Source organism: Saccopteryx leptura, chromosome 2 (genome assembly GCF_036850995.1).
Source record: "Saccopteryx leptura isolate mSacLep1 chromosome 2, mSacLep1_pri_phased_curated, whole genome shotgun sequence".
NCBI lineage: Eukaryota > Metazoa > Chordata > Mammalia > Chiroptera > Emballonuridae > Saccopteryx > Saccopteryx leptura.
Genome location: NC_089504.1, coordinates 385,898,132 through 385,966,609, shown reverse-complemented (window position 1 = coordinate 385,966,609; position 68,478 = coordinate 385,898,132). Strand labels below are relative to the sequence as shown.

At 43.4% G+C, this 68,478-nt stretch overlaps 3 gene segments (V, D, J or C); all 3 read right to left on the bottom strand.

Annotated features, from left to right (window-relative positions):
• Positions 1-5,585: 5,585 nt before the first annotated feature.
• On the bottom strand, positions 5,586-11,143 carry LOC136392477 (immunoglobulin lambda variable 1-40-like). The segment is given in 2 exon segments: positions 5,586-5,920; positions 11,059-11,143. Coding segments are annotated over 2 exon segments (420 nt in total).
• Positions 11,144-28,570: 17,427 nt separating this feature from the next.
• On the bottom strand, positions 28,571-29,175 carry LOC136392476 (immunoglobulin lambda variable 1-40-like). The segment is given in 2 exon segments: positions 28,571-28,989; positions 29,094-29,175. Coding segments are annotated over 2 exon segments (477 nt in total).
• A 21,330-nt stretch (positions 29,176-50,505) lies between these two features.
• On the bottom strand, positions 50,506-52,775 carry LOC136392475 (immunoglobulin lambda variable 5-37-like). The segment is given in 2 exon segments: positions 50,506-50,855; positions 52,721-52,775. Coding segments are annotated over 2 exon segments (405 nt in total).
• Positions 52,776-68,478: the final 15,703 nt, after the last annotated feature.

Sequence of the window (68,478 nt, the reverse complement as noted above, 5' to 3'; positions counted from 1 at the left end):
TAGTAGCTATTTCTGTTGATTTAATGAGTAATTGATTAATTTTATTATTTGTAGTAGACATAGGTCCTGGTAAAGCTGTATGAAAACAAATGTGAGTTATACAGACAGGCGAATTTTGTTCCTAAAATAAAAGTTGTAACTCTTGAAACAATTTGTGCAATCTAGAATTATTATTTAAAATATAAACAGTTTCTATGAGTTTAAGTGTATGATCTACATATTGTGAATCAGTAACAATGTTAATAGGACAGGAAGTTTGAATTTTGTCTTCAACTACAATCAAACTGCACTGATTTAAGGTTTCAGAAGCATTTTTAAGGATGACTGAAAGTTCAGAATTATTTTTACAAGCTATTAATATGTCATTTATATAATGGATAATTAAAGATTGAGGATATTTCTAACGCATTTTTTCTAAAGGTAGATTGACATAATGTTGATACAGTGTCGGGCTATTCAACATTGCTTATTTGAGTAATATAAACTTAGTAAGAATAGTTAGTTATGCTTATTGTTATAGACACAACAGCTAGCATTGCTAGACACAGAGTCAAAGATGTTTTTGAAGTCTTAATTAAACATTTTTTGCCTCCTCGGTAAATTTATTTAATTGTCAAATTTCCCTTTCTTCTAGTTCCGAATAATGCCGAGCCTTCAATCTTCTGGAAGGTGTTTACTGGTCTCCCGTATCTGTGGAGATAAGAGCAAATCCTCACCCTTACATTTTGCCTACATTGCTGTTGTAAATTAGCAAACTGTCCATTTAAAAAGTTCACCTTCTGTAATATTAATAAGAGGGTTAGCATTAGCATTTTGATTAACTTGAATACAAGCTTGATTTTCCTACTAAGTCATAAATTGTAACTGTTTTGCTTTTGAAAGAACAGTCCGAGCTAACATTTCTAAATTTTTTGAAATAAAACATTCAGAGTCCATGAAGGAGGATAGCAGTTCTTGCATATAAAGATAGTTAGTTTTATACTGGGAGCAAGCTGTTTTTAACTCTTTAAGAGCTTTGACAGAAATTTGGTCATAGTGAGTATAAAAAACTCCTTGTCAGAAAGTTTAGACTGTAATTTAAAAAGTTGCTCTTTTAATTATTTATAAGGTAAATGTTTTTCTTTATCAGAGGCCAAATGACCCTTGTTATTTTCCTATTGTAAAAAAAAAAATTTAGAGCTTTGTTAGGGGCTTTTCCTAAGCCATGCAGCTTAGTGACTACTGCCTAAGAGGGCTAAAAAGAAAACTAATGCTGCTTAGTAATAAGAGATGCATCAGCTTCTATATCTAAAAGTCTTTTGTATTGTTAAGTCTATTATAGGGCAGCAGAGAAACTAAATTCCCGCTTTCCTCAGTGCCTCCTTTTTCAGGATGTTGCCTTATAAGCAGCCAACTGTCTGAAGTAGCTTGAGATAAATTCTTAAAATGACTTAATTTTACTTAATTCTTTAGTTTTACAAATTTGAGCATATTTTACACATAAGACAATTTTCAACACAGAAACACAAGTATAACATATAACTTTAATTAATCCTAATATTTGAATTTTTATTTTATTTCAAACTTTGAATATACCTTACAATGTATTAACCAAATTAGCAAGTCTTAAGGATCCATATTCTATTCAATTTAAATTTAAATGAGTGCTCCTTATAATTTCTAATTTTAGAGCAAAAAAATATATATGGTTGAAACTATTTTTTCAATACAAAAACCAGCATTTTTAATCTTTGTATGTAAACACTTAATTCAGGCATTAAAAATCACATTTTAGACAACATCAAACAAAAACTAAACAGAAATTAAAATCAGACAACCCAGACCAGACAAACCAAAGAGAAACCCGGGATTTCAGAGCACATTCAGACTAGAAAGATACCTGCCTGATTTTAATCAGGGCATTTTCTGACAGAGGGACTGATGATGGATGAGACTAAACAAGATTTCCCCAAGAAAATTCTCTTGGCAGCTGCTGGGATATTTTCTATAGTCAGACCCAACACATGTCCCCTGCCTCAGTTTTCAGGCAAAGAATAAGAAAGAAACAAAATGATAGCTCAGAGGATTGTAGCTAAAACACCAAAGAAAATTAGCATTCATTTATTTTATTATTACAAAGACTAGAGAATTCTAAGGACTTCATGATTCTTCTATATGTCCTAATTCTAATTGAATTTGTACCAACTGATGTAAAGCTTTAAGCTTTTCTTCCTTGTCTCCATCTGATTGCAAAGGGCTAAGGGCTGTAGCAATAACATTATAAGCAGCCCACATTTCAGCATCAAGCTGATCTTCGTGCTGATGAGCATGGCGTAAAGATTTTCCTACTTGTTGCCAGACATTCAAATTCAATTGATTATAATGTTCAGGAGTATACCAATAACAGTGTTTCTGAATAGCATTTAAAAGATGAAACAAAACCTTGTCTTTTATTTGAATCCCAAACCCTTTTAAAAGGGATTTTAAAACTTGTACATAATTGTCCAATAATGAATGGGAATTTCCCATGACTTTGCTAGTTTTCCTGAAAGTTTCACGTACACAGCGCATCCAACTTACCTTTTCGGGGTTCTGCCTGTTTCTAATCTCTTCTTAAGGCCCCACTTTGGGTGTCAAATATTGTTGTGAGTCAGGGGAGCAGAGAGAGAGATCAGCAGACGAAATCATCATGGACTAGCAAAGGACCACTGCTCGTTCAGGCAAATGGCCCCAAGTTTGCACTGTGTCCTATTTTTATTCACAAGACTTCAAAAAGCTTGTTTACTGAGAAATTGGCATAACATCAAACATAACTTTTACTTAAAGATACATGGAGTACACTTGCATGATAGCTTAATAACAATATAATATCAAAAGGCATTAATTGCTATTGCTTCTATGGTTCCCACAACATTCCTCTCTTTATCTCAAGGGATAACCTTGAAAGGAACAGAAATCTTATGAGAATGTTTTACTGAGAAAAAAGCCCAACAACTGCCTTCAGTCACATAGACCTGTTTCAGTGACCCACCTTCAAGTCACAAAACAATTCTCTTGGCAAAACATTCTTTTCTTGTTGGCTGTGTTCCCATCCAAGGCCATGCAATGGGTTATTCCACTACATCTATCACAAAAAAAATGGGTAAAGAATCATACTTTAAGATAAAATAAGAATATTATTACAGAACTATTTACCAAACGAATAAGATCCAGCTAGCTTCACAGGAAACACTAAGAAAATTTCACAGGTCAGATAGATCCATTTGTTTGATTCATACACATTTTTTTCTTTCAAAATATTAAAAATATAAAAAATTTTCCAATTCTTAGAAAGGAGGTGCGATAGAAATATATCCACTTGAAAATTAAACTAAAGGGGTCCTCAGATAACCACATAGTTCTGTTCCTGCAGCAGTGACGTAACCCAAATTTTGGTGTAAGTTGAAACACACCCTAGCCTAAGTCACTTACCTATCCTAACACAGTTGTACAATCATAATCTAGAAATAAAAGCACAACTAATTCACAAAAGAAGAAAAAAGACATATATATACTGTACAGTGCACTGTACTGTAGTAACAGAAAACATGACGTGTAGTTCATAAGTATGACGTTAACAGCATAAGCTGAAACATTACAGTCTCAATTTTTTTAAGTTTTTACAGGAGTGAACGTAAACTCAAAACATTTTATGTTGACCCCAGTACCCTCCTGCAAAGAAAAATAAAAATTATAGACCATTAACATGAACTATTGATGCTAAAGTTCTAAAAAATATAAACAGAGATCCTAATCTGAGATTAATAAATTGATACACCAGTACCCTAAGTTATTTATCACAGTCTATCAATCTGGGCTTCATACTGATCACCCTTTAATATTATAGATTATATTAATGGATCACCAGATAAACTGAAATTATCTTGGTGGATTCTGAAAAGATTTTGATCAAATGGTAAAAGATCTTTCTAATAAAAAACACATACAGATAGAAACAGACAGATGCGTTTTTAATATGGTAATTTACACTCTGTCCACACACACGGGACTTAATATACTACAGCCAGTGTCTTAGCTAACGGGCTGGGGAGAGAACATTCCCACAGAGCTCAGGAGCAGACCTGACCAGGTGGTGGCGCAGTGGATAGAACTGGATTGGGATGTGGAGAACCCAGGTTCAAATCCCCGAGGACATCAGCTTAAGTGCGGGTTCATTTGGTTTGAGCAAGTCTCACCAGCTTGAGGCCAAGGTTGCTGGCTTGAGCAAGGGGTCACTCGGTCGCCTGTAGTCCCCCGGTCAAGGCAGATATGAGAAAACAATCAATGAACAACTAAAGTGTCACAATGAAAAATTGATCCTTCTCATCTCTCTCCCTTCCAGTCTATCTGTCCCTGTCTGTCCCTCTATCTGTTTCTGTTTCTATCACACACACACACACAAAAGAAAGATCAGGAGCAAGCCAGTGTGACTTTAACTTCATTATTATTCAACACAATTCTTCAAGTTTAGATAATGCAATTAAAAAAGGAGAAATTCATGGTTAGTCCTTAGCACTGAATGGAATGGACAGGGAGTCATTCCAAGCCCCACATGCCCGAGGTGCCTGGTGCCCCCACAGCAGTGACAGCAGAAACCTCCTGTGAGCCAGAAGGACAGGCCTTCATGGTGAAGACTAATGAGAGGATGACAGAGCTCTGGAACATCTGGAACTAGGTCAATGGACAATGATGGGGACGCCGGATTCCTCATCATAGTCCAGGTCAAGATGACCACAGCCGGAACCTCTCTCAGGCCCTGAGCTTTAATGCATATTTTCTGTGTCCACAGGTGACAGGGAGATGGGACTTCTGTTTCCTTTGAGTACTATTGTCTAGGAATGGGCTGTGGGGAGTGATCTGAGGACAGAGGGAGATGAGGAGCCTTCACTCCCAGGTGCTGCCCCTGGATGGAGCTGGCCCACGGTGACAGCAACAGAGGCAACAAAGGTCACCAGCTGAGCCTGAGCCAGAGGTTGCTGGGTTGTTCCTCCTCCCAGTAGGTGATCAAGGGTCACTGGTGGCAGTTGCCACAGGCCAGCAGCCTTGTGGACACACTGAGGTCACCTGCTGTCAGACAGACACATTGAGAACCAGTCTCATACTTAGGTCACCCCAGCGATGGACAAGGACTCCCACTTGCCAGATTTGAGCCAGAGAATCAATAGAGACCCTGCGGGTCTAGTCTATATAATAGCTGAGGGATTTGGGGTTCGTCCTGGGAACTGTGGTACCAGGACACATACTGGACTCTATTGATGCTATTAATGTGTCCTGACTCAGACACAGCTGGACTCCATGTCCCTGGTTCTGCCCTGACCCATTATGGACTCTGTCCTCAGAGCACCTTGCCCCATCATCCAGGAATTTCTGCTCGGTTTGAGAAAATTACACAGTGGGTTGCTTCCAAGGACAGAATTTAAAGGACATGGACAGACTGCATAGATGAGCTGAATGAAGTAGCTCTGAGGCCTTAGTACTTGGCCACACAAACCCAGGAAGCAGCTGCTGTTAGAAGAGGAGGGTCTGCTCAGGAAAACCCATTTCAAGAGAGACAGCTGGTTTTTATTTCAGTTCCCCACAATGTGCAGAACTGTGCGACCACTGAGACTACTGTAGTAGTCCCAGCAATAATAATCGGCCTCGTCTTCAGCCTGGAGACCAGCGATGGTCAGCGTGGCTGAGCTGCCAGACTCAGAGCCAGAGAATCTATCGGGGACCCCCGGGTCACGACTGCTATTACCCAATATGAGGCATTTGGGGGCTGTTCCTGGGAGCTGTTGGAACCATTGCACAGTATAATTCCTGATGTTGGAGCTGCCTCCAGTGCAGGAGATGGTGACCCTCTGTCCCACGACCCCAGACACTGAGGGCAGCTGAGTCAGCAGAGCCTGGGCCCAGGATCCTGGAAGAGAGAGAGACACAGAGATGGTAATTCTGGGTCAGGAGGCAAGAGGACAAAGCAGACCCCATGTGTCTTCCCAAGATCCCTTTCCTTGTCCCCTTATCCAGTCACTTGAGCAGAGCAATGAGGGTGAGGAGGAGAGGGGACCAGACCATGGTGGGGCTCATCCCTGAGTCCTGTCTCTGTGTCCCCACAGCTGAAGCAGAGCTTCCCCCACATCTCTCCCTGCCCCTCTTCATACTCTGCAAGGGGGAGGGGCCACTCATGCAAATGAGACTCCTCAGTTTTCTGATTCTCACTGGTCTCTGGGTCATGTCCCTCTGTCTGAGATTGTCATGGGTTCGGGACAAGGTGAGGGTCGCCAGGGGTCAAAGGATGAGGAGATCACAGCTGTGAGTCCTGACAGTGGGCACAGGCAGTGCCAGGTGGCTGGTCCCAGCTCTCATTACCCACAGACATTTCAGGAACAGACCCTGTGTGCCCCCTGGTGTTCAGGCATAGACATAGCATTGTGTGACATGGTGACCAGAGCCAGCAGAGATAGCTCCTGCCTCCCCACTGCTCTGCCCCCACCCTGCTCCCCTGCCTTAGAGCCAGGCTGGCGCCCTCAGTTAGCTCTCTCTTCGCTTCAGGGAAGACTTTGTGATTTACACAGACACTTCATGGGGTCTGTCCAGTTGTCCTTGGCTGCTCAGTGGACAGGAAAGTAGCAGTGTGTCTCATACATACTCTTAAATCAGGATCAAGTTCGGAGCAGTGACCTCCCCCATAAGGACAGGTCCCCTTCTGTGCAACACGGATTCTCTGCTCTGCATCATTTCTCCCTGTGGTCAGGCTCTGATCCCTGCGGATCCCACAGCCGTGAGGAGGTGGGGCTCTTCTCTCTGAGGATTGAGAGGGGGGTAAAAGGAGGCCCCTGAGAGAATTCCCAGTGCGTAGTGTTGTATAAATAGTTTGCTGTCACTCTTTCCACGTGAAACACATTTGCTAGCGGGACCAATGAGGAGTTACTTCTCAGATCATAGTCATCAGACACAGGAGCCTCTCTCAGTGACCTTGTTTATTGCTTTTCCATAAGGTCAAAGAAGGCAAAAAGCCAGTTACTTATAGAATACAATGAGGTAAACATCCTGATTAAAGAGTTTATATGTTTTCATCACTTTCCCATCTGTGCACTTAAATGAGATGCATGCTATGTTGTATAAAAGGCACTTTCCTAAGATTGATTTTAAAACAATGATGGTGAATATTAATATAAATTCTGTTTCAAAACAAAAGGGAAAAAATGGAAATATAATACCCTCTATTCTTGGCTTAACAGGGGCATATTATTTTATTTCCTGAAATAATTTCATTTATTTTTTATTTGTCTATTTATTTACTATTTTATGTATTTATTATGAGATTTGCATTGTGGAATGAGTCTGAAGGTAGGAAAGCAGACCGGGTGCTCAGAGAACCCCCAGAGTGTCTTGTCCTATGAACCTCAGACCATCTCGGTGATGGCTGCACCACACGGAGTCAGAGCTCCCAGGACAGAGAGTCGTGGGGTCAGGGGTGGGTGCCCCCACAGCTCTGCCCCTTGTGTCCAGCATTTCAGGACAGAGAACTTGTTCATTCAAACACACAGTAAGTAGAGGAATCTATTTCAATTATGAACGGCCAATTAGACCCAACATATTTTGTCAAAGAATCCACTTGTCACAAGGAGGAGACAGGGGCAGACTATGTGCCTGAGGTAAGAAGCCTGTGGCCCAGGTTGGGACAGAGGAGATTTTAGCTGAGCTGCCGACAAGGCCTGGAGACTCACTCTTGGACCTGAGTGTCACACCTATCCCGGTAGAGCAGGTGCTCAGGGCATTTCTTGGGGGTTCTTATAACCGGACCCCAGCTACACTCCTGTCTCCGGGGTTCCTTCTGAGGGACAGTCTGCCTCCTGACAATTCTAACCCTGAGGATGCTGGGTTAGCACAGAGTGATTCCTGAGTTCTGGGGGGACAGGAGCCTGAGAACTGCAGAGCCCAAGGGGGTGTGCACTCAGAGAGAGGAGGGTGTGTGTGTGTGTGTGTGTGTGTGTGTGTGTGTGTGTGTGTGTGTGTGTGACAGAGCACTGGATCTGTGGATCTGACACTTTTCAGGAAAATAGAGCTGAATTGTTTCCCATTGTGTGAGAGAGAGAGATAGGAGTGTATCTCCAATGATCCTCATGTGTCGGGAGCCGACCCACAACTGCTGGCTGACAAGGTCACAGCAGGAGAAGATCAAAAACTGCTGGTTGACAGAGTCACCGCAGTGAAGACCAATGGCTGCAGGTTGACAAAGTCACCCCAAGGAGAGACACAACGATACTTCCCCCTTTGACTTTTTGAATTAATCTGGCCTTATATCCCCCCTTTTCTGAGTGTGTGCTATTATTTATAGCACAGGGATAATAGTACCGTGCTTTCCCTGTAGATTCATAGTAATTTCTTGGAAATGAGACAGAGGGTGTGAGTTCCACAGAAAAGCCTGTGAGCCCCTTGAACTGGGCTCATAAACATAAGAGGCTGGCTATGATATCCCTCGTAAAGGGTCAAGTTTGTAGGAGAGTTTCTTCTTATTAGTCATAGAATAGATTGTGACTTGTGAATGGGTAGGAGGCAGTGGCTGTGCACAGAGCACCTTTCGGCCTTCACTTAATTCAACATTTTTCCTCCCTAGCCTTTTCATGTGATAGAGTAGAAAAGCATTCCTTTCTTCTTGCTTATTTGATCTGCAGAGAGTGGTACACTCTGAGAAGAATAGAGTTAGAATTTAACTAGTGTATAAATATAGTAAATAGATAATATTTGACTAGACAATAGAATCTTAGGTAAGGTGTAGTAGAATGGCCCATTGTGTGGCCTAGGATGAGAGCGCAGTCATCAAGAAAAGAATGTTTTGCTAAGAGAATTGTTTTTTGACTGAAGGCAGTTGCTGGGCTTTCTCAGTGAGATGTTCTCATGAGATTTATGTACTTTCCAAGATTTTTTTGATATGAGAGGAATGTGGGGCAATCCATAGAAGTAATAACAGTAAATGTCTTCTGAAATTATGTTGCTACTAGGCTATCTTGCAAGTGCACTCTGTATATCTTTGGGTGAAAGCTATTCTTAATGTTATGTCAATTTCTTTACGGGAAAGCCTTTTAGAATCTTGTGAGAAAAAGTAGGACACTGCATAAACTCAAGGCCATTTACCTGAGCAAGCGGTGGTCCTCTGTTAGTCCTTAATGATTTTGTCTGCTAATCTCTCTCTGCCCCTTGACTCACAACAGCAGTAAAGTTGAGTTAATTATTAGTACTAATACTTTTAAAAGCTTTTACTGATGTTGTTATCGCTATTCAAGTTATTTTGTAGTTGTACTTTAATGATTTGCTACCTGGTTTGTAATTTATAGATATAAATTAACTGTTATCTGGAAGTGCGTAACCATAGTAAAACAAAAGCAATGATTAACACCATGTAATTGTAACTCAGTGTGTGTGCATAAAAAGGAAGCTATACTAGCATTTGGCAGAGATGCCTGGCAGTAAATGCTAACTAGAGAATAAAGAGAAAGAAAAGAATTCTGCTCTCTCACTCCATTCACGCCGACGCCGTCTCTTCCTGTGAGACCCCTGGATTCCCCCCGGGGCTGGACCCCGGCACTCATGGAGCCATTTTCTCAGAGATCAAGCATGAGGACAAGTGGACACCTGTCTCTCATTGTCTTTCAGTCCCCTGGGGGCGGTCCTTCATGCACACCCATCCCTGGGCCTGGTTCTCTGTAAGACCTCCCAGGTCCCGAAGGCTGCAGTTAAGAAGGCCAGTGTGTTAGAAGCCACTTCGTTGGACCTGGATGAAATTTAGGCGAGGAGGAGGAATTTGGTGCAGCTTAATTCTGACAAAATTCCCACTTAATCAGCAGTCCAGGTCCTGCAGAGTCCGGGAAATCTGTCCATGTTCCTCCTGCAGGCTCAGGACCCTCAGTTGTGGGGTGTCAGGTTCTTAAGTCTCAGGAAGCACAGGGCGGGGTAAGCACACAGCACCCTTTTTCTGCATGCACAACACGGCCATCCTCACAATGCAGCGTGGTCTCCACTGCCTACCTGGGTTTGATAAGAAGAAAGCATTTATTATTATACTGGAAAAGGCTAATACATGAGAGTTCATCAATATGAGATAAATGTGTGTGTAATTAAGTGAATCTCGATGTTCTTAACATACAAATACTCTTGGGAACAAGAGAACAGCTGGCACGTACTGAAATATGATATCCAGTCCCTCCTTTGTCTGTGATGTCAGACTGACCTTATGCAAAGTGTCAGTAATGCTGAGAGAGGTCTGTGCTCAGGACCTTCCCAGACCTCCACCCCGATGTGTCATCATCTGCGTGTCTGCCTGTGTCCTTTACCACGTCCTCTAATAACACAGATATGTAAGCACGTCTTTCCCTGGGTTCCATGTGATGCTCTAGTGCTGTCATCAAGCCCAAAGACAGGAATGTGGGGACCTGCAGATACAGAAAATTCAAACAGAGATTGTGGGCAGTAGGAGACCTCCTATTCCTGGTTGGCACCTGAAGTGGGGACAGTCTTGTGGGACAGAGCCCTAATCCTGTGGATGTGACCCTGTCTCCGTGCAGATAGTGTGAGAATGGAGGGAACTCGTAGGACATACAATGGGTGCATCACAGAAATTCTTGTTGTGGAGAACACTTCCTGCACATTGGGGACCAGAGTGTCAAAACTAAAAGTCTTAAATTAGTATTAAAGAAGATATAACAGGAGGAGAAAACCAAGTATTTTGTTCTTTTTCATTACACAGTATTTTTTCTTGTTCATTTACTCCAGACCTGTGGACATGGAACTTGGGATCTATTATCTCGTATGTGTTGTGCGTGTGTGTTTCTGTGTGTGTGTGTGTGTGTGTGTGATCCTGGGATGCCCTGTTTTCGCTCAGGAGACAGACATAAATTTCATGTTATTTTTTCTTCCTGAAAAACGTGTTACCAATAAGAAGCCTCCCCTACAGATGTCATTACAAGATTTTCTTAAAACAAATTCATAGCCAAGACTTTGGGCCCAGGGGTTTTTGTCTCACTTCCTTATCATCTGAGACACTATGAGTAACGGAACCTGCTCCCACTGCCATGAGCTGTAGCACAGTAATAGTCCACCTGGTCTTCAAGGAGGAGCCCAGAGATGAGCAGGAGCCCCGCATTGGCCGAGGTGTCTTCGGATCCAGAAAAGCAGCTGGGGACCCCGGAGCCCTGGTGCTTATCTGAGTCTGACTTGAACCACAGGAGATACTGAGGAGTGCTCCCTGGCTTCTACTGGAACCAGCTTATCCAGTATCCATCAACTGCTCAGGGTGCAGGTGAGTCTGGCTGATGCTCCAGGAGATGCAGAGAGGGAGGGCGGCTGAGTCAGCACAGGCTGGGACAGGGAACCTGCAAACACAGACACTTATGGGTGGGGAGGCAGGAACCCTAGTAAACTTTTGCAGGTTCTGGAGCAAGACAGGAGGGATATCTGATGTTCTACTGTGTCCTATAGTCTTTTCCTTACCTGTGCAGTGAGAGAGGAGCACGAGGAGGAGAGGGGTCCAGGCCATGGTGCTCACAGCCCTGAGCCCACAGTGGGGCTGGGCTGCCCCAGGCCTCCTTTTCTTCTCCCCCCTCTGCCAGAGGAGGGGCTGTCCATGCAAATATGTGTCCCTCAGTAACTGCCCAGCTCCTCCCTGAACCCTGGTGCTGAGCTGAGCTCACACTATAGACTGAGGAGGATACCCACTGACTTCACCCCTCAGGAGAGCCCTGGAGGAAGCACCTGCTGAGACCCCACAAAAGTTGTTCTCAGGGGATTCTCCCAGGGCAGATATCACCCAGCTACTGTGTCCCTTCAGGGAGCACAGGAAGCATCCCACAGACCCATTGCCTGTGAACAAATTGTTATCACTGAACCATTGGTGGCAATCTCAGTGCAGTCTCACAGCGCCCCCTGTGGGTGGCAGGTCACACAGCTTTCATGGCCCAAAGCCCTGAGAGCCCAGCTGGTTTCTGTATGGAGCTCACCAGGTCCTGTGTCTACTCACACACTCAGGGGCTCTTTCCCAGTTACTGATACAAAGTAGTGATTACTGTAGAATTTGTCTCTTGAGGTTCTCAATCTGTGGGAGGTACAAACGTTTACATAAAAATAAATTAAGTCGGTGTCTCTTCCAGCAAAAATATTGCAAAAGTAAATGCACAGGGAACTTGCTGTCCAACATCACAGCTGAGGGAGAGTGGATCAGCTTTGAGGGGATTGATTTGAGCAGGTTCTCATTCTCCTTGATTGTGATACCGACAATTCTTCCTTTCATCTGACCCTTTAGGTATTTAAGAGAGATTTGTCCAGGTATGTAATCTGTCTCAGTACAAGGATTGATATAAAATCTTACTATGAATGGAACTCTGCCAATTTTAGAGGCTGTAACTCAATTATGAGATTTATAAGTTCTCATTTTCTGTTCTCTAATCTTCATTATCCCGGTTCAAGTTCACTTGTTAATAGCTCTATGGATTTAATAGGGATTGAATTATAAGGTCTAGATCCAAATGAACTAATATTTATTCCTTACTATCCCAACAAGAGAATCCATAAGGAAAGAAGGACGGGGCATGCAGTTAAACTAGAGGAAGTGACAGGAGACAGGTCTCAGAGCCACACCCTTTCTGGAGAGAAGAGCTCCTCAGAGTGTCATCTCAGAAGAAAAATAAATCCTCAGCTTCCCTAAGGTGTCAGGATTCATAGAATGAGCATCAGATCATAGGAAGCTATCAGGTTAGTAGATGCTGTCTGGTCTTCCAGGTCACATATTCCAGATTTCTGTTGTCCTTGTCACCCCAGCCAGAAACTCAGATAAATATATGATAACTGGTACAAGGTAATTCTGTTTGAATTGAAAGCCAATAAGAAATGGAGATGTTGTCACTGACCCTTAGATACAGATCAAGGTAAGATCATGAGACATCCTAGTATTAAAGCAAAACTCCCAAAGGAAGCCAAAACCTGAACAAGGTTGATCACAATCAAGGACAGAGCAGTGATGGGTCACACAAGAAGAATGGTAGATTTTTCCCTCACTTCACTAGGTGGGAAGTTCTCTGTGGCATCAGGTTGTGCTGAGTTGGTGGCAGTTATGGTCAGTCTCCTCATCAGCTGGAAACGGGGGTCAGGGGGGCCGTGTGCACACACAGGAGCCAGAGAAGAGGCAGAAACCCTGAAGGTCAGTCACCCCTGTCTGTGTCACAAGGTAAGAAATCTGTCCGGGAGCCCTTGGAGCCATTTTCGTTTTCCATGAACCCTCCGTGTAAGTGCCACACGCTGTGCAGGAGAGAAGGCTACCTCAGGTGTGGGCTTATCGAGAGCTTCACAGGGTGGGGGGGCACAGACACACACAGGGGAGTTCCTGCTTCTGATCTCCCACAGCCCAGCCCACAGCCTAGATTGTTGGAAAGCTCCACTGGGATTAGAGGACAGGACATGGTCAGGCCCTGGAGGCTCAGGAAACCCCTTGGGAGTCCCCCAGGCCCTGAGAGCTGTCAGCTGTATGAACGTCTCATCCATGAACCCATCTCACCTCTTTCCCTGGAGCAGGCTCAGTATTTTCTCAGCATCTGTGTGGCACACTCTATGCGTGTGTGTGTGCGCACGTGCACGCACACACACAGACACACACAGACACACAGACACATGTCCCCAAAAAGAAATATCCTGGTCTGAGGACTTAAATTACCTTTTTAACGAACACCCCTCTCCCTAACTTCACAACTGAAGTCTCAGGAACCAGCAGGTCTTCCAGGCCAGCTCTGTGCCCAGAATTCCTGCAGGACCTGCGTCCTCACCCAGCACCTCACACCTCAGTGCCACATCTTTGGGACACAGAGCTCTGGACCTGGAAGGACAGGCAGGTCCCTGCTCTGACTACTTGGAGAGCAGCATCCATGCTGTGAGAACCGTCCACCTATGAGACGATCCCTGAGCCCTGATAAAGACAGATGCTGGGAAAGCCTCATTTTCTTATTTCAAGAGAAAAGGAACAGATGCATAGGTTCTGGTTTATTACATGTGAATAATCATGAACATTAGTGCATCATCACGGCTCCCTCTAGGTGTGCTTGTCCTTAAGCTTCAGAAATAGGGAAAGAAAAATCAGAGTTGGACCATTATGAATCAGAATATATCATACTTCCAAATATAGTTTATATACATGCTATTTATTTCAATTTGTTTAAATTGTCATGAAAGAAGATTCTGAGCAGGCTGACGTTTTTGTCCCACTTCCTCATCTGTGTGTGTCACTGTGGGAAGCACTATTGTGCCAGATCGTACAGTAATAGTCCGCCTCGTCCTCAGGCTGAAGCCCAGAGATGAGCAGGAGCCCCGCATTGGCAGAGGTGTCTTTGGATCCAGAAAAGCGGCTGGGAACCCCGGACCCCTGGTTTTTATCTGAGTCTGACTTGAACCTCAGGAGATACCGAGGTGAGCTTCCTGGCTTCTGCTGGAGCCAGTATATGGTGTAGCTGTCAACACTGATGTCACTCCTCAAGGTGCAGGTGAGTCTGGCTGATGCTCCAGGAGATGCAGAGAAGGAGGGCGGCTGAGTCAGCACAGGCTGGGACAGGGAACCTGAAAACAGAAATGGCTCATGGAACAAGGACCAAGGTAAAGTACCTTTGGGTCTGAATCTAAGTGGCTGAACCAGGATGGACAGCTTCCCTGTGTCTGTAAATTCTGTCCCTACCTGTGCAGTGAGAGAGGAGCACGAGGAGGAGAGGGGTCCAGGCCATGGTGCTCACAGCTCTGAGCCCACAGTGGGGCTGGGCTGTCCCAGGCCTCCTTTTCTTCTCCCCCCTCTGCCAGAGGAGGGGCTGTCCATGCAAATGTGTGGCCCTCAGAGACAGCCCTGCCCCTCCCTGATCTCAGCTCACACCCCAGACTGCAGAGGATGGACGTTAACTCCACCCCTTGGGAGAGCCCTGGGAGGAATCACCTGCTCAAACAACACAAAGGACCCTGCTCAGGGGAGTCTTCCAGGTCAGAGAGGACACAGCTCTGAGTTCCCACAGTGAGCTAGCACTTCGCACACAGGCCAGGCTCCTTTGACTGACTGGCCTCACTGAGGACTTCTGTTTTTATTGTTATGCGACCAAAAAAACGCTAGAAGATCTTTTTGAATTTGGGTGCATAGGGATTCTGTTTGCATTGGGAAACCAGTAAGGGGATGAGGTACATTTGTTGACCCCATAAAGATAGACAATGGTGAGAACATGAGGCCTCCTGGGTTGTAACACAAGTGACAGCAGAATACAAAACATGACTGAGTGTTGGTCACAGTCAGAGACAGGGCAGTGATGGGCCACCAGAGGGATACACCTTGCTTGCATGTGACAAGGAGAGTGACTATTAACTTATGAGTTGTTTTGTCAACCTTTCTTCACATAACACAATTGTAAGATTCTATAACATACCCAGATTCTGTAGGGGTCATTGATCTCATTTGGCACCAAGTGCAAACACAAACACCTCGTGTCATCTGGTGTCCCCTTTCTGGCTTTATTGGGGCAATTTATAAGAACTAATTTCCAAGGTAAAGAATACATCCGGGTTTCAACAGCAGTTTTGTTCCTTCTGGATGGTGTAGGCTTCTGTGCACGTAGAAGGGGGTGTTTGTGTGTGATCTGTGTGTGTGATTCTGAGTGTGCCTACATGCATGTCCCACTAAGAAAAAAATTGCCAGTGCCAACTTCTAAATGAGAGAAATCACATAAAACATGTTCTGTGTGTCTGTAAAGTTTACCAAATTTCATATACACATTGTATGTGAACTACATCTCAAGAGTTTACAGAAAAATCCATCACCACCTGAGGACATGCTCACAGGCTGTAAGTAGACAAGCTGAGTTTCAGAATCACCGCTCTATTTGGTGAGTAACAGGGACACTTACTCATGACCGTAGCGCCCTGCAGGCCTCTGTCCTTCTGGCATCTCAGTCTGACCAATCACAGTGGAGAAAAGCAGCATCGCTGTCTCATATCTCATGTGACAAAGACTGAAAATTGGGTGAATTGTGCAGGGTTGCTCTTTCTTGATGGGAAACCAGGAAGTGTGATTTAGTCCTTGTTTCAAATCCAAGCATTTTCTCTCAAGCCTGCCTAGTCCATGGACAGACGTGCACACGAGGTCATGTGTCCAGCATCTGGAGAACCATGAGCATTTCCCACTTGAGCCTGCTGCCTGCGTGGCAGAGACCAGGCTGGGACATCTTATCAGAAGAGTTCAGTAGAAAGTGGGAGTGGAAGACATGGAAACAACCAAATGCCCTGTGATAGAGGACTGGGTAAGGAAGATGTGGTATATGTACACAATGGAATACTGCTCAGCTGTGAGAAACAATGATATATTGCCATTAATGACAACATGGATGGACCTTGAGCACATTATACTAATTGAAATAAGTAAATCAGAAACGTTAAGATTTATACGATTTCACACATAGATGAGATATAAAATTGAGACTCATGGACATAGATAAAAGTGAAGTGCTTACCAGGGAATGAGGGTGGGGAGAGGGGAGTAAAGAGGGACAAATATACGGTGACAGAAAATGATTTGACTTTGGGAGATGGACACACACACAACAGTCTAAATGCTGTATAAATGTTTACCTGAAACCTATGTACTTTTATTGATCAATGTCACCACATTAATTTTAATTTCTACATAATAATAATAAAAAATTGGGCTTGACCAAGTGGTGATGCAATGGATAGAGCATCAGACTGGGACTCAGAAGACTCAGGATTGAAACCCCGAGGTCACTGGCTTGAGTGCAGGCTCATTAGCTTGAGCATAGGGTCACTGGCTTGAGCATGGGATCATAGACATGACCTCATGGTCACTGGCTTCAGCCCAGAGGTCACTGGCTTGAGCCCAAGGTCACTGGCTTGAGCCCAAGGTCTCTGGCTTGAGCCCAAGGTCACTGGTTTGAGCAAGGGGTCATTCACTCTGCTGTAGCCCCCCCATCAATTCACATGAGAAAACAATGAACAACTAAGGTGCTGCAACAAAGAATTGATACTTCTTTTCTCTCTCCCTTGTTGTCTGTTTGTTTCTATCTATTCTTCTCTCTCTATCACACACACAAAAAAGATTGAAATGGACAGAAGATTCACAGATTCATGGAAGAACCTCTGAACCCTGGTTCTTGAGGACAAATAACTGTAGAGATTTCTCCAAGTCTGGTGTTGGTCACATGAGGTGAGAGTGAGTCAAAAGTCCAGGCTGAGGATCAGATGGAAGGCTTCTATCTCATTTGCTTTCAGGGCTAGAGCCCTGGGTTAATACAGGGATCCCTTCAAATCTCAACTAGTCATAACCCCCTTCTTCTTTTTCCCATTCTATCCTCAGACAGCAGCCCAGGGTCATCACGGAGAATGAGTGACCAGGTCTGGAGCCAAAAAATCAGTAAGAGACCCTGAGGGTGTGATCACCAGTATCACTGTTTGGGATTCTTGTGGGAGAAGTTGATGTCAGCCCAACTCTGCTGCTCTTTCTGGTGCCAAAAGAGCTGACATTACACCAGAGTGTGGGCGTCTGAGCCAGCACAGATCATGTGCAGGACCCTGGAAGGGACCAGGTGGCACATCACTGCTGGAGAGCCTGGCACTGAGAAGGCACAAGGACCCTGTGTGATATCCGTAACTGATGTTTGCCCTTTACTGATCTCTGTAACAAAGAGGAATTTGTAGTAACAGCTTCGCTTACAGGCACCTCCACACCTTCTCAAGGGAAAGTATGTGTAAATGAGGTTTAATATAAATATTTATAATAAAAGTGCTTTTATTGCTATCTTCCAGTGTTAACATTTTTCCTGTGTTGTTATGTAAAAAAATACTTCACCACTTGTCAAATATTCTTTTTTATTCATTGTTGAACTTTGTAATTATTTTTCCTGCAGATATGGTCAAATTCATATATATATTATATATAAATATTAGATTTATAATATGTATATATTTATACTTGGGTTAAGATAATGTATATTATGAAATAATTTTAAAACTATATATTATTTTTATTTATTGTAGCCTAGAATTATTTATTCTTTTTAATGAATTTTCAATTCACTCTCCTTTCCCCTATGTACATGGTGGTAGTCTCCATTTTTTAATAATTAAATTGATTCCACATCTTTGAATAGTTTTTTTTTAAATGTCTATTATTGATCTGATACATCCCTGGTTGCCATTTTTCACAGTCGTTGTGTCAGCAGCCAGGATGAATGGTCCAAATGAAATGGTAACGATGTTGGTGTTTTTTATTTTTAGGAACAATGTTCCTCTCTAGAATAAAGATGCACAGTCATTAAGACATTAAGGAGTATTCTTTATTTCTTCTTGTGTATATTTACTTTTGTAAAATCAAGAGTAGTAATTGAATGTAATTGGCAGCATTTAAGCATATATTAAAAATAGTATGTGTATTTTTCCAGTTAAAACGTTTGCAATTTTAAAAAATCAACAAGAATGATCATTTTGAAACAATAGACTTATTTCACCTTCATTACTGACCCCTCTTTGGTTCACTGTGAAGCTTTACATTCAAAACATTCTCAAGTTTCCTTTCCTACACCTGCTATGGAGACTTTATCTTCCATTTCTAGAATCTTCCAAGGAACTGATGGACCTAAGGAAGGTGCCTTGCATGTTGAAATGACAAGGACAGTGGGCTCCCTTTTGCCTCATAAACTGTCACGGATTTCTCCCACTCTGAGCAGAACCACGCCCTGATACCCTGACTCGGCCGTAAGATAAGGGGCACACCCAGGACTAAGCACGTGGGTCTCAGGCATTGAGGTCCCACTTTCCCACCAGCTGAGGTGACCTCTGTGACTCAGAGCAGTCTCCCCTGGTTTCCTGCTTCTGCGGGAATCCCAGTACTTACAAGGGAGCCTGGTATCTGAGGGCAGGAGCTTACAGGGAACACATCTGCTCAGAGCTAAGCAGGAGACCAGGTGGGGAGGGGACTTCCTGTGTCCTCCTGAGGACAGGAAAGGAGCCACCAGACAGGGGTTGGGTGCAGATGGAGAAAAGTACTCCCATCTTTGGTTTCTTGACAAAGGCCTGAGATTAGATTGCATGGGATCCTTCAGATCTGATTCTGGTTGGTCCTTAACTACTGAGCTGAGGACATTGGCATCCGCCTCCCATTAACCCTTCCATTCATTACCATTCATTACCCAGAGGGAATCTGTGTCCCTAAGATAAAGTGTCTGTCTGCAGAGAAGTAACCAGACTGGGAATATGAGATTAAAAATATTTTTGTTATCCTCAAAGCCAGAGACCTTTGGTGAGTCTTCAGGTCCTCAGGGGGCAGTCAGAGAATTGCCAGCAGTCAGCTCTGCTGTGAAGTCAGAGGAAGGAAAGTGACCACAGACAGATGAGAACACAGAGGGAGGGGGGGTGGGGTTGTATCTTCATTCTTCACAGATCTGCAACACATCGTTAAATCATTCTGTTTCACATCCTACTGATCAGCGTTTACTTGGGACAGGATCTCAGAGACCCATGGGAAGCACCCCTTGCCAGACCGGAAGCCAGAGGTTCCATGTCAGAAGGCTCAGAGACAGAACTCCCAGGCCCACGGCTGGAGGGCTGCTGCCCGGTGCTCTTGCTGCCAGGCTGCCCTGTCCACGTTGTGCTGCTGCTGCTTCTGCTGTAGAGGATCTCGTTCCTGATTATCATCTCACTCCGATAAAAGACTGTGTCCTTGCAACTTGCTGAGTAAGACTTCTCATCTGGTGTCTCAAAACTGACTTCCGGGCTCCTGAGTGTATTTCCGGGGCTTACAAATGGAACCTGCATCTGTGAATCCTGGATGGAAAATCAGACCTTTCTCACACTAAGACAATTCACTTCTGGGACTGAGGCTGCTGTCCCTCCTCTCCTTGGTGTGGTTCCTGCAGCTCCACGCCCCCCCCCCCCACCCCATGCAGCAGGTCTCATGGAAGCAGAGAAGGTTATTCCAGGGCCTCTGTTTCAGTTACATCTTTTCTTACAGTTTCCATTTCTTGGCTGAAAATTTCTACCTCATTTTTATCGAAAGTATATTTTAATGAAGACCTTGACATTAGTTTTATATTCAATTTAGGAAAAGCTGTCATCATCACCACATTTGGGTATTTTGAACCACAAACTGAGATATCTACTTAAGTTTAATTTCCTTGCAGTGTTTTATACTTTTCACTATATAAGACATTCAATTTTTTCGGATTTATCCTTAAGTATTTAATACACATGCTATTTAAATAAGGTAGTGTTGTTATTTTTAAAATGTTGATGGTTCCCTGCTCGTATATAGAATACAGTTAATTCAGCACATTGGCTATATCACTATATTCAGATGGGAGCACTCAGACCAGAATCACCTCAGTCACTGTGTCACCCTGAGCTGACCTTGGCCTGAATGAGCTTGCTTTCTCCCCCACAGTGTCTCCTATGAGAAATGTCTGTCTCTGAGCAAGGAATTGTAGCCTGTGATAACATGGACACACCAAGAGCAAATGAGCAAGAAATTCATCTAAAAGTTGAACTGAAGGGAAAAAAATAATTAAAATTTGAACTGGAGACAAGCATGTGACACTGTCACAACTACTGTCCGAGGAACGGCAGGTACTGAATGATGATCTGACAACATGAGTCACAGCTGAGCCAGACATGGTCACAGCCCCCAGCAGGGATGATTGTACCAGATCGGGAGAACAGAGAGGAGGTTTTTGTCTCACATCCTTGTGGGTCTGGAACACTGTGTAACTGTTAGCCTTGCTGTCCCATGTGGCACAGTAACAGACTGCTTCATCTCAGGCTGCAGCTGAGTGATGTGCAGGACACCTGAGTTGGTCGATGAGTATTTGTATCCAGAGAAGCAGCTGGGGACCTCATAGCCCTGGTGCTTATATGAGTCTGTGTGTTAATACAGGAGATACTGAGGAGTGCTCCCTGGCTTCTGCTGGTGCCAGACTATACCATAGTCACCAACACTGAATCCACTGCTCAGGGTGCAGGTGAGTCTGGCTGATGCTCCAGGAGATGCAGAGAGGGAGGGCGGCTGAGTCAGCACAGGCTGGGACAGGGAACCTGCAAACACAGACACCTGTCAATGCTGAGACAGAGACCACAGTGAAATTTTTCATTAGACTGGACATAAAGGGAACGAAGCTGGGAAATGAGGCCTGGCCCTGAGTTCTGTCCCCACCTGTGCAGTGAGAGAGGAGCACGAGGAGGAGAGGGGTCCAGGCCATGGTGCTCACAGCCCTGAGCCCACAGTGGGGCTGGGCTGCCCCAGGCCTCCTTTTCTTCTCTCCCCTTTGCCAGAGGAGGGGCTGTCCATGCAAATGTGTGTCCCTCAGTGACTGCAAGCTCAGCTCATACCCCAGATTGAGAAGGAAGGAGTTTGACTTCATCCCTTGGGAGAGCCTTGGGAAGAAAGACCTGCTGAGGCCACACAGAGTTGGGCTCAGGGGACACTACAAGTTTGTAGTGAGAACAGCGGTTTAGTCCCCATCAGGGAGCACAGAGCCCAGTCCTCAGGCCCAGGCTTTATTGAGTGAATGGTTCTTATCAGCCGTGATGGGAATTTAGGACAGTCCCACAGTGCCTCCTGCTGGTCACTCAACACACATCTCATGGCCAAAGGGCCTGGGTTTCCTGCTGGTTACTGCAGCTCACCAGGTCCCTGTGTCATTCACACACCCATGGTTTGATTCCTAAAAGCACACTACTGTATGATTCGGCTATTGCAAATCTGGGTGTTTATCTGCTCCTAAAAAACACTAGCTCAAAAAGATGCATGCACCCCATGCTCATGGCAGCATTACTTACACAGCCAAGATATGGAAATAACATAATGGTCATCAATAAATGAATACATATATGAATATTTTTCATTTCTAGAATTAAGTAGAACTTTTGGACAATAATCTAATTGAAATATGTCTGACAGAGAATGACAAACACCATATGATCAAACTGATAAGTGGAATAAATCATAATTCAGGGTTACTTCCTCTGTTCCTTAATTTCTGCTAATTTTTAAACTTTTCCTTATTATAAAATTTTATTTGTAAATCACATAGCTAGCAAGTTATGAAACCTGAAATAACAGTTATCAAAAATCATTTAATAACTGCTCTCTCGACTTTCACAAATTAAAAATATTTATATATTGTAGTAACAATAGCAATAACAATAATAATAATGTATGTATGGTTGAGTTAGCATCCATTATGGAGGCTGAGTCTTTGCATATCTGCACTGTCACAGTCTCTTGCCCACGACTGATATGAGTTGTGTATGTGTGTGTGTATGTCTATATGTAACACTTGTATGTGAATGTGTGTTTAAGCAAGTATGTATTTAAGTTTGTTAGTGAACCCATCCCTGTGTTTTTATACATAAGTCAACACTGTTACATATTTATGTATAGTTGTTACTTTACAAAACTTAGATACTGATTATAATTTTGTACTATACACACACAATAATATATGTATAAATATACATAGATATAAAATTATCTATGTACGTCTAAACACTGAGAGTGGTGCAAACAGCCCCAGCACCTTCTGGCCCCGGGATCTGGAAGCAGGTTGAGCACCCTCACAGCTAATGGAACAGCCCTGCTGTGTGCAGCTGGTGGAAGGAGAAAGCGATGCCCCTCCCCCATACCTGCTGACTTTCCACCACAGGAAACTCCCTGTGCAGGGAGTGAGGAGGGAAGGGGAGGAACCCGGACCATGACAGAGAGCCCAGAGCTCTGCTTGCTGAGGCCTAAGTTTGTCACTGGGAAAATCCCTTTTTAAGTGTCATCTCCTTTGTCCATGGAGCACTGTGGGTCGTGTTTCTTCAAGAAGACTTAATTTTATCGCATCATTTTCTATCTATTTTCCTGCAAATCAGACCCGGGGAATGACTTCATAAAAGAAGAAGATAAAATAAAAGGCCAATATGTGAGTCAGAGTTGAGTGTTCATGCCTCACCTGAGGCACCATATGCAGACAATTCACACTTTTGTGAGGAGACTGCCCGCCCAAGTGTGAAAGAATGGGCAGAGAACTTTCCTAGCCTGCCTGGCCCACAACCCTGAGCTCTCAGGTGCAGTCCGCCAGCGCCCCCTGCTGGTCTCAGAATGCACATCCTGCAGCCCATTTCACACCACCCACCACTCCTGGAAGGGAGCTGTTTTTGCAGTTAAATCTTTCCAATGTCACTACCCAGGGCAGGAGAATGAGTAGATCAGCATTGTGATGTTGGGATTGAGCCATTAATATTTTCAGGTCACTAATGACAACAAGACAGCTCCATAAAATGCTATGGTCCCAGATGTTAAAGGATTGCATGATAGTTGAGTTTACTTCTGCATGACCCCTGCATCCATTACTAGAGCATGACCACATTGTTTTTCTAGCTCATGGACTTCATTATTTATTTTAGAGAGAGAAGAATGAAGAAGGAGACAGAGATAGAAACATTGATCTGTTCCTGTTTGTCACCTGACCGAGGATCAAGCCCACACAGTTTGCATATCGGACAATGCGCTAACTAACCGAGCTATCCAGCCAGGGCCATGACCACACTGAGTCCAGGCTTAGGCTGAAAGTTCCCCATTAATCCCATTAGTTCATACCTGGTGATAATTCTACTTGGAAGATCCCCACACATTGAAAACATGGTTGTTGTTGCTCTTGTTTGTTGTTGCTGTCATAAGGGTTTCCTGTTGGGTCCCCAGCCCCCGTGGACATGCTGTGTCTTTTTTTATGGCTCTTCATTATGAAAACAGCCATGTCAGGGAACAAACGTCCTGTGTTCATTATACTTCTGCAGGTTCTTATTCAACCTTGAATGTCATACTGAAAATACTTCCTTTCTTCTGACTCTTGAGGTATTTAAGATAGTTTTTTCTCTATTTATGCAATGTCTCTCCATACAAAGATTGATTTAAAATTTTATAAATGGAAATCTACCCATCTTAGAGGTTCTCCCTTTATTATGAGATTTATTTATTTTCTATTGTTCAAGGTTCATTATCCTTGATCAAGCTCATTTGTTAAGAGTTCCATGGCTTTAATGGGGATTGGATTAATAAGGTCTACATCCAAATCAACAAATATTTATTCTCTATTATTCCAACAAGAGAACCCAGAGGGAAAGTAGAAAAGGCCATGAGGTTAAACTAGAGGACATGAGCAGGAGACAGGCCTAGAGCCACGCCCTTTCTGGAGAGAAGCTCCCAGGGCCTGGAGCTCAGGAGTTCCCCAGAGTGTCATCACAAAATCAAAATAAAATTTCTGTTTCCTAAGGAGTCAGGATGAGCATGAAATCATAGGCCAAGTACAAGGACAGACATGGGGTTGGGAGAAGGCACGTGGGTCTCCCAGGTCACATACCTTGGATTTCCATTGTCCTTGTCACACCACTCAGAAACTCTGAGGGATATAATACAACTGGGTACAAAGTGATTCTGTTTGAATTGAAAACCAAATAGGAAATAAAGATATTGTCACTGACCCTTAAATTCAGGCCAAAGTAAGATCCTGGTTTCAAATTCAAAGTGTCCCAGAGGTCAAAACCTGAGCAAGGGTGGTCACAGTCAGGAACAGAACAGTGATGGGTCCCAGGGGAAGGAAGGTAGATTTCCACCTCACTTCTGTATGGCGGGAAGTTCTCTGTGACATCGGGTTGTACTGAGTCTGTGGCAGTGATGGTCAGCCTCCTCATCAGTGGGAATCTGGAGGTCAGGGAGGCCGTGTGCACACACAGGAGCCAGAGAAGAGGCTGGACCCTTAATGGGAAAGTCACCACTGTCTGTGTCACAAGGTAAGAGATCTGCCCCAGAACCCTTGGAACCATTGCCATGGTAACCCTGCATGTAATTTCACACCCTGAGTAGGAGAAGGCTACCTAGGTCTGGGCTCGTCAAGAGCTTCACAGGGAGAGGGACACAGGTGCACACTGGGGAGTTCCTACTCCTGGTGTCCCATGGCCCAGCTCACACCTTGGAATATTAGAAAACTCTCATGAGCTGTCAGAGGAGAGAGGGCACAGTCAGTGCTTATGGGTTCAGGTCACTCACTCAGGGAAGTCTCCACAACCCTGAGTGCTGTTATCTCATCCATGGACCCACCTCACTCCCTTTTGTGAAGCAAGCTCTGCATTGTCCCAGTAACAGTAGAGTGTTACCTATCCTCTCAGGTCCCATAGAGAGATGTACTGGACTCAGACTACAACACCCATCTTCTCTTGACTAACTCCCGTCTCCTGGACATCACACCTGAAGGCACAGGTACTTGTGAGAGTGCAGGTCAGCTTTATGCCTGAATTCTTCCCAAGCCTGCGTCCTCACACAGCATCTCATGTTATGGTGCCTCGTGCCCGCATAGTGGTTGGCAGTAAATTCCAGACCAAGCTAGACAGGCTCAGCTCAGCCTCACGGTGCTGACATTGAGAGAGAGAGGCATATACAAACCCCTCCCTCACCTACTACACTGGATTCAGGAATGCCAGAGAACTCCCTTCTTCCCTCAGTGGGCTGAAAAAAGGTGAATGTGGGTGGGGTCATGCAGGAGCAGGAATCAGACACACATGAGAGCTGAGGGGACATGGGCATGACGTGAGGATCCTGTGGGTCTGGGTGAAGATGTAGAGAGATCCACAGGCGATATGAACAGGGAAGACAGAGATGGATCACATGACCCAGGAGAAGGGGATGGCCAGGAAAAACGTGATTAGAATTCTGAAATGCGGGCTCCCAGAAGCAAGAGCTTCACGACCCAGAAGATGCACTTTGGTTCGTCAGGTCACTGAGCTTGCTGGCTGGTTGAGGCTCCTTGAAAGGAAGAGTGGTAGCAGCCATGTGTCGGGGGGTAAGACATGAAGAGAGGGTGACAAGGTGAACTGAGAGACAACAGAGTAACTTTAGGACAGATCAGATGACAACTCTAAGAGAATGTCCAAAATCTAGATGTTCTTCTTTGAATGTTCTATATAGGTGGAATCATGTTAATTTGTCGATATTGGTCAAAAGAGAAGATAAATCCAAACCTTATTATTTTATTACTGTTGCAACATTAATCATCTTATTTCCAACACACACAATTTGCATCATTGGACATATCTTAGTATAATAAAAATAGTACGATTTTAAAATATTCCTTAAAAGTATTTAGCGCCTTAGTGATCTCCAACGTAAAATATGAGTTGAACAAACTTTTTGAAACATGTTCCTGCCCTGTTTGTGTGAGAGTTATGTGTGTAACTTTTTAAAAATTATTTTGCAACATGTTCACATTACTTAGTGAGATAGAGAAGTGTATTATTATTCATAATCTGTTTATGCTATTTAACTGAGTCCAAGTAAGACCTCAGTAAATTACTTTTTCGGGTTCCTTGAATATTTACCAAGAACTACTAAAATTGTCTTTGCTGACCTCGTGTTTCAGAACCTTACAGCCACAGACTCATTTCTGTGACAATGGGCTGGAGATGACTCTTTGTGGTCATTAGCTGATCGGTGGAGGAAGATGAGAATATAAGAGGCTAGAACTCAGAAAAGTCGTTGACCCTAGGCCTGAAGACGTGACATGACATGATTGATACACACAGATAATTCCAGAAGGACAGTGACAAGGAGAGCCACATTGGGGAAACCAGGAGAGTTTACCTGTGGCTCTCATGGTTGTCTAATGTCTTGGAGGGGCACAGTCACAATGGTCAGAGTCAGGCTGATTCTGGTGTCACTCAGTGACCAGGCCCCTGTGAGGCGGACATTTTCAGCAATGGCACGAAGGTTACAGAGGGAGAATTTGCTTTGTCTGGGGATCAGAAGGAGCCCCAACATGGAGTGTGTGAACAGAAGATAGTTTTGGGTGCTTCACTCTGCCTGGGCCTCACCTGACAGAGTGACAGGTGAAAGAGAGGAGCCCAGGCGTAGTGTGGAGGTAACCACCACTGCAGGGTCTTAAACTTCCTTTAACTTCTTACCACCTCTGTTAACATGAAGCAATCTCTATATCTCTCATGAGAATACCTAAATTTCAGTTCAGTGCATCACAGATCAGAGTGCTGGCCTGGAACTGATCAGTGCAGGGATATCTGAATGGCTAGGGAGCTGAGCTGCAGTTCATGAGATGGAAACAGCCTGGCTCATGTCCCCTGTCTGATCCCAGTGTCCACCGTACATGTCCCAAAGAGAACTAATGATGGGATTGGAAGGCAGAGTGTTGAGCATAGGGGGGACATATTATCTGAAATTTCTTTCATTTTCTTTTATTATATGGACCAAAATCTCACTGAAACATGGTTGAATTTTGACTAACCCCAGTTCTAAATGGACAGAGTCTACGTTACTTAAACCAATGTGACAAGTCCTTTCTTTATCTCAGGGATGTAGACAGGGTGATGGTGTGTGTTACTGGGTCTGGTTACCTTGAATACAGGATTCCTGGTCAGTGGTAACGGAGGGACCGCCTCTCCATCCCCGGGGTTTGTCGTGGGTATGGGATGCCTGTGACTGCAGAGACATTTTGTGTCCATGTAGAAAACCAGCCTGTAGAAAGAATATTTCTGCTTGTTTGTTCCCGCCATCCCCAGACAACATCATCCCCAACAGTGGAGTGAACTTTCCTGCCATGTCCACTTAGCACCCTGAGTCCCTACACCTATGTCCGGCATGTGGTAGGGTGGATGCACATCATCTGGAAAATCAACTGTCCTGGATTCTGAGCCCCTGGTTCTGTCCTCACCCCTTGATATAAATGTAACTGTGTCCCCTCAATATCATGTGGTAAAGCGCAGCCACAGCATGACTGTGTTTGGAGCAAACACATTGAAGGAGGTAATTAAGGTAAACAAGGCCATACGGAGGGAGTGGCTGAATCAAGGAGGGCTGTTTTAATATAAGAAAAGGCAGAGAAATTTGCAGTGAGCACACACAGAGAAAAGGTCATGTGAGGTCTCAGCTACAGTGCAGTCATCTGCCAAAGAGACATGTCTCAGGAAAAACAATACCAGCCAACACCTCCATCTTAGACTTCCAGCTTTCAGACCTGTGTGAAAATGAGTTTCCGTTGGATAAACAGCCCAGTCTGATTCTTATGTTTCAGTGGCCCTGCGCTAATGTGTCCTCGTGGACCCAGGTCATCTCCACCGGCAACCAGGGATTTCTGCTCAGTTTGAAAATGCCAGACTCTGCATTGCCACCAAGGACAGGCTTGAGGGCAGAATCTGAGACTATGAGGGCATGTTCTGGGGACAAAGTCTCCTGTGGTGGTTCTCAAACCACAGTTTTTGTCCAAAGTGAAAAGGAAGAAGCTGTATTGGCAGAATATCGGTCTCTCAGGGAGATGCCAACGCAGGTAGAAAACAGGATTGTGTCTCATTTCCCCACTGGCCTGGAGCAGTGTGCCAGCTCTGAGGCTGTCGTCACAAGGCTGTTGTGACAATAAGTCTTGTTCTCAAGCTGAAGCCCAGTGATGGTCAGGGAGCCTGAACTGCCAGACTGGGAGCCAGAGAATCAGCTGAGGACTCCTGAGGGCAAACTGCTATCTTAAAAAAAGGAAGCAGCTGCTGTCACAGGAGTGGGGACTGCCCAGGGGGACCTGTTGAGGGAGACAGCAGGTTTGTGTCTCACTTCCCCACAGGCCTGCAGCACTGTGGGAGCATCGAGATTATTGTCATAGGACTGGCAGTAATAATCGGCCTCATCCTCAGCCTGGAGCCCAGCGATGGTCAGTGTGGCTGAGCTGCCAGACTTGGAGCCAGAGAATCTCTCAGGGACCCCCGGGTCACGATTGCTATTACCCCAGATGAGGAGTTTGGGGGCTGTTCCTGGGAGCTGTTGGTACCATTGCACAGCGTAACCAGCCCCGATGTTGGAGCTGCTCCCAGTGCAGGAGATGGTGACCCTCTGTCCCAGGGTCCCAGACACTGAGGGCGGCTGAGTCAGCACAGCCTGGGCCCAGGATCCTGGAAGAGGAAGAGACACAGAGATGGTGATTCTGTTGTGTTGGGAAACAAGAAGACAAAGCAGACTTCCCAAATTCCCTTCCCTTGTCCCCTTATCCAGTCACCTGTGAAGTGAACAATGAGGGTGAGCAGGAGAGGGGACCAGGCCATGGTGGGGATCATCCCTGAGTCCTGTCTCTGTGGCCCCACAGCTGAAGCAGAGCTTCCCCCACATTTCTCCCTGCCCCTCTTAATACTCTGTAAAAGGGGAGGAGCCACTCATGCAAATGAGACTCCACCAGATTTGTTACCCCTCACTGGATTGGAGTCAAGGTCCTGTGCCAGAGGATGTTAGAGTGGGAAGTGGTGGGGATCTCTATTGCCCAGGGGGTGACAAGGTCACAGCTGTGAGCCCTGAGCAGAGAGCCTCAGGTAATGCCAAGTAACAGGTCCCAGCTCTGATTCCCCCCAGACCTTCAGGAACAGTCCTTGTGCGCCCCCTGGTGCCCAATCCTAGGTACATCATGATGTACCATGGTGAATAAGGCCCATCAGAGACAGCCCCTGCCTCCCACAACTATGTTGCTGTAGCTGTCTACTTACCTCAAATTGAACAGAGGTGACATGCCAAGAGACCCCCAGGAAGTCAACCCTAATGTGTTAGAGAAGCTATAACTCCCCTTGAGCAGGATCATTTCCTGAAGGTCAATTTCTCATGATCGGTGTCTCTTGACCTGGTGGGGCTGCCCCCACAGTGATGAGAAGAGGGGCCACTTATGCACCTTGTCCCCCAGGGATTCAAACAATGTCCCCGTTCAGGACAGAGCAAAGCACAGCAGTGATGAGTCACATTTACACTATGGACACAGTTCCCTGACCTTCAAGTCATCATGTCAAGGTTGGTGCTTCTTCTATACTTCCAACTGTTGTGAACTTGATGCCCTCAGCCCTGTCACTGGCTGTGTGCTGTCCCGCTGTCCTATGTCCCAGGGCTGCTGCAACAAAGTACCACACACTGAGTGACTTAGAGCACGGGACATGGATTCTGTCTCAGTTGTGGAGGTGAAGTCTGAGATTAGAGTCCAATAACATTAAATATTGCTATAAACATTTAAATTGCTTAATAGTAAGAAATACTTTAATATAAAACAAGAAACCACAACCAAACCTTCAGGAATATAATGGATACAATCATATTCTTCATATTTTTCCTCAATACCCAAAACTATGTAGATTGTAATATTTTTTAGTTACAGCATTGATAAACACACTTATTCATAAGGAACTGAAAAAGGAAAATCACAGTCCAATAACATTAAATATTGCTACAGATGTTTAAAGTAAAATAAGAAAGCTTGGTAACATAAATAATTCTATACACTATTATAAAGTGTGTATTATTCTAATGACACTATTTTTTTTACTATTAGGAAATATTTTAATATAAAATAATACATGAATACATAATAATAAATATGACCATTCTGTCTTGATTGATGCTGGCATAGCACTTTGAGGTTTAACACCAACTTCTAAAAGCCATATAAAAATAGCAACATATGCATTTATAATGTGGAAATAAACAGTCATACACATGCATAACTTAGTATTAAATGCAGCATCTTAGTTACTGAAATGGGGAAGAGACATTTCCACAAAAATCAGCAACAGGCAAAGGTGACCTTTATCCACATTAATAGTCACAGCATTCTGCACGTAATCCTATCCTCTGTGCTGGGGTCCTCACAGACCAGAAGGAGAGGAAGGATGAGATGAGCCCGGGCCAGAGGCACCTGGCTCTTGATCACCATGGGTCCTGGGGGGACAGCTCACCCAGTGAGCACACTGATATCTGAAGCTCTCAGGAGACACTGAGTGATGTGCCAGCTGGTTGGAGCAATCTCAGGATTGTCACATGCTGTCCCACTCTAACCTCAGACCCCAACCCCTCCTGTCCTCTCTGACACACCAGACCCTCCAGTAGAGGAGCACTGCTGTCCTGATCCTCTCTTCTGAAGCTGCTTGTGACATCACAGAGGGACCTGGGGCTTCTGGGATTGTAGACAAAGAGGGCATTGGGCTAAGGTTGTAACTCTTGCAACTAAGGGGAATCAGAGACTTTATATTTCATGCTGGCCAGCAATACACACTGACATTTACTAAATCATCCATTTCACCTCCATAAATATAGACTGTTTTCTGTTTAATTTTTTATAGACCAAATGCCCAAAATTATTCTTTTTCTTTAAATTTCTTTCTTTTTTTTTAATGTAGAGGCAGGGACGCAGAGAGACAAATTCCCACATGTACCCCAATCAAGATACATCCCGCAAGACCCCTACTGGGGGCTGCTCTGTTGCTAAGCAACCAAGCTATTTCAACACCTGAGGTGAGTCCATGGAGCCACCTCAGAGCCCGGGGCCAAATTATTGGAATTGAGCCATGGCTATCGAGAGAGACAGAGAGAGAGAGAGAGAGAGAGAGAAGGAGAGAGAGAAGAGGGAGGGTTGGAGGAGCAGAAGGTTGCTTCTCCTGTGTGTCCCGACAGGGAATCAAACCGGGGAATTCAGCAAACTGGCTCTGCTCTACAACCAGCCAGGGCTCAAAAGCCCCAATTTAAAATATCTGTTTTCCCAACACTCTCATCTCCAGTGCCTGGAAACCCAGGTAAGATCTGAGGCTACTCAGGGGTCTCAGAGGGGGTTTATGTGTCCCGCCTCCTCCTGAGCACACAGCACTGTGTACATTGAGTCTCATCATCTTTGGGAATGCTGTCATGACCCCATCCTCAGTCTTCCCCTTCGCTCATATGCTGGGTGACTCATGCTCCTCTCAGTTATGATTTTAAATGAGACAGTCTTCTAATCTTCAATTCTGATATCGTCCCTGTTGGGTAGGGATCCTTTGATTTTCTAGAAGGAGACAATGAGTTTAGGATGCATTAGTTCATTTTAGTATATACTTTTCAACATACCTACACAAGGACTTCCATACTGTGGATGGCAGAGCCAGCAGCATCTGACCCGGCCCCCGGAAGCGGGTTAGACGGGGACAGACATCCTGGGTGATGAGCACCGGTGCCAGGTGATGGCGCTGAGGAGTACAAACGCCCGCTCCTACCATTCCGTCTCTTTCCTGTGAAGGAGACTCTGTTCAGGGAGAAACAAGGTAAGAGGAAATATCAGCCATACTCATGAATCCACAGAATTCTCTTTGCTGAGGACTAATGGTTGGCATTTAAAAATCCCTGCTTTGGGGTCTCCTATCCTGTGCCCATGGAGCACTGCAGGTCAACTTCTTCAAGAAAATATAGTCTTGTTTTGTTGTTTCCTATCTCTTTTAAGCTATCAACCAGGCCTGGACAATTGAATCCATGAGGGGAGGGGGCTGATATATGACGTAAGTGTGTGAGTCAAAGCCAACTGCTCATGTGCCTTTCTGGGTCCTCATGTGCAAACAAGTTACACTTCACTGAGGACACTGCCTGCCCAAGTGTGCAAGAACCTGTGGAATATTTTCCCACTGGGCCTGGCCCTAAACCCAGAGCTTTCAGGCACAGTTGACAGTGTCCCCTGTTGGTCACAGAACTCATGTCCTGCAGCCTCTTCCAAACCACCCAGCAATCTGGAAGGACTCTGGTTTGGGCAATTGGATCTTTCTGATGTCACAACCCAGGGAAGTAGAATCAATAGTTCTCATTGTAGTTTAGGGTTGACACATTTCTTTTTCTATGTCACTAATGATCTGCAGAAAAAAATAAAATGCAATGTTACTAGATATTATAGGATTGTCTGAGATTTGAATTTGCTTCTATCTTGTCCCTGGGTTCATTACTGGTATGTGACCACCCTGTACAAGGTCCAGGATTAAGGTTCTGCAGGAACCCTGTTAGTTCCTGTTTTATCAGAACAATGAGAAACAGACATCTTGTCACACTATTAAGTAACCAAATTAAGGAGTCTTTATTTTAAAGCCAGCAACCTCATGGAGACTTAAGTTTTTAAATCAAGTGGCTCTGAGCACAGTTTAGGGCAAGTTTTTAAAGACAAAATGACATACTGACTGGGGAATGGGGAGAAGGAGAAGCAAGCAGTAAAACAAAGCAGTGAAACATGCTCTCTTACAATGTTTATCTGTAAGATTAATTCAGGGAGAAACATTCTGGGTATATCTGCAACCTTGCGGAACTACCCAAGGCCACAGCCTGGGAAACCAACCTCAAGGCCAGGGGAAGGGAGTCTTTAAAGAAATAGTAATTTCTGCTGAAAGTCTTTTTGTTTTAGAGAAAGTAAGTTCTGCCAAAAATTACTCATGCTAAGAGCCTTTCTTTTCTATGTTTCATTCCCTACTAGTTTTAATTAAATTTTAATCAAATCATTGATTCATTTTTGTTGCTATCTTCTTATATAGGTATATATTGACTTCTGATTACTATTAATTTGATAGAGAATATTCTTTCTCAAACAAACCTTGTTATATAATTGATTAAACATGGTCCTAATGTCATACAGGATAAAATTAAAGTAAAAGGACTGATTTCAGCAGACAACAGGGTAGTTAGCCTTGGTGACCAGTTACACATTCTCTGGAACCAATTCTCCAAATGTTCAAATTCTTTTCTTCTTTTTTCTATGTTTGTCCTAACTAAAGATAGACTTTCTTTAATTACACTAAAATTATTAACAGAAACAACAAGTTTCTCCTAATGCTGCATATAAACCACCTTGTTGAAGGAAAAGTAGGTCTAAACCTTTTCTATTTTGTAAAACTATTTCAACTAAGGAATTTACTTGAGCTTCTAACTTGGAGATAAATTGCTTTAAATTTTCTAAATCATAATTTATTAGACTATTTAACTTCTCTATTTGTATTTCTCCTCTTATTAAGGCTGTAGTCCCAATTACAGCTCTTTCTTGCTAATTCTAATCCTACTAGTAAGAGGACAAGAACTGGGACTTGTTTCCAACAGGACAACATGCTAGGTGGTTGCATTAATAGTCTTCCTTTATATCCTTTATACAAATAAACTTGAACCATAACATATATTAGAATACACAATAGAGGCTTATTCTGTTCTCTAAACGTCTTTTTTTTTTCTTTTTTACAACCTGCACAAACCTTCTGCAACTTACATAAACCCTCTTTACTATTCAGAAATAACTAGCTTTCATAACAACTTTCTTTTTCCCTTTTTTCTTTCAAAAGCATTTCTATACCTTATACCTTTCATTATTAAAACTATATAATTCCTTTCTAATTAATCAGAACTCTTAATTTCTAAAAAACCTCAAACTTCAGTGAAAACCAAGCTCACAACAAGCAATTCTTTTTAAAAATATACTTCCTTTTGGAGGTGCCCTCCCCTCAAGTAGCCCATCAGACACATGACTAATATTTACAAGTCACTTTACAGGGGTAGCTATGAGCATATATATACTTTTCATTTACCTTGAAGCTCCTTTCCCAGCTAAGGGACCTATAACCCCCTTCTGCATGACCCACAGCGGCATACACATCAAACCTTAAGATGACATGCTCTGGCTGTCACCCGACCCTAGCTCCCCCCCCCCTTTCTAAAGTTCAATTATAAGGAGTCCCACAGTGAGGTTCCTCAGGCTCCTGTGGTACCGAGACCAGCCAGCGTCCAGTTTGAGGCTGAAGCAGGTCAGGTTGTCCTTTTTAGGGTCAACTTACAGGGGTTGGTGGGATCTGTCACCATCTATGAGGGGGTCTCCATGCGCGCTTAGGGAGAAGGGGTGTTGCCCTGCTTAATACAATTTTATACAGGGTGAATCCTGCCTGGTGAGGGGTTGCATTGTGTTTTCAAAATAGCAAAGGTAAGAAGATTGACCTAGTTTTCACCCGTCTCTAAAATGAATTTAGTCAGGACTTCTTTCAGAGTTTGGTTCATTTTTTCGACCTGTCCCAATCTCTGAGGCCTGTGAACACAATGTAATTTCTAATTAATATTGAGTGCCTTTCCTACTAGCTGTGAGATTTTGGACCCAAATGCAGGCCCATTATTAGACCAAATATCAATAGGCAAGCCAAATCTGGGAATAATTTCATACAGCAATTTCTTAACAACCGTTACTGCGTTCTCAGTTCCAGTAGGGACAGCTTCTACCCATCCTGAAAAGGTGTCAATAAAAACTAACAGGTACTTATATTCCTGTGCTGGGGGCTTTATTTCACTAAAAGCTCTCTCCTAATGTTCTTCTAGGAAACCTCCTCTTTCCTTATTTCTTTTGACAACTTCTCTACTCTGCTTAGCATTTACTTAAGTACAGACTAAACACTTGGACACTACACTTTCTATAATAGATTCTAAGCCTGGCAAATAGTAATTTTTGTTAAATAATTCTATTAGCTTAGTTTGGCCTAGATGAGTAGCTTGATGTAGCTGCCGATAATCTCTCTGCCTAAGGCTTCAGGTAAAAAAGGGCCTTTTGTCTGGCAACTCTAACTACCCTTCCTTATTTCTAGATGTTCCTCTTCTTTTAGCAAAATCCTCCTCTAGTTGGTTATAAAAAGGTGTCTCTGGCAACAAGGGTTCCAGTAAAGTCACTAAAATTTCTAAAAGCCCTATGGGTTTTAGGGCTACTTCTTTGTCTGCTTGATCAGCTACCCAGTTTCCTTTGCCTCTATTGAGTCCCCTTTCTGGAGTGCTGGGCAATGAGTAAGGGCTACAGTCTCTGGTAACCAAATGGCTTCCAGCAAGGATAAAATTTCTTCTTTGTTTTTAATGTCCTTACCAGCAGACATTAAAAATCCTCTCTCCTTATAGATTACTGCATGAACATGGGCAAAAGCATACCTACTGTCACTGTAAATATTGACCTTTTTTTCTTTGGCCCAACTTAACGCCTGGGTGAGAGTGGTAAGTTCTGCCTGGTGAGCTGAGGTCCCGTGGGGCAAGACTTGGGCCTATATGGTAATATTAGGAGTCACTACAGCTGCTCCAGCACGTTGAACCCCATCTAGGACAAAACTGCTTTTATCTGTGAATAGCTGTTCTTCCACATTAGGAAGGGGAACATCAGTAAGGCCTGGTCTTGCAGTTGAATAAGTCCAGCAGCTCAGAGCAGTCACGCTAGGGGATGTTTGGATCCTCGTTAGGCATCAGGCTTGCTGGGTTGATAGGCTGCGTCTGGAGAAACTTAATGCAAGACTGGTCTATGAGCAGAGTGTTACACAGTGTTAGATTTAAAAGATGATTTCTTCAGTATTCCCCTCACCCCTATAATTCAGCCCATCTTCGCCTTTAGGTAGAATGACCCAGAGGCAGGCATTTCAGGACCAGACTAACATGAACCAGATTACCACAGGGCTTCAAGAATTCATCCAGCATAGCCTGATACTTTGTGGTCCTAGCATTAAACATCCACCTTTCTGGATTTCCTCTAAGTAAAGTCTCTACTGCATGTGGGGCAATCAGGAACAGTTCTTTCCCCATAGTCCATTTATTTGCCTCTCTCACTAGTATGACAGTGGCGGCTATGGCTCTGAGACAGTTCTAAAGCTTCTTGTTTTTTATCTTTCCAAATTAACTCTTGGGTTCCTGCTGTACAGGAGTATAAAGTCTTGGCTATCTCCGCAAATCTAAGGATCCACAACCTGTAGTAGCCAACTGCCCTTAGAAATTCTCAAACATGCCTCTTTTTAGAGCGGGTTGGGATCCGAAGGATTGCTTCTATACGACTTGAGTAGTGAGTACGCTTCCCCGCCTCAATGTGGTCTCCTAGATAGGTCACCTTGGAGGTGCAGAATTGTGACTTTTTAGCTGACACTCGGTAACTCAGAGTCTGCAGTGTTTGTAAAAGACCCTCAGTGGCTGTCCAGCAGCTTACCTCTGTATCCACAGCTAGAAGCAGTTCATCTACATCCTGTACCAAACTGCATTCAGATGTTCCTGGCGGAAGGCGAGCAGGTCCTGATGTAGTGCCTCATCAAAGAGGGTCAATGAATTCTTGAAGCCCAGTGGTAATCTGGCCCATGTTAGTCTGGTCCTGAAATGCCTGCCTCTGGGTTGTTCTTCTTGAAGGTGAAGATGGGCTGACTTATAGGGGCTAAGTGGCACTATTGAAGAAATCATTTTTTAAATCTAAGACTGTGTAAAATTCCAAGTCTGGTGACAACAGGCCTAAGTGTGTGTAGTGATTAGGCACAGCTGGGTGTATTGTCGCAATCTGCTTATTTACTTCCAGTAAGTCCTGGACAGGATAATAGTCTTTGGTGCCTGGGATATTCCATTGGGATCGACAAGGAACAAGAATACTAGCTTCTCACAGTCTCTTAATATAGGTACTTGCTCCCTGAGAGCAGTCTGAGGAGGGCAGTGAGAACAGATTGAGAAGCTCTGGTGTCAGTAAGGAAGTCTACTGGGTTGTCCCCTACTTGTAAAGTTACCTTGGGCTTCTGGGGGCTAACGAGTATGGAGTCCTGGCCCCATTAGTCCTCCAGTAAATTAAGGACTCTTGGGGTCTGCTGTGACTTTCATTTTTGGACAGTCTTTCCTCTAATGTCCTTTTTCTTTACAATTAAGCACATTGATTTTTTTCTTAACTCAGGCTTTTCTCCCTTTTTGTTCCCCTCCTTTTTTATTCTGGTGTTCTAAAGCAGCTACAACTACTTTAGTCATACTCTTAGTCTGTTTCTCCTCAAGGGTGCCTCTATTATTATAAACTTTTTGGGCTATTTCTAACAGTTGGGAAATTACCATCCCTGGGAAGTCTTCTAATTTTTGTAGCTTCCTCCTAATATCTGGAGCTGACTGGGTACACAGAAGCTAAGTTAACTGCCCTAGCATTTTCTGGCCCCTCAGGGTCTAGAGATGTATAGACCCTGTAAGCTTCCTACAGTTTTTCTCAGAAAGCTGCAGAAGTCTCCTGAGGACCCTGAACAACTTCTGACACCTTAGAGAAGTTCATGGGTTTCTTAGCAGCTCCCTGATCCCAGCTAACAGAGATCGGTGAAAAGTGTTCAAAGCTTCCTGTCCTGCTGTGGCATTGGGGTCCTATTTGGGCTGGACAATAGAGAACACTGTTTCAAGGTTGTCCCGATTGTCATAGCAATTCCTCCCTAGCACGACAGCTTTTCTTGCCTTTGTTTGGATTCTTTCTCTTCAGTAGTGAACAAGGTGACTAAAATGTGCAGGCAATCATCCCAAGTGAGGTGGTGTTTACAGCCCCAATTCTAACCGTCCTGTAAGGGCCTGAGGTTTCTATTCTGAGTTTTCTTTTCTTTTCTTTTTTTTTTTTTTTTTAAATGAAACAACCCTTTATTTTACTATTGAGCATATATATTACTTTCTGGTCCATGCATCCTGTGACCTTTAAAACTAAGTCTTCATGACACACTAAGTGGTAGCAATCCCACACTAAAAGTGCTGCTTCAGTGGCTCTCCAAGCATGACCTCCAGCCGCATAACCCATTTGTCACTCCCTGAGCAGCCCCCATCTGATAAGTAACAATGCCAGCTGTTCCTGTTTTTTTTTTTTGAGAAATGATATTTATTAAATTTAATGCAGTGACATTGATAAATCAGGGTACATATGTTGAGAGAAAACATCTCTAGATTATTTTGACATTTGATTGTGCTGTATACCATTCCCCCAAAGTTAAATTGTCTTCTGTCACCTTCTATCTGGTTTTCTTTGTGCCCCTCCCCTCCCCCAACCCCTTTCTCCTTCTTTACCCCATCCCCCCTCCCCCCACCCCCCACCCCTGTTGCCATCACATTCTTGTTCATGTCTCTGAGTCTCATTTTTATGTCCCTTCTATGTATGGATTCATATACTTCTTAGTTTTTTTTCTGATTTACTTATTTCACTTCGTATAATGTTATCAAGGTCCATCCATGTTATTGTAAATGATCCGATGTCATCATTTCTTATGGCTGAGTAGTACTCCATAGTATATATGTACCAAAGCTTTTTAATCCACTCGTCCTCTGACGGACACTTGGGCTGTTTCCAGATCTTCGCTATTGTGAACAATGCTGCCGCAAACATGGGGGTGTATTTCTCCTTTTGGAGCCGTTCTATGGTGTCCTTGGGGTATATTTCTAAAAGTGGGATAGCTGGGTCAAAAGGCAGTTTAATTTTCAGTTTTTTGAGGAATCTCCATACTGTTTTTCCACAGTGGCTGCACCAGTCTGCATTCCCACCAGCAGTGCAGGAGGGTTCCCTTTTCTCCACATCCTTGCCAGCACTTATTCTGTGTTGTTTTGTTGATGAGCTCCATTCTAACCTGTGTGAGGTGATATTTCATTGTGGTTTTAATTTGCATTTCTCTAATGATTAGTGATGTTGAGCATTTTTTCATATGCCTATTGGCCATCTGTATGTCCTCTTTGGAGAAGTGTCTATTCATCTCTTTTGTCCATTTTTGGATTGGATTGTTTGTCTTCCTGGTGTTGAGCTTTACAAGTTCTTTATAAATTTTGGTTATTAACCCCTTATCTGACACACTGTCAAATATGTTCTCCCATTGTGTAGTTTGTCTTTTTATTCTGTTATTATTGTCTTTAGCTGTGCAAAAGCTTTTTAGTTTGATATAGTCCCATTTGTTTATCCTGTCTTTTATTTCACTTCCCCATGGAGATATATCAGCAAATATATTGCTCCGCGAGATGTCAGAGAGCTTACTGCCTATGTTTTCTTCTAATATGCCTATAGTTTTAAGGCTTACATTTAAGTCTTTTATCCATTTTGAGTTTATTTTTGTGAGTGGTGTAAGCTGGTGATCTAGTTTCATTTTTTTGCAGGTAGCTGTCCAATTTTCCCAACACCATTTGTTAAAGAGGCTATCTTTACTCCATTGTATTTCCTTACCTCCTTTGTCAAATATCAGTTATCCATAGAACTGTGGGTTTATTTCTGGGTTCTCTGTTCTGTTCCATTGATCTATATGCCTGTTCTTATGCCAGTACCAGGCTGTTTTGAGTACAATGGCCTTGTAGTATAACTGATATCAGGAAGTGATATCAAGTTTATTCCCACTTTATTCTTCTTTTTTAAGATTGCTGAGGTTATTTGTGTTCTCTTTTGGTTCCATATAAATTTTTGGAATATGTGTTCTATATCTTTGAAGTATGTCATTGGTATTTTAATTGGTATTGCATTGAATTTATAGATTGCTTTGGGTAATATAGACATTTTAATAATGTTTATTCTTCCTAACCATGAGCACGGCATATGCTTCCACTTGTTTGTATCTTCCTTGATTTCTTTTATTAATGCTTTGTAATTTTCCGAGTACAAGTCTTTAGTCTCCTTGGTTAAGTTTATTCCTAGGTACTTTATTTTTTTGGTTGTAATAGTGAAGGGGATTGTTTCCTTAATTTCTCTTTCTGACTGTTCATTGTTGGTGTATAAAAATACCTCTGATTTCTGAGTATTGATTTTATATCCTGCCACTTTGCTGAATTCATTTATCAGGTCCAGTAGTTTTTCAACTGAGACTTTAGGGTTTTCTATATACAATATCATATCATCTGCAAATAATGATAGTTTTACTTCTTCTTTTCCAACTTGAATGCCTTTTATTTCTCCTTCTTGTCTGATTGCTGTGGCTAGGACTTCCAGTACCATGTTAAATAAGAGTGGTGAAAGGGGGCACCCCTGCCTTGTTCCTGATCTTAAGGGTATTGCTTTTAATTTTTGTCCATTGAGTATGATCTTGGCTGTGGTTTTCTCATAGATGGCTTTTATCATGTTGAGGTATGTTCCCTGTATTCCCACTTTGCTGAGAGTTTTAATCATGAATGGGTGCTGGATTTTATCAAGTGCTTTTTCTGCATCTATTGAAATTATCATATGGTTTTTCTCCTTCTTTTTGTTATTGTGATGAATCACATTGATTGATTTACGAATATTGTACCATCCTTGCCTCCCCAGAATAAATCCCACTTGATCATGGTGTATGATTTTTTCCATATATTGTTGGATCCGGTTTGCTAATATTTTGTTGAGGATTTTAGCATCTATGTTCATCAGGGATATTGGCATATAATTTTCTTTCTTTGTGTTGTCTTTGCCTGGTTTTGGAATCAGAATTATGCTCACCTCATAAAAGGAGCTTGGAAGTCTTCCTTCCTCTTGAATTTTTTGAAATAGTTTGAGAAGGATAGGAGTTAGTTCTTCTTTGAATTTTTGGTAGAATTCAGTTGTGAAGCCATCAGGCCCCGGACTTTTCTTTGTTGGGAGTTTTTTGATAACTGTTTTTATCTCATTTGTTGTAATCGGTCTGTTTAGGTTTTCTGATTCTTCCAGATTGATTTTTGGAAGATTGTATGTTTCAAGGAATTTGTCCATTTCATCTAGGTTGTCTAGTTTTTTGGCATACAATTCTTCATAGTATTTTCTTACAATATTTTGTATTTCTGTTGTGTCAGTTGTTATTTCTCCTCTCTCATTTCTAATTTTATTTATTTGAGTCCTCTCTCTCTTTTTCTTGGTGAGACTAGTTAAAGGTTCATCAATCTTGTTTACCTTTTCAAAGAACCAGCTCCTAGTTTCACTGATCCTCTGTATTGTTTTTTTAGCCTTTATGTCATTTATTTCTGCTCTGATCTTTATTATTTCCTTCCTTCTACTACAGTTGGGCTTTACTTGCTGTTCTTTTTCTAATTCTTTTAGATGCAGTGTTAAGTTGTTTATTTGAGCTTTTTCTAGCTTCTGAAAGTGTGCCTGTAGTGCTATGAACTTCCCTCTCAACACTGCTTTTGCTGTGTCCCATAAATTTTGAGTTGTTGTATGCTCATTGTCATTCGTTTCTAGGAATTTTTTTTATTTCTTCTTTGATCTCATTCTTAATCCATTCATTATTTAACAACCTGCTATTTAGTTTCCATGTGTTTGAGAATTTTTGAGCTTTTCTGTTGTGGTTCATTTCTAGTTTCATGCCATTGCGATCGGAGAAAGTGCTTGATATGATTTCAGTCTTCTTAAATTTGTTGAGAGCACTTTTGTGCCCTAACATGTGGTGTATCCTAGAGAATGTACCATGAGCACTTGAAAAGAATGTATATTCTGCTGCTTTAGGGTGAAAGGTTCTGAAGATATCTATTAAATCGAGTTGATCTAGTGTTTCCAATAAGTCTGCTGTTTCTTTGTTAATTTTCTTTCTTGAGGATCTATCTAGTGATGTTAGTGGGGTATTGAAATCCCCTACTATTATAGTATTGCTGTTGATCTCACCCTTTAAATCCATCAAATTCTGCTTTATATATTTGGGTGCTCCTATATTAGGTGCATAGATATTTATAATGGTTATATCTTCCTGTTGGATTACTACTCCCTTTATCATTATGTAGTGGCCTTCTTTATCTCTTACTATATCCTTTGTTTTAAAGTCCAATTTGTCTGATATAAGTATTGTTACCCCAGCTTTTTTTTTCATTTCCATTTGCATGAAATGTTTTTTTTCCATCCTTTTATCTTCAATCTATGTGTGTCTTTTGTTCTAAGGTGTGTCTCTTGTAGACAACATATGTATGGGTCCTGTTTTCTTTTTTTTTTTTTTTTTATAATAATTTTATTTTTTTAATGGGGTGACATCAATAAATCAGGATACATATATTCAAAGATAACAAGTCCAGGTTATCTTGTCGTTCAATTATGTTGCATACCCACCACCCAAAGTCAGATTGTCCTCTGTCACCTTCTATCTTGTTTTCTTTGTGCCCCTCCCCACCCCCTTTCCCTCTCCCATTCCCCCCTCCTCCCCCGTAACCACCACACTCTTATCAATGTCTCTTAGTTTCACTATTATGTCCCACCTACGTATGGAATAATACAGTTCCTGGTTTTTTCTGATTTACTTATTTCGCTTCGTATCATGTTATCAAGATCCCACGATTTTGCTGTAAATGTTCCAATGTCATCATTTCTTATGGCTGAGTAGTATTCCATAGTGTATATGTGCCACATCTTCTTTATCCAGTCATCTATTGATGGGCTTTTTGGTTGTTTCCATGTCCTGGCCACTGTGAACAATGCTGCAATAAACATGGGGCTGCATGTGTCTTTACGTATCAATGTTTCTGAGTTTTTGGGATATATAACCAGTAGAGGGATTGCTGGGTCATAAGGTAGTTCTATTTTCAGTTTTTTGAGGAACCACCATACTTTCTTCCATAATGGTTGTACTACTTTACATTCCCACCAACAGTGTATGAGGGTTCCTTTTTCTCCACAGCCTCTCCAAAATAAACAGAAAGCCAACTAAATGGGAAATGATATTTTCAAACAACAGCTCAGATAAGGGCCTAATATCCAAAATATACAAAGAACTCATAAAACTCAACAACAAACAAACAAACAATCCAATAAAAAAATGGGAAGAGGATATGAATAGACACTTCTCCCAGGAAGAAATACAAATGGCCAACAGATATATGAAAAGATGCTCATCTTCTTTAGCTATTAGAGAAATGCAAATCAAAACGGCAATGAGATACCACCTCACACCTGTTCGATTAGCTGTTATTAGCAAGACAGGTAATAGCAAATGTTGGAGAGGCTGTGGAGAAAAAGGGTCCTGTTTTCTTATCCATGCAGCTACCGTATGTCTTTTGATTGGATCATTTAATCCATTTACATTTAAGGTTATTATTGATATGTAGTTGTTTATTGCCATTTTCTTCTTTAAAAGTGTATTCCTTTTTTGCTATATTCTTTTTCCTCTTTGATCTGTTTACAACAGGCCCCTTAACATTTCCTGCAGCATTGGTTTGGTTGTACTGAATTTATTGAGTTGTTTTTTGTCTGGGAAGCTTTTTATTTCTCCTTCGATTTTAAACGATAGCCTTGCTGGATAAAGTAGTCTTGGTTGTAGGTTCTTGTTCTGCATTACTTTGAATATTTCTTGCCATTCCCTTCTGGCGTCAAGTGTTTCTGTTGAGAAGTCAGATGTCATCCTTATGGGAGCTCCTTTGTAGGTGATAACTTTTTGTTCTCTTGCAGCTTTTAATATTTTCTCTTTATTGCTTAGCTTTGGTATTTTAATTATGATGTGTCTTGGTGTAGGTTTCTTTGGGTTTCTCTTTAGTGGAGTCCTCTGTGCTTCTCGGACTTGTGAGAGTTTCTCTTGCATTAATTTAGGGAAGTTTTCAGCTATCATATGATTGAACAAAGTCTCTATCCCTTGTTCTTTTTCTTCTTCTTCAGGGACCCCTATGATGCGGATATTATTTCTCTTCATGTTGTCACAGAGCTCTCTAAGAGTTTCCTCTGACTTTTTGTGTCTCTTTTCTTTTTTCTTCTCTGCTTTCATGCCTTCATTCCAGTTGTCCTCTAACTCACTGATTTGATCCTCTGCTCTATCTATCCTGTTTTTAATTCCTTCCATTGTGGTCTTTATTTCTGATATTATATTTGTCATCTCTGACTGATTCTTTTTTATCCTTGCTATTTCTTTATTTAGGTTTTCATAATGACCATTCATTGTTGTTCTAAGATCCCTAAGCATCCTTACAATCATTATTTTGAACTTCGCATCTGGAAGTTTGATTATTTCCATATCACTCAGTTCATCTCTTGAAGGTGTCTCTTGTGGTTTCATTTGGATTGCACTCCTCTGTCTTCTCATCGTCTGTTTTTGGTTGTTTTATTTGTAGAGTTGGTTGAGTCTAGGCTTGGTGTTGTCTGCCTCCAATTTTCAGTTGTGTTATTTCTAGGTCTTCTTGGGTTCGTATCAGCTGTTATCTGTAATCCACTTTCGGATTTGGGCAGCTTTGAAGTCTTGATTTGTTTGTTTTCTTAACATGTGATAGTCTTGTTTACTGATCTCAGCAGGGGGCTTCCTTGAAACTGTATCCAGGAATGGGATGGGTGTAACCTGAGACTCTGAAGGTCTCTTTAGCCAGCTAATCTCACTGGGGGCAGGGTGTTTTCTCAGCTTCAGTAGGGGGAGGTGTATCTCATATCTCCATGGAGACCTGAGTTAATGCCCCTCCTCCCCACTTCTTGTTTTCAGCTGTGTCTTGTTGTGCTGATTGGGGCTGGATAGATGTCCGGAGATCTCTGATTCAGAAGCACTTCAGCTCTTTTTTGTGAAAGGTTCAGTCCCTCCCCCAGCTATGGCCGCCTCCAGCACAGATGAGTTAGCTTTTTTAGTTCATTTCCTACATTCCTTAATCCCTCACAGTCTGTCCCTCTCCCTGTCCTTTCCACTTGGGAGATAAGCTGGTCTTTTCAACACACCTGGCTCCCTGGTTGCCAAGCAAGTGGCTGTGAGCAGTAGTTTCTGCTCTTTTCCCTCTGTTAGATCCTCTCTGGGCTCTCAGCCTCACCCCCCCCATTCCTGTAAGCAGAGGGGGTTCAGGCGCTCCCTACCAGGATTGTTGTGGCTTCTTTGCTCCTTGATTTTTGAGAGCTGTTCTTGCAGTTCAGAGTTGGTTTTTCATGCTGATTTTTCCTAAATTGATTTGTATTCCAGTTTGGTGGTGAGAGCTGGGTGTCTGTGCGTCCGCCTACTCCGCTGCCATCTTTTTCTCCCCCTCTATCCTGAGTTTTCTAATTCTGCAGGTCACTTGAGAAAATCCGACATAAACCAGAAAAAGTTGTCTCCCCTGAGGCAACCCATCAGCAAGCGGGGCTTCTGTCAGGGGAAAAATGAGTTTAATAGGGACAGTATTCCCTAAGTGTTCCCCTTGGGTTTGGCTCTAGGTATGAGGCAGTGAGAAAGTGACCTTTTGATTATTCCCTGGAGTCAAAGCAGAGGAGATAGGAGGGGCTGTAGCAAGGGGGTAGCAGTCTGAATTCCTCTGGGTGGTTTACAACACAGGAAGCTGTTTGGAAATGCAAATGCCCCTGGCTGGCTGTTCCACTAAAACCTTTTGTCCCAATCACCTGGTGCAGCCCTTGAGCTAAGAAAGAGGGTTCTTTATGAGAGAAGACCACTGGTCACTATAGGGGAATTGGTCAGGGACTTGGGATTCCTGGTGCCTGAGGGGGTGGGGCCGGCACCAGGAGCTACAGGAGGAGCTGCTGCGACAAGTGGCACCATGGAGCCCAAGTGAGTGATGTGCAACCTCCGCCACCCCGAACACTATGGAGGTGGCATTGCCCTGGCTGCCACTTTACTTTCTCTGCCTCAATGGTAGCCACCTGGCCGCCTGCTGCAGCTCCCGCTCTGCTTCAGCCCGGTCTCCCCCCATGGGTAGGTGTGCGCAGGCCACAGGGACAATGGCCCATGATGGTATTCTAGACTGCCCGTGCTTTCTCCAGGTCTAGCAATTCTTCACTTGGCCAGTCTGCTCTAAAAGTTTGCCACTTTCATTCACAGAGAGTTTTCAATGTACCTTTAGACAATTTTTACATTATACTGTGTGTTCGTAAAGTCATGGTGCACATTTGACTGGTCACTGGAAAGCAACAAAAGACGATAGAAATGTGAAATCTGCACCAAATAAAAGAAAAACTCTCCCAATTTCACACCTATTCAGTGCAGTTCAATGTGGGCTCATGCACAGATTTTCTAGGGCTCCTTAGGTAGCTATCCCGTATAGCCTCTACAGACTCGTCACTGACTGATGGCCTACCAGAACGGGGTTTCTCCACCAAACTGCAGGTTTCCTTCAACTGCTTATCCCACCGAGTAATGTTATTCCTATGTGGTGGCACTTCGTTATAAACGCGCTGATATTCACGTTGCACTTTGGTCACAGATTCGAATTTAGCGAGCCACAGAACACACTGAACTTTTCTCTGTAACGTCCACATCTCGACTGGCATGGCCGTGGGCCCCTCCGCTGTATACAAGGTGTTATGTCATCATCTGTGCGTGCGCACATGCTGCCACATCATCCTACAGAAACTGGGAGGGTTTTCCTTTTATTTGGTGCAGATTTCACATTTCTATTGTCTCTTGTTGCTTTCCTGTGACTGGTCAAATGTGCACCATGACTTTACAGACACACTGTGGTTATCATAAAATCTAATTTGTAATTCTTAAGCATACACTCAAGAGGAATTTAACTCTTACTTAGCCCTCCCCCTATTGTTACAAACAATATTAGCACAAATGACATTCCTAACATCACAAAAGAAATTAAAAAGGTTTGTTCTAGTCTTCTAAAATGTCACTCATTGGGTCATACCCTGAAGTACTAAAGGACGGAGAGTTTTCAGACAAAGGTTGACATACAAGGAAGGAGATGCCCTGCGAGGAGCCCCAAACTGCAAACTCAGGCGCAGGCACCTGAACTCCTTATTCACACACCATTCTCTCAGGAGTTTTTGGTGTAGAGATAAAATAACAAAGCAAAAGCAAAGAATGATATCTCAGCAGGAGAAAAATCATAGAGAGGGACCTTTGAAAATAAAGGTCTCTAGGATATCATGTAAAAATACATGAAAACAACAAAGCAAGCAGAGGGTAAACATATAAGAAACCAAATTCCCACATGTCCTGGGACTCTGCTTCAAAAACAGGCTTCATATTACTCTCCACTGACGTCTTGGCCCTGGAGAGCCTGTTGTGTGAGTGGGATCACATCTGATCCTTGATCACAATAGTTTCAAACTGGCTAGCCACAGACAAATTACAGATTGAGCAAATTGCAAATTTGCTCTACTCACCTCCGGAGGCTTTCCTGGTGATTCCAAATGGGAGGACAGGCATGCTGATTGTCCATGGCTGACAGTAGGCCAGACAGAAAAGCCCAGCAGGGCCCTGGAAAGTCTCATGTGGCACTTCCCCTGCTGCGTTTCTGTCCCCAGAAGTCAGGCTGAGGAGGCCAGTGGCCCTGCTTGTGTGTGGCAAAGACAAATGTGTCCAGAGGACAAGATTTCACTGGGGCCTCCAAAATGCTGTATCACAACAGTGAAAAACAGATGTCTTGCCACACAATTAAGTAACCAAATTAAGGAGTCTTTATTTTAAAGCCAGCAACCTCACAAAGAACTAAGTCTTCAAATCTAGTGGGCCCGAACATAGTTTAAGGTTAGCTTTTAAAGACAAAATTACATACTGATTAAGGAATGGGCAGGAGAAGAAGCAAGCAGTAAAACAAAGCAGTGGAACATGCTCTCTTACAATGTTTATCTATAAGATTAATTCAGGGAGAAACATTCCAGACACATCTGCAACCTTGCGGAACTATCCAAGGTCACAGTCTGGGAAACCAACCTCAAGGCCAGGGGTAGGGAGTTTTTTTTAGAAAAAGTACGTTCTGCTAAAAGTCTCTTTATTTAGAGAAAAAAAGTTTTGCCAAAAATTACTCATGCTAAGGGACTCTTTTTTCTATATTTCAGTTCCTACCTGGTGATTACTGTACTGGGTGAGCCTTGCCACTGGATTGATTTGGGAGCTGGGGTTGTTGTCAGGGCTCCCGTCAGCTCCCCGTCCTCACTGCACACGTCCTGGCTCTTTATCTGTGTCTTTGCCATGAGAACATGATGTCGTCAGAGAAGAAAGGACTTTGTTGTTCATGAATCAGTGTGTTCTCATTTACACTTGAACTCACCCTGGCAATAAATATATATACCCTGCGGTGGGCAAAGGTAGGTTTACAGTTGTAATACAACTAAGTAATACAGTAATTAATAAATAATAACACAAGGTGAAATGTTGTGGTTCATGTACTCATAAATGTAAACATACTTTTGCTCACCCTTGACTATACAGATATAATATATAGCTATCTGATAAACTTAACATACTTTTTGTCTAGTTTTGTAATATTCCTCAACATTGCCATAAAAGCATATCTCATCTCTTTTCAGAGCTTACTTCTTCATTTCTGACCTAAATTGCTCCTGCCCTGTTGTGTCCTAAACCACATTAGCCCTGATAAAGTTCATGTCTTACGAGTTCAGGAATATTAATAGGGTTAGATTTATAAATTCTAAGTTCAAAAAATATATATTTATTCATTATCACACCAAACAAAGAACCACAGAGGGAAAGGTATGACAAGTCATGTGGTCACAGTGGAGGAAGTGAGTAGGTGACAGGTCTGAGAGTCATATCCTCTCAGGGAGGGTCCCCAGCACCTGGAGCTCAGGAGTCCTCAGAGGGTGACCTCCAGGAAGCAGAGAAAGCAGCTTCCCTGAGTGGTGAGGGGGCAGGGGACGGGCATCAAGCCCAGGCTGGGAGCAGGGCCATGCAGGGAGGCAGGAGAGGGCCCCCGAGTCTCCCAGGTCACAGATGCCAGACTTGTGCATTTCTTGTCACCTGCCCAGTAGCTCTGAGGGATATTTTTTATCTGAGTACAAACTGATTCTGTTTGAGTTGGAAGGCCAGTAATAAAAATATATATTTTATTGACCACTGAAGACAGACCAAGGCAAGAACATGAGGCTGCCTGGTTTAATAGCCCAAGTGACAGCAGAGGATGTCTTGTGACCGGCAGGTATTGGTCACAATCAAAAACAGAAAAAGAATGGGTCATGGGAAAGATGAGGACACAATATTACCTTTCTTTCCCTTGGCACAGGGGTACTTTTTGCCTGGGGTGGTATTTATCTAAGTGACAGTGATAGTCAGCCTCCTCATCAGGCTGGAGGTCAAAGGAGGTCAGTGAGGCCATGTGCACAACCAGGAGCCAGACAAGAGGGCTGGACCCCTGACACTCAGGCATTTTTGTCCCAAGTCACAGGTGCAGAAGGGTGCGCTTGCTGGGTGCTAACTGTGTTTGCTCCCTCATGCTCAGGAGACCATGACCTCAGACCTAGGCTCATTGAGGGCTTCATAGGAGGAGTGACAGACACTGGGAAGTCCTTGCTCCTGATGTCCCTCAGCCCAGCCCACACCCTGGATTGTTGTAAAGCTCCAGTGGGGTGAGAGGACGGCACAGTCATGGTTTCAGGGCTAAGGAAGCCCCCTCTCAGGAGTCCACATGGCCCTGAGTGCTGTTGGCTATAAGAGCGTCTCATCCATAGGTCAACACAACCCCTCCCAAAAGCAGGTTTCGCATCTCCCCAGCAAGAGTGAAGCATTCTCACCCATAAAGAACCCCCAAATATTTATTGACCTCAGCCACAAATTTCCTTCTTGATACCCCCTCTCTCCTGATTGAACAGCAGGTGCAGGTACCCAGCAGAGGTTGCACCAGCTCTGAGCTGGAAGTCCTCCCGGGCCGGACTTGCCACCCGGGACCTCACATCATGGGGCCCCGTCTATGGTACTCAGAGCTCTTCCACCGCCTGTGCACAGGTGCTTGGGAGGAAGGGGAAGGTCACTGCTCTGACCTCTGGATGGGCAGAGTCCTGGCTGTGGAGGACGATCCACATGTTGGGACAGTCCCCGAGCTATGAAAAGTAAAAAAAGTGTTATTTGCTTATTTCAAAAAAATAGCAGCAGTCCCACGAACTCTGGTTTACCACACATGACTAACAGGCAAAATAAAAGTGACATAATGAGGAATTTAGTTTTGATATTGGTTTTATTTTCCTTAGACTTCAGAAACATGGAATAAAAAATGTATAGTAGAGATTCTAAACCAGAAGTTACTTCCAAATATAGTTTACATGTAGATTATTTTTTTAATGCTCATTTGTTGTGAATTAAGACTGTGGAGGTTGATGTTTATGTCCCACTTCCCCATCTGTGTGTGTCACTGTGAGGAGCACCACTGTGCCCGATCATACAGTAATAGTTGGTCTCGTCCTCAGGCTGGAGCCCAGAGATGAGGAGCCCCTTATTGGCCGAGGTGTCTTTGGATCCAGAAAAGCTGTTGGGGACCCCGAATCCCAAACTTGTACTTGTATAGTAATACAGGAGATACCGGGGAGCACTCCCTGGCTTCTGCTGGTACCAGTATATACCATAGCTGCCAACACTGAATCCACTGCTCAGGGTGCAGGTGAGTCTGGCTGATGCTCCAGGAGATGCAGAGAGGGAGGGCGGCTGATTCAGCACAGGCTGGGACAGGGAACCTGCAAATACAGACACATGTCAGAGTTGACACAGAGACCATGGACAAGTTTTTTTTATTAGACTGAACATAAAGAGAATGAAGAGGAATAAGAGATAAGAGGCCTGGTCCCCAAGTTCTGTCCCCACCTGTGCAGTGAGAGAGGAGCACGAGGAGGAGAGGGGTCCAGGCCATGGTGCTCACAGCCCTGAGCCCACAGTGGGGCTGGGCTGCCCCAGGCCTCCTTTTCTTCTCCGCCCTCTGCCAGAGGAGGGGCTGTCCATGCAAATGTGTGTCCCTCAGTGACCGCCCAGCCCCTCCCTGAGCCCTGGGGCTGAGCTCAGCTCACACCCCACACTGAAGAGGATGGAGGTGGCTTCCCCTGATGGAGAGCCCTGGGAGGAAGCACCTGCTGAGACAGCACAGGAATATCTAACATATCTTCAGGATTCAAATGGTTTTAATTTATTTTCATCTTACTTTTTCTATAACATTTTTAAAAATGGAAGAGGTCCAAGTTTTTTTAAAAGCAGGTTTCACAGTGTCAAATGTGTGAAACACTTGTAGAAAACATAATATTACGGCCTGACCAGGCGGTGGTGCAGTGGATAGAGTGTCGGACTGGGATGCAGAGGACCCAGGTTCGAGACCCCAAAGTTGCCAGCTTGAGCGCGGGCTCATCTGGTTTGAGCTAAAAGTCTACCAGCTTGAACCCAAGGTCGCTGGCTCCAGTAAGGGGTTACTTGGTCTGCTGAAGGCCCACGGTCAAGGCACATATGAGAAAGCAATGAACAACTGAGTGTTGCAACGCGCAATGAAAAACTAATGATTGATGCTCCTCATCTCTCTTCATTCCTGTCTGTCTGTCCCTGTCTATCCCTCTCTCTGACTCACTCTCTATCTCTGTAAAAAAATAAATAAATAAAATAAAATTTAAAAAAAAACAAAAAAAAAACATAATATTACAGACCAATAATGTTAAATACTGATTTAGATGTTCTAAATAAAATATTAACTAAATGCCAGAATAAGTTGATGTACACTTATAATGTGTCACTTTATGTAATACAACATAATAATACATGATTAAAGCCTGACCAGGAGGTGGCACAGTGGATAGAGTGTCAACCTGGGCTACTGAGGATGCAGGTAGCCAGCTTGAGCGTGTGATCATAGACTTGAGCCCAAAGGTCACTGGCTTTAAGCCCATTGTCTTGGCTTGAGCCCAAGGTCTCTGGCTTTAGCAAGGGGTCATTCATTCTGCTATAGCCACCCCACCCTGTCAAGGCACATATGACAAAGCAATCAATAAAAAACTAAGGTGCCACAACTATGAGTTGATACTTCTCATCTTTTATCTTGTTTGTCTGTCCTTGTCTGCTTCCCCCCCCTCACTAAAAAATAAAATAAAATAATTATAATTAGATAATACTGTCTCACACAATTTCATTCTTAGGACAGCAACTGAGAAAAGTTATCGTGAAGGGTGACATTTTCACAAAACCAAGAATAAGCAATGTGACTTTTACTTTTATTATTATTCAAAATTACTCTGCAAGTGTCCAGCAATTCAACAAAGAAGTGAAAACAATAGTTGGGACTCAGCATTGATGGGAACATACCAGTCAAAATTCTTAAAGATCCAAATGCACGATACGGCCTTAGACTGTCTGGTGCAGAAGTGACAATAGAGATCCCCCAGTGAGTGACCAGCTACTCACTCTGACTAGTCCTGGTCACAGTCAGGGACAATGGAGCAATGGGCAGAGCAAGAGGAGCAGAGAAAAGAGCTCGGCCCACGTGCCCGAGGGGGAAGAGCACTGTGTACGTCGGAGCATCACCCAGGTATGAAGTAACAACCTGCTTCCCATTCAGGCTGCATCCTACGTGACTTCAGCATGACATTTATGGGGTTTCTGTCTGAGTCTGGAATAAACCCCATGGCAAAGGCTTCCAGTGCAGAATGGGGTGACTTTTTGCCAATGTTGTTAAGCCAAATTTGGAGGGACCCAAAACATGAAAGACAGAAATAAGGTCCGTAGTTTACACACCAAAGCTTTATTGTTTAGCTTGGCCAAGCGGCGGCAGCTCCGACAGAAATCTGAGGGAGAGCGCGGTGGCCCTTTGTTCTACTTAGTTTTTATAGTTTTGTAAGTGGGAAATACAGAAGCAAAAATTGCAATTAGGAGCCCCTTACCACTATTGGTTATAGTCATATGTCCTTTAACATGATAGAACCACGTTCAATTTGCAAACCATACATCATTTTGGAGAAAACAAAATTTACAAGCGAACACAATGGTAGAAAGATGTCTCTTTACATATTAAAGGCATTCCTATATTATCTACTGTTTATCTGCCATATCTCTGTCCAGAGTCACACGTGTTAACCACACACATTTACATAGGAGAGGTAGTTTCCGTGGGGACAAATGCCTGCAAATGGCTCATTGCTATAAGAAAAGGTTTATTTTGGCTTTTCTCTCCCTGTACCTGGCTAGCCATTCACCCCTTTCCCCACAGGCATGGTGGAATGTCTGGGAATCCATGTTTTCCTCCCATTGCATTTACAATACAATGCCAAGGGGCCATCCTGGTCATGCCAATCACACAGTACAGAGACTATTCTCACAATTTCTCTGCACACCTTAGTCCAAATTAATAAAATGTTCTCCAAGCCTCCTAAAATATTAATATTAATTCTGTAGCCTTTGGTACTTTACAACACCTGCGGGTGAAATGGCTCAGTGGCTCCTCAATGTGACCAACATGCTGAGACTAAAGCTTGTGAGTCTGGTGTCACAGCACCTGATCCTTGTGGAACTGAGAAACCAGGTCCTTTGTGAATTCGGGGTCTCCTTTCCATAAACCTGACAAAGACTCACTCTGTAAGCTCTGAGAGAGAAGGACTTCAGGACATTATGGTGACACCACAGAGCTCTGTCTTCTGCGGTTCCATGGGGGGATTCAGCCCAAAACTAACTCTTACCTTCGGGACAGATTTTCTAGAAGCTGACTTCCTCCTGGAAATGCGTTCAGCTCCCCAATGTCTAGAAGCTCCAACCAGTCCCAGATTTGGACAAAGACTCCAAATTGAGAAAGAGGGAGCTGACCCAAATTTGAAGCACTGAGGAGTGGGAGGTAGGCCCAGGAGCTCATAGAGAAATGGGGAAAGGGGTTTCAGAAAGGGAGGGGGTCACACATGAGTGAAAACACTGTTTGCCCAACTTCTCCAGAAGGTGATGGGTGGTTTACTAGCTGTCTGGCCCAGCACCCACACTCTGACACACTGTATGACTCCCCCTGCTGGTCACAGGACTCATATCCTCCAGCCACTCTGATGTCCAGAAACACACCACACAGAATGGTCTTTTTACAGCAGTCTTTATTGGTGGTACTCTCACTAGAGTGAGCTGAGAGAAGATCTTTCTAAGTCACTGTGGTAACAGATATATGCTCACACTTGGATATTTATCTCCATAAAAAACTATATTTTTCAAAATGTCGATCTTTGTCCACTGTACCCATATAGCTTAACACTCTGCTGTGCCAGACACTGAGCATATAGGTAACAGGACAGGTAACAGGTGCAACAGGAACACATACGGTGCCGGTTTCCCTGGAGCATGTGGGGGTGCGCATGCGGGAGGCGGGCCCAAGAGACCTGGTCAAAGCTGTGCGGTGTCAGTCAGATCGGGAGGATGTCAGGTGATCCCCCTGGCAGAGTGGGGAAGAGCCATGAGTCAGAGGTCAGAGCAGGTGACATGGCCAGAAAGGGGAGGCTGCTTGCCGGTGACCCTGGGTAGTAACCACTGACGGTCAGAAAGGTGGATCCTCTGAGCATGTGTGTTCAATACCTGCTAATGGAATTGGAAAATCTGAGAAAATAAATATTTCTGTACATAAATCCTGAAATCCATTTCTGTTATTTTTTAAAGTATGTGAACGTTTGTTATCACAACCACAGATGTAGTCACCACTGCGTTGCCTATATAACTTGCCCGTTGTGCCGGTGTAGCTTTTTGTTGTTGTTGTGTTCACTTATATTATCCTTAATGGTCCTGAGTTATGCACACTATTGTCAGTGGGAACCCAGCCTGCATCCTTTCCTGGGGCGGTTACATGGTGCTCTTTGAGGACCCCACATGCAGGGTAAGGATGGACCCGCTGTCCTGGAGCACCGTGTGATCAGAGAGGCTGCTGTCCACGCTGAACCGTGAGCCTCAGCATCAGCATCAGGCGGGAGCCCAGCGATGGTCAAGGAGAGCAAGCTGCTGTCCCAGAATGAATAAAATGATCAGCCTCAATAGCAACAAGGGGACGTAGCACTGACGGAGAGCAGAGACTCACTCTTAGGCCCTGAGACTGAAACCCATCCCAGCAGAGCAGGTGCTCAGGGCATTCCCTGGCTGCCCTGTAACAGGACCCCAGCCACGCTCATGTCGCTGCTGGTTCCTGCTGATGGAGAGTCTGCCTCTTGGAGATTGCTTTTTAAATTTTATTGTTTATTGATTTTAGCAAGAGAAGGGGAAGACAGAGAGAGTGAGACATAACATCAATCTGTCCTGCATGTGCCCTGACCGGGGGTTGAACCAACAACCTCTATGATTGAATACGATGCTCCAGTCAACCAGGCTATCCCGCCAGGGCATCTTGGAGATTTTAACACTGAGAACAGTGGGTCAGCACAGGCTGAGCCTTAACTTCTGGAGTACAGAGACACCTGAAAACTGCAGAGTCCAGAATAGTATGCACTTAGAGCGGGGGGGGGGGGGGGTGCGTGTGAGTGTGAGTGTGTGTGTGTGTGTGTATGAGAGAGAGAGAGAGAGAGAGAGAGAGAGAGAGACTTTGCCCCATGGACCTTCAGGGAGCCATTTCCTCAGCATAAGGACAGGTGGCCTCCTGTCTCCCTTATACTCTCTCCATCCCCTGAGGGTGGTTCTCTATGCAAATCCATTCCTGGGACTGGTCCTCTGTAAGAACCTCTGGGTCCTGGAGCTCCAGCTAAGGAAGGTCACTGTCCGGAAGGCCACTGATCAAGCACCAGGGCACATCTGACACAGGAACGAGGAATTTGGTGTAGATTAGCTAGTATGACGATTCCATTTAGTCAGAAGTCCAGGTCTCGAGGAGTGAGAGAATTCTGTCCTCTGCTGTCCCGCAGGCACAAGAACCAGAGCTGTGGGGTCTTCAGTTCTGGAAGCACAGAGTGGGCGGTGGGCACACGGCCCACTTCTCCCTGCAAGTCTCACCACAGCCATTGTCCACAGTGGCTGTGATCGCAATACCTCCTTGGGGATCACCAAGAAAGTGTCTATTATTTTTTTAGAAAAGGGCAAATGCGTGTGATTTCACTAATCTCAGCAAAATGTGTGTGTAACAAATTAGTGCTGATTTCATTAGAAAACTAGTATTGTCCGTAATGAGAAAAAACATTCTATTTATGCTATATATATATATATATGCAGCAGGCCTTCATTTGTCTGTGACATCAAGACTAACATTCTGAAGGACCTCAGTGATTCTGAAAGAGGAATAATAAATATATCAATAGCTCCTATATGTCAGTAATTCAAGGCTCATTAAATCAATTATAAGGAAAATCAATAATTAAACTGTCATATTTAAAAGACTGGCTGTCGGTGGTGGGGAGGAGACAACTACAATTTGGAGAGCAGAGTGGGAATAAGATTATGAAGAAATTTTTATTGTGATCTAATACTTGTTAATCACCCTCTTACAGCAAGACCTCGTCAGTTTTCTCTGATAACCAAACAGGGAGATGGAGCCAAGACCTGAAGGGCCAGAAAGACCAGGAGGGGGAGGTCCCCCAGCAGAGGAGGGACAAGGAGGACAGAGTGAGGGGCTGTCAGTGCTGGTCTGTGGATCTGGGTCCAGTTAGAATTGAAGGCTGATCCAGGGAGCACAGGAACCAAATCACAGATATAGTGGCCTGTGAGTGATTTTTCTTCACAGAAAGCTGTGTGGAAATCTCAGGAACGCCCATTAGCACCTGAGAGAAGAAACTGTGTCTGTGACCAGGGTGAGTATTAACTCATCACTGTGGACGAATCAGCAGCAGCACAGTATTGACAGTTTGCGGCATAAGATTAGAGGGTGAACAGGACTGACTTAGTGGTCATGTGTAGGTGCAGACACAGTGTTAATATGTTAACTTAGTACTACCCAGTGGGCACGGGCAGGTGGGCTCTAGTATGTCACATGTGTGGGTTCCTGGAGTGCCCAGCACTTCATAACCGAGTCCCTCAGTCCTGTTGTAACAGGACAGGTCCCAAACAGTTGTAATTGCAGAGTCTCCCCTCAGTGAGGCACCACCACAGAAGTTTCTCTATAAAAAAGGCTCAGAGACAAGGACTCTGTGCCCAGAGGTTTTTGTCTCACTTCCTCAGTATCTGAGACACTGTGAGTAACGGAAGCTGCTCCCACTGCCATGAGCTGTAGCACAGTAATAGTCCGCCTCGTCCTCAGGCTGGAGCCCAGAGATGAGCAGGAGCCCCGCATTGGCCGAGGTGTCTTTGGATCCAGAGAAGCGGCTGGGAACCCCAGAGCCCTGGTACTTATCTGAGTCTGACTTGTAACTCAGGAGATACCGAGGAGGGCTCCCTGGATTCTGCTGGAACCAGTCTATCCAGTATCCATCAACACTGGAGCCACCACTTAGGGTGCAGGTGAGTCTGGCTGATGCTCCAGGAGATGCAGAGAGGGAGGACGGCTGAGTTACCACAAACTGGGTCAGGGAACCTGCAAACACAGATGGCACATGAAACAAAAACTGAATTAAACTTCCTCAGAGTCTGAACCAAAGTGACTGATACAGGTTGGACGGCTGCCATGTGTCCCCGAGTTCTGTCCCCACCTGCGCAGTGAGAGAGGAGCACGAGGAGGAGAGGGGTCCAGGCCATGGTGCTCACAGCCCTGAGCCCACAGTGGGGCTGGGCTGCCCCAGGCCTCCTTTTCTTCTCCCCCCTCTGCCAGAGGAGGGGCTGTCCATGCAAATGTGTGTCCCTCAGTGATCATCCAGCTCCTCCCTGAGCCCTGGGGCTGAGCTCAGCTCACACCACACACTGAGGAGGATGGAGTGGCTTCACCCCTTGGGAGAGCCCTGGGAGGAAGCACCTGCTGAGACCACAGAATGATCTTTTCTCAAGGGACTCCTACAGGCCAGAGAGGACACAGTTATAGTGTTCCAATCGGGGAGCACAGGAACCAAATCACAGACATTGTTGCCAGTGAATGATTTGTCTTCAGAGACAGCTGTGTGGAAATCTCAGGAACGCCCATCAGTACCCATTGTGGGTGACAGGCCACACAGCTCCTCATGGCCAAAGTCCTGAGTGTCCAGCTACAAGCATGTTCTTTTAGCTCAGTGGTTCTCATACAGGGTGGTGTGTCCCCTCAGGGAATACCCGGAACTGTCTGGAGGTGTGTTGTGTGTCATGATTTAGAGAGCAGAGCCTACTGCCTTGTGATGTGTGGAGCCCAAATAATGCTTCTTATTTTTCCACATGCACAGAACAGCCCTCTCCTGAAGCAATGACCCAGCCCCATTGTCATACATCCAGAAGCTCAGGAACTCTATTCCGAACTACATGATCTCCATAAATTGAATGCAAAAGAAATAGGCAATTATCCATCAAGACATGGTGGATGTTAGATAAGAAAATAGACTCGTGAACCCACAATATCAACACACACTTTTCATCAGGGGACAGAAGAGAGCAGACCCAGGACAAGGAGGCTCTGGGAACTTTTGGTCTCGCTCCCCCATGGGCCAGATCCACTGTGTGATCGTAGCTGCGGCCATAACTAGACAGACAGTCGTCATCGGCCTTGTTCCTAGGATGGAACCCAGAAAGTGTCAGGGAGGTGAGTTGGAAGAACTGTCGATGGAGCCAGAGAACCAGTCGGGAACCCCGGGGGCTCTTTGGTTGTCCTCATATATCACAGTGGTGGGGGGACCACTGCCCAGGTGTTGCTGGTACCAGTACATATAATTGTCCCAAAGTTGCCACTGCTAGTGGTGCAGGAGATGGTGGCCTTCTGTCCTGGAAGCCCCCATCCCCCCCAAAAAAACAAGGCTTTTTCAACACAACCTCGGACCAGGATCCTGTAAGGAGAAAACAACATGGACATCAGTGGCGACAGAATAGACCCTGTTCCTAGGGAAATGGGAAAGGTCATCTTTTCAGGTGACAAATTCTCTGCAGGCACCAACTGAGCAGTGAGAAAGGAGAGGGAAGCGGAGCTGAGCCCAGGCCATGCTGGGGACACCGTGAGACTTCCCCTCAGCAGCACAGCCCGGCCTGAGCCTTCAAACATCTTGTCATCTAGACCTCGAGAGTCGGACATCTCAATGCAAATCTACCCTACTCTGGAAGCTGAACAAGCCCCACCTTTGATCCAGCTGAATCACAGATCCAGCTGACAAAAGGAGAGTGTAGGAGTGTGCAGGGCTTCAGTCCCAGGGTGTCACAAGAGATCTGCAAGAGTCAGAGAGGACTCCCAAATGAGAAAGTGGGACACGGGCGCCCTCTGGTGGATGCCATAAACATGGTGCCCTGAGATGGGAGCTCAGGGTCCCTTCAACCTCCATCCTCCACCCCTCAGTTTTAGCCTGTTCAGATTGGCTGCTTTCACTTAGAAATATGCGTATTGGGTTATCCTATTGAATCACTTTCCATTGTTTTGAGGTACAGAATTTGGCTATTCATTCACCTATTGGAGGACATGGCAGTTGCTTTTAAGTTATAATAAACATGAATAAAGGAGCTGTGAACTTGACGTGAATGTACTTGTTTGGACAAGAGAGACTGATTTTTGGAAATACCCATGGGTGTAATTTCTGTATTGTCTCACATAAGAGTAAGGTTAGCTATATAAGAAACTGACAGAGTGTCTTCCACAGTGACAGTGGCATTTGATTTACTGGAGCACAAACGAGAGTTCCTGCTGCCCTGTGTCCTGGGAGCATCTGATGTCGTCAGTGTACTGACTTCAGGAGGGAAGGATGGATGGAGTGAGGAAGAAGAGCCTCAGGGGGGACAATGATGGTGGAAAGAGACGTGACTTAGAATGGTGAACACACAGGATACTGTACAGATGATGTGTTATAGAAATGTGCACTTGAAATCTACACAATTTTGGTCATCAGTTTCACCCAGTAAATTCAATAAATTTTGTTTTAAAAAGGGAGAAACATTCTTAGCAGTCTTTTATGAAAAACAGAGCATGAATTGGAACTCAGACCCATCTCAGCAATCCCCACTCTCCTCGTCCCATGGTAAAGCAATTTGTCAAATGCTAACCATGGTCTAACCATTACTTCTTCCATTTCCCAATGCTTCCTGAACTAGTATTCATTTAAAAATATTCTTTAAATAAACTGTTTAACTGTATTTATTTTAAAATGATTCTCTGTATCACCATGGTAAATAGAAAACCAGAAATACAACACAAACTTACAAATCTAAACACAATGCAGATAAAGCAGTGCTGGTCCATTCTACCCAACACAACTGCCTGGAAGAGCCCATGAACTGAGGTTAGGAGCCATCACTGAGGGAGATCAGCAGGTATGAGAGAGGCGTTAGAGCCCCACTAGTAACCAGACTTTTGTGAGATCACTGGAAAAGGGACTTGTGTTCTCAGTCACTCATTCAAAGCTGGGTGATGCCCGCCCACACTCTGTTACCTTATTTGCCTCATGGCACTCATAAAGTAAGCACTAAATTACTGCACCACACCAAAAAAAAATATTTTTTGCTGCTGTGACAAAACAAAAATAGGTATATTTTGATTTATTCACACTGTATGGCTATTGTTATATTGGTTGTTCTCATTTTTTTCTTTAATTTGACATTCTAGGGGAAAAGAGGTCAGTGCCCCTACTCGATAGTCAGATAGTGCATGTTTGGGATGTTTTTGCAGCACACTGGTTGAAGATCGCTGACTCAAGAAAATAGTATTGTTGCCATTATTTATTTAAAGTGTACTTAATGTGACTCTTCCACGTGCCAGACACTGCTCAAGGTACTTGGGACAGCACAGTGAGCAAACTTTTTAAAAATCTCTTGATCTTATGAAACTTACTAACAACACTGGTTGGTTCATGTTATTCTACTGATCCGTGGTTGTCATGGGCACAGGGGTAGTCACGGATCCAGGGCTGGTCCTAACGGGTCAGGTTTCTGTTTTCTGAATGAGGGACATACACCCTGGTGGTCTTAGAAATTATTTCCGGTGCTACACAGCCATACATTAAATTATAAAGTAAGTTGCTATTCTCTGATGACCACAAGGAGGAAGTCTCAGTAGGGAGCTAGGATGCCTTCAGTGCCTACAGGTGAAGCTTGGCAGTTACAACAGGAATTCCAGGCTGCCCTGATCCACATCCAAGCTGGGCACTTCTGTGTTAGTCAACTTGGGCTTGCATAACTTAGAAACATTACTAGAGATTTAATCAACATAAATTGATTTTCTCACAATTACGAATCTTCCCCCCACCACACATTTTTGAAATTTTAATTATGTCCTAGATTGTCCTTATGCAATCTTTATCATGTGGCTGCAGAGTGCATGTGGGCCGTGAGGATGGTGAAGATGGTGCTGTGTAAGAAGGGGCTGTTGGAATCCATGGGAGTCCGAAAGACCAGAGTAACAGGCTTTATTGAAAGGAAGAAAGGAACCCTGCCAGGCACTTCTCCTGGGGAGAAGAGCGCTGGTTACAGACTAGGGGAGAGTTATATAGTGTTTGGGAGAGCCTGAGGGGATACTGAGGCAAAAGTCCTGGTATGTCCAGAGCCCCTCCTCAGGGCAGCTTGTCAGCTTTTTGGAATTCCTCTGTCTCAGGGGCGATAGTCCAGTAAGGGTGAGGTCTGACAGATAAGCGGAACATCAAGAAGGCAGTTTGGAATTTACATATCTATCAGGGGCTGTAGTCAGACTCTCTCTGGGATGTGCTTCCTCATGGAGGAACCTCGGCTGAGACCTCAGAAGATGCACAGTGGCCGGGGGTTCTCCTGGAGCGGTGATGAAGGGACAGACATGGTCAGAAGGCAGACTCTACAACAGTCCTGGAGAAGTGTGAGGTGTGACTTTGCAAGCCTATCCCAGCTCTTGTCCACAGGACGTCCCTGTCTGTGCTCCTCCCATGAGAGGGTGGCCTCATAGGGCTTATTGTCTCTGAGAACAATTATATTTCTGAACAAAAATTTTCTGCTGTGTAGAGGTGAGCTCAGGCTGAGTGTGTGATCTCAGCAATCATTCAGTTTACAGATTCGTAGAGTCAGTGATCCATGGGCTCCCACAGAGCCTATCTTTTCCTCAGAGAAGGAGAATGATACAGCACATGACAGACTAACATCCCTGACCACAGGGGACAATACAAGTCATCCTGCAGTGAGATATCATTGCATGCAGACAAGAAGGGCTGTGATCAAAATGAAAGGTAATATTAATTGTTCATGAAGGTGTGGTGGAAATGCAATCTTTATACATTGTTAGTAGAAATGTATCCCTTGTGGTCATATTAAAAAATACCTGACCATTCCTCAAAAAGTTTAATGTGCCATTACCATAATGACACATAAATCCCAATCCTGTATTTTGGTCCACAATTGAAAACCTCAGTTTTCAAAATTAAATACAAAACATAAAACTTGCACACAAGCCTGACCTGTGGTGGCACAGTGGATAAAAGCGTCGACCTGGAACACTGAGGTCACCGGTTCAAAACCCTGGGCTTGCCCAGTCAAGGCACATATGGGAGTTGAAGCTTCCTGCTCCTCCCCCCTTCTCTCTCTCTCTCTCTCTCTCTCTCTCTCTCTCTCTCTCCCCCCTCTAAAATAAATAAATAAAAATAATTAAAAAAAAAAAACTTGCACACAAATGTCCCAAGCAAATGCATGCATGTCTCAAGAGTACTATGCTGTTGGGCAGATAAAATGTATTATGCTCACTTTGTTAAAGATGGCGCCACTGCCCACGTGGAGGCCATTGCCCAGGTGATATTAATGTGTGTCTCTGTGGATCGTTGTAGCCTGGGGCTTGGTTTTGGGATTAAGCCTTTCCCACCCTTTTTGATGTGGGGTGGTACAATCCGATCATGCCTCAGAGAAGTGACTCTACTAGAGACTTCCCTATTTTGTATATTGGATTAGAGGTTGTGAAGCTACAATATAAAATGGGGGCAGAACAGAGTTTGGGCTCTTGGTTCCTGGGATGATTAGCATGAGAGAGTAGAGCCAGCAGCAGAAGGAGGCCACGTGGAGGAGGCCAGGAGAAGCAGCTAAGATGGCGGAGTGCTGAGTGAGATGCCAGTTTGTGTAGAGTTTGTATCTGGGATAAGGAAGGAGATGGGGAACAGAGGAGAATAAGTCTGGTGAGCTAGAAACCTTTGATTCTAGGAAACTCGGATAAGTCAGTAACTTTGTGAGCACTGAATGTGAGTGGGTTTTTGAGCCCAGTGTGTGTTTTTACTTGCCCGCTGGGTGCAAGCTAGAATTAGACTATGGCCCACCAGTTTGTGGCTCCATTGTTTCTTTACTGACTGTCCGAATCCAATGTGAACCTGCATGGGCCAGGCTGCTCTGATGGTGGCTCTAGCCATGGCTCCTGCCTTTACATATGCACAACTGACAAAAGATGACAATTGACCCAGCGTTGCATGACCTGGTGTGGCATAGTGAATGGAGTGACAGCCTGGGAATCTGAGGACCTGTTTGAAACCCAAAGGTCGCTCGCTTGAGCACAGGATCATAAACATGACCCCATGGTCATTGTATTGAGTCCAAAGGGCCCTGGATTGAATCCCAAGGTTGCTGTCTTGAGCACAGATCACTGGCTTGACAAGGGGTCACTGGCTCAGCTAGAACCCCCTGTTCAAGGCACATATAAGAAGCAATCAATGAATAACTAAATTGCTGTGACTATATGTTAATGATTCTCATTTTGCTCCCTTCCTGTCTGTCTGTCTCTCTTTCTCTCTCCCTCTAAAACCAAACCAAACCAAACAATCAACCAAAAACAACACAATGTCGGTCAGTGGATGGGCAAATGGATGGATGGGCAAACTGAACTGCGTTCATACAATGCAGTGTTACGTGGCCATAGAAATGAACGACTCACCATATCACGACATTTATGGAACTCAAAAACAATGCACAAACCAATTAAGTAAATTAGTCATAAAATTGCCCCAACCCTTTGTATCTGACCTAATGAAATGTCCTCACAAGGGAAATCTATACAGAGGAGGAGAGGATCAGCAGTTACCCAGAACTGAGCTGAGTGGACAAGGACTGATTTGCAAATGGGTGGAAATTTCCTTGAAAGAGGATGAAATGTTCTAAAATTATACTTTGGCAATAGTTGCCTAGTGCAGTAACTATATTCATAACAATTAAATATATACTAAACAAATAACTTTAACATATGCATCTTGTAATTTTATAAACCTGTTAAAAAGAGCATGTGAGCATCACTGACCCTTTTGTGGTAAGATGCCAAAGAACTATAAAACTTAGTATTGGCAATGCCATTTTAAAGAACAAAAATCAGGCTTTTGCCCCCTCCATTCTGTGGAAAATGGAGGGAGAAAAATACAGAAGCTTTCTGGCTTACAAGGACAAATGGGTCATTTAGTTTAACTATAGTTCTGTGAAAGAATAAAGGTTATCTGAAGAACTTCCTTTTTTTTTCAATAAGAAAGAATGTTTGCATATCCTACACTGATTTTAACTCTTCCTCCCTTCTGGAGTCCTGAGAGTAACATATATGTCTAGACCAGGGGTTGTCAATCTTTTGATACCTATCACCTACTTTTGTATCTCTGTTAGTAGTAAAATTTTCTAACCACCCACTGGTTCCACAGTAATAGTGATTTATAAAGTAGGAAAGTAACTTTACTTTATAAAATTTATAGAGCAGAGTTACAAGTTAAAGCATATAATAATAATCACTTACCAAGTACTTTATGTCAGATTTTTGCTAAGTTTGGCAGACTAAATCTTTATAAAACAACTTACTATAGTTAAATCTATCTTTTTATTTATACTTTGGTTGCTCCGCTACCACCCACCATGAAAGCTGGAACGCCCAATAGTGGGCAGTAGGGACCAGGTTGACTACCACTGCTCTAGACAAAGGGATGGGAGGTAAACACTAAAAGATTTATTAATGTCTTTAATATGTAAAACAACATTTACCACTACTATATTGATATGTAAAACGACACCACTATTGTGTCACCTTATAAGTTTTAATATGTAGGAATGATTTTTATAGATGAAAAATGATTGATTATTCTGTCATGCTCCCCCTCCTTTTCTCCCAACCTATATGTGATCAAATCTATATAACTAGCTTCAGTGCTATTTTGGACACACACGATTTGGGTTAGCAATACCTCCTGTAAGTCATATGTACTCAGCTTATTAATAATTCTCCTAAAAATTCTTCTGTATCTTGCCTTGGTATCTCTATATACCCCGTGGAATTAAGGTACTCTACTTTATAACAATTTGAAGTTCATCTGTACTTGTAAAGTGGGCCTCTGACACTCTCCACCTGCTACAGTCACCCTCTCTGTTGTTTGTCTCAGTCTCAGGAGAGATCATGAGGAACAGGGGCAGGTTTTGGTCTGAGTTTCTTATGGGTCTTGTAAGGCCAGGAGCCAGGGCCGCTATCACAGCAGCCTGGCCCATGCAGGTTTGTTGTTGTGACATAGCCTTCTGTTGTTTATCCCTTATTTCTCTTGCTTTGATTTGTTGACAGACTACATATAAAAGAAAACATAGAATTAATATTATTATAAAAAGTCCTACAGACCCTGGCGGGTTGGCTCAGTGGTAGAGCGTCGGCCTGGCGTGCAGGAGTCCCGGGTTCGATTCCCGGCCAGGGCACACAGGAGAAGCGCCCATTTGCTTCTCCACCGCTCCCCCTCTCCTTCCTCTCTGTCTCTCTCTTCCTCTCCCACAGCAAAGCTCCATTGGAGCAAAGATGGCCCGGGCGCTGGGGATGGCTCTGTGGCCTCTGCCTCAGGTGCTAGAATGGCTCTGGACGCAACAGAGCGATGCCCCAGAGGGGCAAAGCATCGCCTGCTGGTGGGCATGCCGGGTGGATCCCAGTCGGGCACATGCAGGAGTCTGTCTGACTGCTTCCCCGTTTCCAGCTTTGGAAAAATGAAAAGAAAAAAAAAAGTCCTACAGTGGATCCCTAAAAGTCTTTAATATATTCAATAGGATTTAATTGCGATAAATTATCCATTAATCCCTTCAATATAGGTTGACATGTTAGAATTTCTAATTTTCTTTGAAAAGCTTCATGAATATGTCTTTGTAATTTAATGATTTCTTTAGTTACATTATCATGATTAAACAAATGCTTTTTAACATTTTTCTAATAGAAATAAGTATTATTTTAAGAAATGGTAACACAGAAAGTAGTTACATTCTAATCACATTTTAGCTTAATTTGTCTTTGCAGGCTAACAATTTGATCTCTTAACACAATCATAGTCTGTTCTAAATCATTAACTTTAGTATTAATGTTAGTATTTATATGTTATTGAGAAGTCCACAGTTGTTCAGAATCTTCATACCATTTTTGTACAAAGTCCACAGTCTGAATATTTTGATGTAATCCAACTCCAGTTATAGCAACCACGGTGGTTACAGTTATTAGTCCTATAATGATGGTGATGATCAGTCCAACCAGTCTCTTGGTTCACTTCAAGGACTTAATAAGATGCTGTAACAGCATCATGGAAGGGGAATCCTGCCACATCAGATGCATCTGTACTGGAATCTAGACTCCTGTTCAGGTTCTTAAAATGTAAAGACTTTGACTATTTTATTAAAAAGAATAGAAGAGTTAATACATGTATAAAAAGCACACTTATTGCAAGTTATTGAATAATTTTCAGCTGTCTTTTTGGTTTCACCTATAACAATTATATAAAGCATCTAATACAAGCAGATATAAAATATGTTTCATTCTTCTTAAAGATTAACATAATATGATTAGAAGGATAATTTTTCCAGATTTTTCCTTTCTACACTGACATATGTTTAAGTTCCATGGCTACTTTCCACAAATGATATTGTGTAGGACCAAATTTTATATGAGGAGCTTGAAGTGACATCCCTCCTCTATACTATATGATAATATGATTACTTTGATCACCAGCTGTAATTAAACCATTGTTCTTATGCCACCTTAAATCAGCACCCTGCCCTTTAACTTGGGCAGAGCTAGCTATGAGGGCTTTAATCTATAATGTTTTGTGTACTGATGTATTACTTTTAAACCTATATCATTGTAACAAACATTTTTTTTCTTTTTTATCTCCTTTACTGTTATCTTTGACAATAGAGAGCCCAGCTTGAGCTTCTATGTTTAAACAATGTGGTTCATGTCCTATACATATAGGTAATTCCTCAACTCCTGTTGTATGATTTTCTAATTTTACGCATCCATTCAAAGGTGCTAAGGGACCTCTATCATTAAAAGGTCCTAGAAGCCAATTAGAGTCATTAACAAAAATAGGAAAGGCACTATTTTCCTAATGAATAGCTCTACTTAATGGAGGATTAGGAACATATGCCTAATAACTAAAATTTTCAGCTCTACTTACTGGAATTGTTACAAAAGCAATCATTGCTAAAAATAGGTTAGTAGCATTTTTTTTCTAGTAGTTTGAAGCATATTTTTACCATTAAAGATCAGCTTTTAAAGTTAACCCCAACTTGGTATTTTAGCCTTTTCAATACCAAGCAGCAGCACCTTTAGGATTCTTCTTTTGAAATTCATTTCTTCCATCTCAGCAATGGGTGGATATGGAAAGAATCTATTGTTCTTATTCATGTTGTTAGTTTAATTCTGCGAGCAGGACACCAAAGGACTTCACCGGATTCTGCAATGACACAAGCAAACCCTCTTCCCCAATGTTGCACTATACTAAGTACCTATTGATCCAACTCACTTTTATAATGTATAGGTTGATTAATCTTAGAACTGTTACTTTAAGTCCAATGTCTGCAGCAGTCAAATTATCTTCTCCTGTATTTAAGAACTTTAAAGTAAATAAAGCTTTGTGTAACATAATTCTAGGGAATAATCTCCTTTCTTCTCCCCCCTTTTGTTTAAGTAACATATTTTTCAGAGTGCAATTACTGCACTCAATAATTGCTTGTTCTTGTGGGTTATATGGAATTCTAGTAGTATGTTTAATATTCTAAAATGCTAAGAATTATTGAAATTTAGATGTATAGGCAGGACTATTGTCAGTTTTAATTGCTTTAGGAATGCCTATAACATTAAAAGCTTCAATAAGATGTTGAATGACACAATTAGCCTTTTCTCTAGGCAAAGGTGTGGCCTATTGAAAGGATGAATAAATATTAATAAAACTGTACATAAGATAGTTTTTTTAAAGAAGAAATATGAGTAATATTTATTTGTTATAGGTTATTACTGTGTTGTTCTCTAGGATTCATGCCTCTCGGTAATGGAGAAGCATTTATAATACTATACTGAGGACAGTTTCTAACAATATTCCTAGCTTCTCACCAGATTATTTTAAATTTTTGCATAAAATATTTTCTATTTGTATGAGTCTCTGTATG